At 43.3% G+C, this 59,321-nt stretch overlaps 1 protein-coding gene across 1 annotated transcript; it reads left to right on the top strand.

The window, feature by feature from the left end:
• Positions 1-27,886: 27,886 nt before the first annotated feature.
• Positions 27,887-56,893, top strand: PTGIS (prostaglandin I2 synthase). The gene is made up of 10 exons (XM_077832286.1): positions 27,887-27,960; positions 30,820-30,943; positions 31,906-32,084; positions 36,213-36,356; positions 39,171-39,325; positions 40,594-40,775; positions 45,585-45,753; positions 47,881-48,062; positions 55,711-55,862; positions 56,749-56,893. Exons 1-10 carry the CDS (start codon positions 27,887-27,889, stop codon positions 56,891-56,893), a joined length of 1,506 nt encoding a protein of 501 aa, XP_077688412.1.
• Positions 56,894-59,321: the final 2,428 nt, after the last annotated feature.

Raw genomic sequence — 59,321 nt, forward strand, 5'->3', positions numbered from 1 at the left:
ATTGGCAACAGAGCGATGGAGTGAACAGTGGCACAGTGAACAGTGGCCAGAGTGAACAGTGAGCAGCTGGAGGAACGAGCAAGGTGCCTTCTTGCCCCCCATCTGGCAGGTGAACATATGTGAAAGCACCTCTGAATTCTGAATCTCCACTGACCAAGGACAACACCGGTGAGTGTTAATGATGCTGTTAAGAATGCTGGAGACACAACACAGTTCATGAGAACAAACATGGCTGTGGCATCATACTTTCTATTTAAGCAAGAGATACTGCACACTACAAACTGGAGGCCAATGTTAAGTGCATCGTCACTTGTTCATCCTGAAGTTGAACACTGATTCCAAACAAGACCAGCAAATGCTCACTAACTCAACTGACTGGCTAGAAGCATGTGGTACAACAGTGAAAGACTCAACAGTTGAAAAAGTGAAGAACTCTCTCACCACATTCAAAAAATTTGCATACATGGTTGATGAATGCACCAGTGCAAATGGGCATCAAGTATTAAGTCATTGTGTACGTTATCTTGATGTCAGTGATAGGCCAATAGATGTATTTCTAGATGTTCAAGTTATAGAAGACACATTGGCTGCATCTGTGACAACCCACATCTTAGAAGAGTTAAATGCTTGTCAGGTGGATCCCAAACAGATGGCTGCTTGTGCATTTGATGGAGCTACAAACTTCTCTGGTAGATATGGTGGAGTACAAGCTTTGCTCAGAGAAAAATGTAACCCTAATCTCTCCTATATACACTGCAGAGGCCATCTACTCCAACTAGTGCTAGTACAAGCTGCAGACTCTTCAAAAGACATTTAAAAAACTATACATTTAATGTCTTCATTATATTCTTTTTTTAGCAGGAGTCCAAAAAGACTGAATATCTTGAAAAACATAGAAGATACACTGGGACTGAAATTCAAATTAGTCCAACCTGGGAAAACCCTCTGGCTTTCTCATGAGTGAGCCTTGGCTGTTGTCTTAAAATTACTCCAGCTGTTATTACTGGCTTTGGAAAGTCTCTACCAAGATGGGCTGGATCTAAGTAGTGAGGCTGGTGGATTACTTTTGCTACTATGCTCAGAAAAGACTATTGCCATTCTCTCTCTTGTAAGTCTACTGTTGAAACCACTTGGGTCATTAAACAATGCCATCCTGGCATCTGCTACAACAGTAGTAGATCTTTGTCCAGCAATAGGAGCTACATTTGGATCAATCAGAGAGCTATCCATTGAAAAAGTACTGGAAGAAGCAAAGACTTCAGTCCAGAAGTTGACTAATGAAGGCATTTATATTGAATCCTTAAGTGAAGAGGACAAGAAGTGTTTGTTAAGACAACTGAAAAAGTACACAGACTTGATTCTTAAAAATTTACAACAGCAACTTCTAGATTCTACTCAACCTCTATGTAGCTTTTACAGATCCCTGTCCTATAAAACACCGACTGTTGACTGGAGTGAGGCACTACCAGCAATGGGGCTGCCATGTGGTCAGGACAGAATAGAGAATTTGAACACAGAGTGGAATATCATATGATGAATGAATGAAGATTTGACTTCCACTTCTTTTGTATCTTTACTAGTGGCTCGACCCAATCTTTATGCTATGTTTCCTCGGATGAAAGAACTAGGAATTCATCTCTTGCTACTCCCAGTCCCAACAGCTACAGTTGAGTGTTCTTTTTCATCCTTGAATAGAATTTTGTGTTCTGAAAGAAGTCGCCTTCTGCCTGATCATGTGAATGAACTAATGAGCATATCAATTGAAGGAATGGAAGTACCGAACACACGAGAAGCCACCAAAGATGAACACATTGCGTACAAGAAGTTCATTAACAGAGTTGTGCAAACTTATAACAAGAAACCAAGAAGGATGTAGATGTACTGCTTCATAAAAGGCTTGAGTAGCCAACTTTAATTTGTAACAATTTAAAGCATGAGTTAAATCTAATAAAATGGTCATGAAACATTTTTCAGTTTTTACTATGGTGCCATACAGCCCACCTTCACCCTCACAGTCTCACCTCTCATTGGCCTTGACACCCCTCCCCTGTAAATTCGGACACCCCCCCTTAATTTCAATTCCTGGGGAAAACTCTTCCTCTCCCTCTCCCTCCTATAGTATATAGGGGCTGTAGAAAGGTGACAAGTGACTCAGGGAGAACTCCTCTGGTGCTGGGACTCTGTTGGGCTGTTGTAGATGCAAGGGGAAAACCAGGGGTTGGGGCCAGAAGTGGAAGAAGTCATGTCAGGAGTCAGAGGGGTCAGGGTCATTGTGCAAACTGCAGAGGGGGACCAGGGAGGGTGCTGTAATTTAGAGCAGCCCCTAGGGCTGCTTAAGTGACCGTGAGGCCATTTTGGCTCCTGAGCAGCCCAAAATTGGGAGGGTGCAAAGGTACCAGAAAGCCACTTTAGTATCCTCCCTGCCCCTGGCCTGCACCTTCTTTCTTGTGCCTCCTGGATGTTCAACACAGAATCTCAGCCAACAGGATTCTTTCCCATTGACCTCAGTGATCTTTGCCCAGCTCTTTGTACAATGTAGTGTAACTTCAATGGGTTCTGGCTGGGCAATTAAATCCACATCCTGCCTGGTCAGAACATCATTGTACGTTTGATTTTAAAACAAAAATGAGGCCTCAGGCTGTGCCCATGGTGGTGAGATGCCGGCAATAGGGCAGGAGAAGTACTTGGCAGAGGCTGAGGCTGAGGCTGGCTCTATGGTAGAAAAGGTTTGCCTGTATAACTATACCAGCAAACCCTCCTAGTGCAGACACAGCTTCCACTGCTTTTCCCTGGTACACCTTATATCCATTCCCTGAACGAGATAAGCTGCAAGCTAGGCAGCTCTCTAACACCACATTCTACAAGCCATTACCCTCTGATCCCACTGAGGGTTACCAAAAGAAACTACACCATCTGCTCAAGAAACTCCCTGAAAAAGCACAAGAACAAACCTGCACAGACACACCCCCTAGAACCGCGACCAGGGGTATTCTATCTGCTACCCAAGATCCATAAACCTGGAAATCCTGGACGCCCCATCATCTCAGGCATTGGCACCCTGACAGCAGGATTATCTGGCTATGTAGACTCCCTGCTCAGGCCCTACGCTACCAGCACTCCCAACTATCTTCGAGGCACCACTGATCTTCCAGAAAACACCATCCTGGCCACTATGGATGTAGAAGCCCTCTACACCAACGTTCCACACAAAGATGGACTACAAACCATCAGGAACAGTATCCCCGATAATGTCACAGCAAACCTGGTGGCTGAACTTTGTGACTTTGTCCTCACCCACAACTATTTCACATTTGGGGACAATGTATACCTTCAAGTCAGTGGCACTGCTATGGGTACCCTCATGGCCCCACAGTATGCCAACATTTTTATGGCTGACCAAGAACAACGCTTCCTCAGCTCTCGTTCCCTAATGCCCCTACTCTACTTGTGCTACATTGATGACATCTTCATCATCTGGACTCATGGAAAAGAAGCCCTTGAGGAATTCCACCATGATTTCAACAATTTCCATCCCACTATCAACCTCAGCCTGGACCAGTCCACACGAGAGATCCACTTCCTGGACACTACAGTTCTAATAAGCTATGGTGACATAAACACCACCCTATACTGGAAACCTACTGATGGCTATACTTACCTACATGCCTCCAGCTTTCATCCAGACCATACCACACAATCCATTGTCTACAGCCAAGCTCTAAGATACAACTGCATTTGCTCCAACCCCTCAGACAGAGACAAACACCTACAAGATCTCTATCAAGCATTCTTACAACTACAGTACCCACCTGCTGACGTGAAGAAACAGATTGACAGAGCCAGAAGAGTACTCAGAAGTCACTTACTACAGGACAGGCCCAACAAAGAAAGTAACAGAACACCACTAGCCATCACCTTCAGCCCCCAACTAAAACCTCTCCAACGCATCATCAAAGATCTACAACCTATCCTGAAGGACAATCCCTCACTCTCACAGATCTTGGGAGACAGGCCAGTCCTTGCTTATAGACAGCCCCCGAACCTGAAACAAATACTCACCAGCAACCACACACCACACAACAAAACCACTAACCCAGGAACCTATCCATGCAACAAAGCCTGTAGCCAACTGTGTCCACATATCTATTCAGGGGACACCATCATAGGACCTAATCACATCAGCCACACTGTCAGAGGCTCGTTCACCTGCACATCTACCAATGTGATATATGCCGTCATGTGCCAGCAATGTCCCTCTGCCGTGTACATTGGCCAAACCAGACAATCTCTACATAAAAGAATAAATGGACACAAATCAGATGTAAAGAATTATAACATTCAAAAACCAGTCAGAGAACACTTCAATCTCCCTGGTCACTCAATTACAGACCTAAAAGTCACAATACTACAACAAAAAAACTTCAAAAACAGACTCCAACGAGAAACTGCTGAATTGGAATTAATTTGCAAACTGGACACCATTAACTTAGGCTTGAATAAAGACTGGGAGTGGATGGGTCATTCCACAAAGTAAAACTATTTCCCCATGCTTATTTTTTCCCCCTACTGTCACTCACATCTTCTTGTCAACTGTTGGAAATGGGCCATCCTGATTATCACTACAAAAGGTTTTGTGGTTTTTTGTTTTGTTTTTAGTTCTCTCCTGCTGATAATAGCTCACCTTAAGTGATTACTCTCGTTATAGTTGGCATGGCAACACCCATTTCTTCATGTTCTCTGTGTGTATGTATATATATATCTATATATCTATATCTTCCTACTATATTTTCCACTGCATGCACCTGATGAAGTGGGATATATCCCACGAAAGCTTATGCTCAAATAAATTTGTTAGTCTCTAAGGTGCCACAAGTACTCCTTGTTCTTTAAGCTAGAAGCTGTGTCTATACTAGGTAGGGTGACCATATTTCCCAAAGGGAAAATGGGACACTGTGTGGGGCTAGCTCAAGCCTCCTCTCTCCCACTGAAATGCTCATCCAACTTCCCCTCACCCCCCCACAGGGGTTGGCATTGCTGCTTGTTCGAGCCCGGCCTGCCCCCCTCCCCGCCTTTCCCCCTGCATGGGGCTGGCATTGCTGCATGCCCCCCCCCCACATGTTCCTCTGTACCCCGTTTTTTGACAAAAGTGAGTCTTTGTCCTATTTGCTCTTGCCAACTGATCAAGCTGGCAAGAGCAAATGGGACAAACGCCCACTTTTGCCAAAAAAATTGGGATGGCCAGGTTAGGGCTTAAAAAATGGACTGACCTGGCCAAAACAGGGCATATGGTCACCTGACACTAGGGCTTTTGCTAGTATAAAGACGTAGTAAAAAATCCTCCTCTCTAACTGACATCACTATATCAGCAAAGTTTCCGGAGTAGACTTGGCCTAAGAAAAAAAAGTTGACATTTGACTTCCCACAACCCGAGGAATGACATCTGGCTTCCCACAACAAGTGGCCCTATTTACAAGTGGCCCTATTTATACCCAAATCACATCCAGCTGAACACACAATTATACCCTCTCAGGGCAATGGGAGCTAAGACATGATGCTCCACTAAACCCCACTGAAAAAACTGTCACCCTTAAGATAGAATAGCTGGGTGCAGGAGAAATCCTGGGACAAATCACACTGGTACAGAGAAATAGGAACAAATAGAATAGCATCATAGTCTGAGAGGGGTTGAGCATTTGCAGCTCCCATTTAACTCTCAGGATCTGGCACATAAAATATACTGGAATGTAAATCACAGAGCCCTGTTTCGTATCATCCCCTGTGTAACCCACACCCACTCACCATAGCATGCTATTTCCCTTCGAGCAGAGGCTGGGCCATAGATAGATCTTGATGAGTCTGTTACAACCTCAGCTAGAAGAACTGAACTTTTTAGCTCAAGCAGTAGAGGATTATGCTTTAAGATCTAGAATTCTCAATCCGCACTGCTGGGAAAGGACCACAGCATGAAAGAGCCAATCCTGCAAACACTTAGACAGGAGTAACTTTATGCACATGTGTAGTCTTCGTGGCACTACTGGGATGAATAAAGTTATTCATATGCATAAATGTTTGCAGGATAGGGGCCTAGATCAACAAAATGCAGCAGGAATCACTTTTTTCCTCTCAGTTCCACAGTGTCATGATGAAGGCTGCAAAGCAAAAGCCATCCCTTTTCCTGCTGCTTTGAGTGTGCCTGGCACACTGACATCCCAGTGTGCAGCATTCCAGAGCAATTCCTCCAGCGTGGTTACGAGTTGACTATTTAAACTGAATCCAGATGCTTTTCAGAGGCAAAAATAAGGACTTTCACTCCAAAGAAAGAAAGAAAGAAAGAAAGAGACACAGATGTTTACAGAAAGCAAATCTGGGTCTGTGGAAATATCCATTTATTTTGGTTGCAGAAGGATTAGTTGCATCAGCTGGAATTTCCATGGCATTTGGTTAATATTTTGTCAGTAGCTGATGTTTTGTTCCATAAGAACAGGAGCAGCAAAGTATTTGAAAATTGAAGAAAAGTAGTGTCTCTCATGTATAATATGAATGCACGTTTCATCTAGCAAGCTGTTCATGCAGATGGGAGAAATCAGAAATATTTGCCTGCCAAATTTGCCTTAGAATTTTGCAAAATATTGGGGTGATAATTAACCCGTTCATTTTCTTTTTAGCAAACCATGGAAATGATTGGGGGGAATCCCCCACCCCAAGCTCTAATGTTAAGAATCAGGCACTGAATAAAAAACTGTGGAAAGAAGGAAAATAAAATAGGATACTGTTAGGTCTGGGAATGGGGCTAGTCAGATTCAAGGGTTAGAGAGATGAAAATAACAACAGGGAAAGTTGAGTTAAAACAAGTAAGGGAACAAATCAAACAATAGGATCTAAACAGTGATCAGGATTGGAGAATGTGAAGCTGTGGAAAAACAGGGAGTGGTAGCTCAATGAGTAACGGTACATAGAGTGCAAAAAGTATGTAGACGGCAAAGCACTGTAATGCACTGGCTAATGTGTACATGTATCATTGCCCTTTGCTGGATGGAATCAGAACTGTTCTACCTCATATCTTAGGCCCTATAATGCGCATGGAGATTTTTTTATATAGCTCAAGTGGTAGAGGCCTCAATCTCAGATGTTCAAAAATCAGGAGATTGGCTTAAAAATCTGGAGATTTTAGAAAGTAAAGATACATTTCTTTGTATTTATCTTCTATTTTTTTGAGCTTTTAGGGTACACTGGGCCCACATTTTCATTCTTTTCTCTGCAACCATAAGGTCTAGAAAGGTGGGTTTTTCTTTTTAATGAAACTGAAATTTTCTCATGGCTCCAGGAGCTGGGGCTTTAAGAAAACCAACTGTTGTCACAAAATTCATGATAATGTCATTAGATTTAGCCTGAGTTCTCTTCCAGTTGTCACTGTAAGTTTAATTGGCACAGGGCATAGTGCTGATTAGAATTGTTGAGAAAACATTGATGAAAATGAAGTTTTGATGGCAAAGTAGGTATGAAAAACACCACCAAAGTGTCATGAACATTTTCACGATTCCCCCCCTCTGTTTTCCATTCAGCTCTAATACTGAATGTAAAGCCCTGGACACACTAGGTTTGATGTGTTATATGAGAGAGATCAATCAGGAGAACATAAGTCTGAGTGGTTTTTTTGCAGGATGGTGGTGGTGTTGTGGATAGCAACTTACCTAGATTAGGACCTGAAATGTAGAGGAACTGCTCAGCACCTGCAACTCCCCTTGACTTTGACACAGGATCAGATGCAGGCCCTTGAATAATATTTGATCAGCATGCTTTAATAGCTGAGCTGAGAGTTGCTAATATGAATACATTTGCTATAGGCTTGGGGTATTTTTCCTAATCTAAATGAGTGTTTACGTCTTCTCATGCCGTGCTTTGTACTAAGCAAAACCGCTGTATTCACCATTCCAGCAGCCTTTCTTCTTGTTCTCGTGGATACTGAATGTCTGACCTGTTGCTATTCTTGGTCTCATGTTGCTACTGCCTGATAATGAAGCGCATTTTGAAATTCCAGAATTGCTTTGTGTCTGTTTTGGGACCCTATTAACAATAATAAGGCTGGAGCCACAAGGAAGAGGCATGAATTTCCTGTATGCTCACAGGCCAACCCCTTCACGCCACATCTGCAGAAATAAAAACAAACAAAAATCCTAAATGACAGTTTTTCTTCCAGTTTCACAATTGTATTAATTCAGGGGCAAGAAAGGGTTAACAGCTCCAGTTAACGTGTCAGATTCTCAGGCGGTATAAATTGGCATAGCTCAAATTACACCATTTGAGGATCTTGCCTGAAGGATCTGAGGCTAATGTCCCTACACTGGAGCACTTTAACTGGGTGTTACTTAACTAGTCATCTTCTTCTTCAATGCTTAACCAGACAGTTGGCTGTAGAGATTGTTCGCCATTTGGTCCATTCCTGCGCAATTGCGAAGGCTTGGCAGCCTGAGTCCAACATCGGAACAGACTTGATGAACCCATGTAATGAGGGTTCTACCTCTGGGCTGCCACCACCCTTCGGTTGGTGGAATTTGATCCCAGATGTTAAAAGCCACCTGGAGAACAGAGTTCGCTGGAACCTCTTGTGGCATCCTTGCGACATGTCCAAAAAGCTTAAAGTGCCGCCTGCGGACAATGGCCCCAGTAGTCTGTAGACCCGAGCAACCATAAACATCTGCATTACAGATGAAGTCATTCCATTTTATGCCCAATATATGACGTTGACATTTTGTGTGGAAAGCCTCCAGCTTTGTCCAGTCTGTGTGGCGTAGTGTCCATGTTTCGCAGCTGTACAACACTATGGGAAGGATGCAGCTCAAATAAATCCTGAACCTGGTTGTCATACTAAGATGATGTTGATTCCATATCTGTTGTAAATGGCCCGTGGGAGATGCTGTGATGCCAATCTGATGGAGAACCTCCGTGTGAGAATGTGGGGAGCTGGTAAGTATAGAACCCAGATAGCAAAACCTGGAAACTGATTTGACGGTTTCATTGTACGAAGAGATTGGAGTCGTGCGTGGACCTGGTTCTAGATTTTTCAGTTTTGTCTTTGACCATGAAACCTATCTTAGCTGACTCCTTCTCCATACACTGGAGTGCCTCAAAAAACCTGTCGGGGCTCTGTACTAAAAGAACAACGTCCTCAGCATAGTCACGGTCTCTGAGTGAGAGATCACCGATCTCAGTGTCCATGGACATGACGGAGTGCTGCATTATGAAATCCATTGCCTGACAAAGGAGTTCAGGGGCACTCGAGGCTACTTAACTAGAGGGGACATTAAAAAAAACGAGCATCAGGGCTCTGCTGTGGGGTTTCTGTGGGAAAATAGCACTAGATGGCTGGGCTTTAGTTGGTGCACAGTGAAGTCAAGCCATTGCCTCTGGGCTGCGGTCCTTGTTCCTTGGCCCAGGGGAGCCCAAATGTAACGTGCAAGCACCCTGGGACAGACAATTTTTAGAGGAGGGTTCTTATTGTTTAAAGGTAGTAATTTGGTCTGAATGAACTATATTGATGAGAGCTCTGGAACCTGCCCCTTTAAAAATAGGCAGAACTTGGAGTGGTTCTTTGCAGAGGCCTGTGAGCACTATGTGTGTACTGCTCTACGAGGAAATTGGCATGTAGCCGAGCACCGGGAAGACTTGGGGCCAGATTTTTAAAGTTATGTAGGCATCTGTAGCTGCAGATAGGCATATAGTCGGATTTTCAAAATGACCTAGGTATCTAATGTCCATCGTTTGGTGTGTAAGTGCTTTTGAAAATCCCACTGGCCATCTATTTGCAACTCAAGATGCCTAAATCTCTTTAGAAACCTGGCTCTTTCCCTGTAAGAAGCTTCCAAGAAAGGTAGATTTCAAGAATAAATAAAGTTCTCTTTTGTAAACTGAGCTTTGTGAGTGCAGGTGTAACCCACACATTCCTGGGGAGTTTTCAAACCCTCCTGGACACAGAGAAAACAGAGCACACCCTTTACAAAAATCCCCTTTCCTGTTCCAAAATTATTTTCTCTCCGGCTAGGTGCAGTTTGGGATTCAGTGAGCCCTTTATCAAATCAGTGCTGGGACATTCATCCACATGGCAGTTGTCTTGTTGAGAGGCTACTGCTCATGTGTTCTATATAGTGCCAGATCGTCAGGTGGTGTAAACTGGCACTGACCTACTGCCTTCAATAGAGCTGTTCTGCTTTACACCACCTAACTCAGGATCGAGCCCACAGTTTGTTTTGTTGGTTGCTTTGTTTTAATTCTCATCTGGGAAATTGTCTCTAACAATTTGGCTCAACCTATTTCCATCATGGGCTGGTGAAAGGTAGGGAGCAGATGTTGTAGGCCAGCAAGGACATTGTGCCCAGCAAAAACCATGGATGTGAGGGATGTTGTTTTTGTAGACGATCCCAGATACATTTTTGTGTCAGTATCTGCCCCTCATGGCCACTTTCCTCTAACAGCTGCTCTTAATGATTCTGAAGTAATTGCTGCTCCTGGGTGGCAGGAGAAATAACTGAACAGCCTAAAAATCTGCATTTACTAGACTGCATCTCAGCCCCTCTGCCTTGGTCATGCTCTGACTCTGCCCTGACATGCACACGTTCTTCCCCTAGAGCTTGAGCCTACCCCATTCTAATCAATGGTGGTTTGAATTCATGAGGGGAGAATCAAGCACCTACTCACTGGAATTCTGCTGAGAGAAAGCAGTTTTCCTTGCAAGTTGAGTAGCTGACTGTGCTCCTCTTTAAACTCCCTTGCCATCTCAGATGGTGAGACCACAAAGGTCAGTGAAATACAGCTGCTGCCTGATTGTTGCATGAGAGCCAAAAGGTCTCCTGACAGGAAGTAGGGCATTGTATATTGGTTTAATTGCAGAAACAACTGACTCAGACTCCAGTAATAGGTTGAATGTTTTTTAATGCACTGTTAGAAAAACACATCAGCACAAATGTCAAGTAGCAGGGTCGGTGGCCTGAATGCTTTTAATTTGTCCATTGAGAAGTACAATGGTTAAACACTTTTCAAACACTAAGTGTCTGCGGGATGGATTGTTTGTCTCGTAGTGTGAAGTACGCAATTCCTTCCCCATCTAACTTGTAGCTCGCTCATGGAAATGTGTCCAAGGGTTTTTCTAGAAGAACAATGTCCTTCACATAGTTTGGAAATGAAGAACTCAGGTTCCAAACATGGGCAAGCTCAATGGAGAGCCCAAGCTATATTGTTTCTATAGGATTTTTGCCTGAGCTAAAGATTTTGAATATGGATCCAAACTCTTTCTAAATTTGAATCTGATACTATAGATCAGATCTGGATCAAAACTGCTTCAAATTTCAGGAGAGTGCGGATCTAAGTATTATGATTCATAAAATCCATGTTCTGCTTCTCAAATTGGCATAGAATAGGTACATAGTAGAGTAAGTGCTGGATGAATAGTATTTGCAGATAGCACAGTGAAAATTTTTCAGTATAAGTCTGATAAATTGTGTGACTGTTTTCTGTTATTTGACAATTTCTAGAGGTAGCTCAACAATATTCATCATATTATTCACTTTTTTGCTGTTGATTGGGGATTAATTTTATTTATGAAGATTTTTTTCTGCTGCTGCAACCAGATCTAGTGTTTGAACACCTAAGTGCTAATATGAATGTAAGAGCTGGATCTTCTGTTAAGGTGTCTGTGTTTGAAAACTGGGTCCAGACTCTGAACTCTTAAACTTTGTGATTTGGAAACTCTACCTTTGCCCTTGTGTTTGATGCGTACATCACTTCCAGGTTGGATACACTTGGTTCTCTACACCAGCTAGCAATGTCTACTGGGATCTGAAGTGTCCGTGGTATAGGAGATTCATCCTAAGTAAATGCGCCTCTGTGTCTGATGCTTTGCTCTTCCCTCCTCTATCTGAACTCTAGGCAGTACTATTTCTGCACCTGAAGGAAGATTCTTGTACTTTCTGTATTGTGGGTCTTACTATTCTAGCTCTAGGCCTATATCCTGGAGTGGAAAAGACTTTAAATCACTTCTGGTGCAGCTTTTTTAAGAGTTAACACCTCGAACCTCTTGCGGGCTAACTAGATATGAGCAGATGGCAGCTTCCTTCTGTTAGCCTGGGAGAGAGAGAGGAAAGAAAAAATAGCACGAGATACTAGTCTAATGTTCTTCCTGTCAGTCTGGATTGTGTGTGAGGGATTTTTTTTTAATGTTTAATTATTTAGTTAAGGTTTAGCAAGCTTACAGTCTTACCAGGTTTATTTATAGTATGCCAAAGGAACTGGAAGTTGTAGTTAAAAAAACAGTGTGTCAAACAACCCCAGGACTGTTGTATGAATGAGATTGAATTTTTGGTAGATGTTGCCCTACCCAGTGCACACTGGAAGAGTCACCTACAAAGAGATTTGTCAGCAGGAAACAACAGGACCAATTTTTTTCTTACTCTTTGTAGTGTACTGTTCTAAACCCGGACTGTAACAAAAAAAGGAAAGAAAGGAAGCAGCATTTAAGGAGCTGCTGGAGGAATGAAAGCTGTAACTGGGGAAGTCTTGTGGCCATGTTAACTTTCTTCTCAGCTACAGATGTGTTTTTGTGTTGTAAGAATTTTGAAAACCATGCTGTGATTTATGACCTCCGCATAGTTCAGCAGCTGGCTGTTACAAGCTTGTCACAGTGTGAACAGAAACCTCCCACGTACAGCGAATGCAATAGCAGCATGACAAGGTGATTTTTCCTGGCTGTTGTTTAACGATGCTGCTTTGCTGCAGGGAAGATGCTGTGAACATCAGTGTCAACACATCTTAGTCAAATAAACACTATCTAACTAATGTAGCGTTTTCTATCCCCAGAATAGGTTGGTGGTTGTCTCCACATAAAGAGCACAGCATTTCCCCTCTTGTAGTATCCTTCTCTTTCCTATGTGCCAAAGTGTGGCCCCCGCTGACCTCAGTGAGAGTCTTGCTGGTGATTTAGGACTGGGATTTGCCCTGTGTCCATTAAGATTTCCCAACCAGTGTTTTGCCTGTCCAAATTAACACACAGCTTGGTTGCTGAAGCACCTCCTGAGGCACTTTTACCTCCTTGAAGAGGATGGGGCACAGCACGGGGACTGAGGAGACATTGGTTCTATTCCTGCTTCTGCCACCTTCGGCCAGTTACTTCTCTGCACCTTTGTTTCCAATCTCGCTCCTTGTCTGTTTAGAGTGTAAGGTCTTTGGGGCCAGGGCTGTCCCTTACTGGGTGTGTATGTGCCGATCACAATGGAACCTCAAACTTGGTTGAGGCCTTAAGGTTCTACTGTAGCACAAATATTTAATAAGACGTGTATTTCCCCTGGGATATGATTAGGGCCCTACCAAATTCATGGCCCATTTTGGTCAATTTCATGGTCATAGGATTTTAAAAATCGCAAATTTCATGATTTCGGTTATTTAAATCTGAAATTTCACGGTGTTGTCTTTGTAGGGATTCTGACCCAAAAAGGAGTTGTGGGGTGGTCGCAAGGTTATTGTAAGGGGGGGTGCAGTACTGCTACCCTTACATCTGCGCTGCTGCTTGCAGCCGTGGTGCCTTCAGAGCTGGGCGGCAGGAGAGTGGCAGCTGCTGGCCGGGAGCCCAGCTCTGAAGGCAGAGCCGCCACCAGCAGCAGCGCAGAAGTAAGGATGGCACGGTGTGGTATTGTCACCCTTACTTCTGTGCTCCTGCCTGCAGAGCTGGGCCCTCAGTCAGCAGCCGCTGCTCTCCTGCCGCCCAGCTCGGAAGGCAGCCATGCAGAAGCGGAGACGCCAACTCTGTGGGTGCTCCGGGGCTGGCGCACCCACGGGGAAAAATTGGTGGGTGCTCTGCACCCACCGGCAGCTCCCTGCCACACCCCCCACCCCAGCTCACCTCCGCCTCCTCCCCTGAGCACGCCGCTTCTCCCCCTAGCTCCCAGCGCTTCCCGCCAAGAAACAGCTGTTTCGCCGCGGCAAGCACGGGGAGGGAGGGGGGAGGAGGGGGAACGCGGCATCCTTGGGGAAGAGGCGGGGCCAGGGGAGGGATTTGGGGAAGGAGTCCAATGGGGCAGGGAGGGAGTGGAGTTGCGGCGGGGACTTTGGGGAAGGGGTTGGAATGGGGGTGGTGCAGGGGCAGGGCAGGGGTGGAGTCGGGGCGGGGGGGCACGAGCACTCACTGGCGCCAGGAAAAGTTGGCACCTATGTGCAGAAGTAAGGGTGGCATGGGATGGTATCGCCACCCTTACTTCTGTGCTGCTGCTGGCAGGGCACCGCCTTCAGAGCTTGGCACCAGGCCAACAGCCACCACGTTCTGGTTGCCCAGCTCTGAAGGCAGTGCAGAAGTAAGGGTGGCAATACCACAACCCCCCTAAAATAACCTTGTGACCTCCCCCTGCAACTCCCTTTTGGGTCAGGACCCCCAATTTGAGAAACACTGGTCTCCCCCATGAAATCCGTATAGTATAGGGTAAAAGCACACAAAAGACCAAATTTCATGGGGGGAAACCAGATTTCATAGTCCGTAACGAATTTTCCATGGCCGTGAATTTGGTAGGGCCCTAGATATGTAATCTAACTATTTTCTGTCCTCTAAACTTTCAGGTACAACTGCATTGGTATAAGAAGCCAGATGCAAACCATTTCAAATACAATAATCCCTATCGCTCTTCATCAGTAGATCTCCAAGCACTTTACAAAGGAGGTGAGTACCATTATCCTTGTTTTACAATTGGGGAAACTGAGGCATACAGCAGGGCAGTGACTTGTCTAAGGTCACCCAGCAGGTCAGTAGCAGATCTGGGAGTAGAACCCAGGGTTCTGAGTCCCAGTCCAGTGTTTTAGATACTAGGTCACACTGTCGCCTGCAAAGCAGTAGATTTCAGTCTAGTAGTGGAAATGAAAGAGTAAGAAAACATCAATTATTCCCAAAGAAAGGTTGGACAAATTGATTTTATCTAACTGTTTGCTGGTTAAAGAAAGTTTATGTGATGCTCTTGGCCAGGACTGTTTTCCTTTAGGTATTACTGGGGAGATCACTGGTGAAATAATGGGTAACACATTAGTTTCCATCTGCTAGATTTAGTTCTAGCAGAGACTTTTCCTAGACTGGTCAAAGGGATGACTCATGCACAGGTCATCCATGGCATATAGAGATAAATTATTCAGGGTTTAATGCATGGTGATCCCTGGTTACATATTCCATTGATAATCTTTGAGTCTTTGCATCATACATGCACACATCCGGGTATAGGTTTGGGGTTGATTTTCAGAGCAACTCAGTGAGTATTCCATACAGAATTCCCATTATTGCAGTGTACAGGACTTAATAGTCCATAGCAAAGAAATGCAACATTAAATGATTTATTAAAGCAGCAAACTGAAATTTACACTCATCCCTTGTATTCTAGAAGAGCTCAGTTTGCATTGAAAAGGTGAGTGAAGAGAAGCTGGCTCAAATTTCTTCCAAGGTGAAATTTAATGTTGGCAACTTTGCTAATACTCTAAACTTACCAACAGCTGACGACAGCGGATCACAGTTAAGATGGCACAAAGTAATAGGGTCAAGATGGACTCATTACTACCCCTGGACATGCAATTTGCCACATGATAAAGAAAGCCTTTGTTCTCCTTTGCATGGCTAGAAGGCTGTGTCTGTTTCTTTCAGATGATGATGTAGCCCCAAGTGAGCCAAATGAATATGTACAAGTTCTCTTTGCACTGTAAAATTACAGGCTGGAGTTATCCTAGATGCTTGTACACATAAAATAATTAACCCAACCAGTTTATCGTCTGTGTGTGACTCCCACACAGGTTCTACTAACTTTGAACCGGGGGCAAAGACAATGCTACTTTGGTTTTCCTACCAATTCTACAAATCTCAAGCTGATGCAGATTTGTGGAATCCCAAGGAAGGCCAAAGTTAGCTGCTGTGATCAAGTATGACCATCCTCCTGGGATTCAGCATCTATTAAAAATACCCTATCCTAATAACGATGGACCCACACCAAAACTCGGGATCTGAACCCTGAATTCACAGCCACATTTTGTATTTTACAATGGTCTTCACCAGGACCTCCACTGAAACACTCAATAATCCAGGGTTCAAACACCAGATTCAAATCTGTACTTTTTCAACTGTCAGGATGTTCAGGTTTTAGTGTTTGGGTTTGACCCATTAGAGAGAAACTACACTGTTTCAGCTGAGACCTCATCCCAGGCATTGCATCCAAGCTGCCTTGGATAGCTATTGTATAAAGATGCCTGATCTTGTACAGGCACTGCAAGCACAAGAGTCTCCAAAGCCTAATGGTTGGTTGTCCACCCTTTCCACTTAGTGCAGACCGAGAGAGCAGGTTCCCCACAGGTATGTAAGTTCCCTCTGGAATACCAGCTGGAGCCAATTTTTGTTTTCTTTTAATCTCCAAATTTCACCAGAATGTAGCAAGAATAGATTTGAAGGGGGAGGGGGAGAAACCAGTATGTTGCAGCTTCCTGTGGTAGAAGAATAGAAAGTCAATAATTTTGTTTGTAATACTCAGCTGATCATAAAGTGAGGGAAGCAGGACCAATGACACAAACAGGAAGAAAGTGTGATTGGAGAGGTAAACAGTGGAGGCCACTGAATGTAAATGTTTAGCTCTGGTAGGAGCCTGCAGTGAGAGTAGCTGGAAGACTTATTGCTGCCATGCAGAGGTGGGTGACAAAGGATTTGCTGCACAGGGCATCCGTAGGATGTTAGGAATTGAAATTGACACAATCACCTGAATGCAAATCACAGCACTGGCGGGACCTGGGCAACACAGGCAAAGTTAAACTTCATCCCCTTGTGACTAAAGAGCTTAAAAGTAGAAGCAGGAGAGGCGACTGGCAGCGTCTGGCTAGTTATATGGAGAAAAGGTAACCAGGAGTATGAAGGTCAGTGTCAAATTATTTCAGGAACGGAGCTGTTGTGTGGTATTTTCTATACAATGTCTGTACTCTGTTTATGGGGCTATGTGTACCAATAAGACTGATGAAGAATGGCAGCAAGACTTCTTGTCAGCTATTCTACCTTTGTCGACTTGGGTATCTCTTACTTGAATCAGGGGAACCCAAATGACACACTATTTATTGGGGGAAGTTTTTCCAGGTGAACTTTTAAAATTTTGTTCAGATAAAAATAACAAATGTGTTGATAAATATTTACACGGCTTGATACCGAACCCTAACATGCCTTAATTCATTATATATACACTGTAATGGCATGTAACGTGGGCTGCTTTATGTGGGATGCAATTGAATAAATCCAGCCAAACAACTGAAAAATGCCTATTTCCTATGAACAAAATTCTGTATGTACATTTGTCAGCATATCGTTTGGAAGTTTACAGAATTTCTGCTGCATGAGTGTCCCTGAGGCGGCCTCGGGTTTAATATTCAGATCAATCCCTCTATTTTAAGAGATTAGCAAAACTAACACAGACGATTTCTGCATATAGTGACTAAAATTCTTTCTTAAGCAGCTAAATCCCTTTCTCTGAGGTCCAAGTTTATTTTATTTGCAAGGATTTCTCTCTTGTTTGATGCCTATAAAAACAACATTAGAGTCAAAGCCTTGCTCTGGTACATTTGTTTGCCATTTACTTCTTTTATGTTAAGTTTTAAAAACATTTCTGATTAACCAGGTTATATGATCTCTAGATTTTATGGGACTGGTTTCCAATTAGGTGTTTTGACTATCCAGACATCTGTTTAGAGCATAGATTGTTCCAGTGTAATTATTTTTTACATGTGTACATCACATAGGAAATAAAAAAAGATACATAAACAGGAGAAAAAATAACTTTTCCCTTTCCGCACAATCCATAGCAATAACATTTTACTAGTGTTCCGTAGTGTTCATCCAGGAGTGGCCATAATAGTTGGGCAGGGGAGTGTATATTCTGTAAATGAACATGACTAAGTTTCCAGTGTCACTTTTTCCATTCTAAATTACCTAAACATTTTCTCATTCAGGCAACCCTTCTTGTTTTGCCAGAATGAATACACAGAGCTGATAGTGTGCAAACAGCCTGAAGTTTTTAAAGGGGGATGATAAATATTTGTGGTACTTGTTTGTTTGTTTCTGGTCATAGGAAGAACCCCTCAACCAAAAAAAAAAAAAAAAAAAGCTTCTCAATATAAAAACACAAGGCAAGTGGTTTTTGCAAGCTATTCTAGACCTGCAAAAATATATCCATGTCCACAGATCTAGCAGTGAGTCTGGCTTTATTACTAAAACTGGCTTTAACTTAGAATATTGAAATATTACTATCATTTAAGAGTTATTAGCAGTTTCTCCTGTTAAGCCCTGAGTCGTTGGATATTTTGTATCTGAAGAGGAGTTAGGTAAAACCATGAGAGATTAAGTGGTGATTTTAACTTGAAATGTATAATATTGGTTTCCACTGGATATCCTAAAGCACTCTTTAAGGGCCTGATCCAAAGACTGTTGAATGGGCTTTCAATCAGACTCTCGTTGATAGGCTACAGACATACTGAATTCTCAAGTGGATACTCTTTGAACAGCTTCCTCAGATAACTGAATTAAAACTCTTGAAAGGGATCCAGTAGTTATATAAGCATAGGACTATGATAATGTTTGGAACAAAACTTCCATTGAGGATCTACAGATTCTGGATTCTGTATCCCAGGTAGGCAGGATCCATGTTGAATTTTGGGTCACCAACAGTGTTTCCACTTGCTCAAGTGAAAAGAGCCCTACTCCATGACATCCTCTTTCTTCCAGAATATGTCATTTCTTTTGGCCACTATCTACCTGTGAGAAGACAGATGTTGTATTTGAATCCAATTAACACTGTTTCATTGCTTATACCTTATTATGTTTGATGTAAACTAGATAACTGGTGATTAATAATTCTGGAGTTCTTTTGCTCATTTAAATTATAGTATGCCTGCAAGTTTTATAAGAAAAGTTGTGTAACAAATAGTGAGATCACACATGTGGACTTAATTCACACGAAATAATAACTACAATAACTATGTTTTTCCAGACTGTGTGCCAGACCTTCAGCTAGTGTGAAGCCATTTAGTTGTATTGACTTCCTATACTTTTAGCAATGTTTAGATATCATTATGAGTGCTCAATAAACTGAACTTTGGCATAAAAATACCCTATTCCTGCCCACACTGTCTTGGTTAGTTACATAAGTACCATTGTATTCTTTCTGTACCCTGATAGATTACGGTTGTAACTAACAATGCAGCCCAAAAAATGACTGTGACAATATAAAAGCCATATTCCATGCCATAACTTCATAAGTAATTTATAAAAGGCACCTAAGTTAGTTGCATGAATTGCAATATTTGCACTCTGAGAATTAAAAATTGTGAATAATTTTGCCTATTAAATATATTTGAAAGTATTTGTTCAGGTGGGGAGAGCACCCTGACTGTCTGGGAGAGCACCCTGACTAGAATTCTCCTGGCAGCGAATGGAGCACCAGTATGAGATGATTTGACCCTCCTACCTCGCTCTGGAGGGAAACGATACTTTCCACTAACCATCGCTTCTGAGGTTCATTTGGGGTTAGATCCAGATGGAGCTCATTGCCATAAGCTTCAAAAGGTGTTTGCGATAGCCACTGATGTAATCTGGGAACCGACAGGCAGGGATGCGTCTAGTAAGGCCCCAGCACAGCTCTTCACTTCAACAGTGGTTTGGCAGATGCCTTCAATTGCTGGAGCAGTTGTACGTTTTGTCGTCTCTTCTGAATGCTTTTCCACGGCAGAGCAGCACCACCTCTGTATTATCCAGGTGGAACTTTAGCCAACTGGCTTCCATCCAGGTCTTTGTTCTTGCCAAATCTTTTGGGGAGTCTGACACTGGTTATGACTGGGGCCAATGAAAAGGAATTGCAGACCTGAGTATTGTCAACATACTGATGTGGTACCAAAGCCTGTATCGTGTTATGATCTACTGATAGCAAGGGAACCCTGTTGCCCATCCAAACAGATGAAAGCCTACAATTTAAAGCTGAAAAGGTCCAGAATGACACTTATTTGTATACAGACACTGGCGTATGTGCCAAAATAGTTTGCAAGATTAATCATTCTGTTTCTTCTTGTCCTGGAGCTGCTTGCCTGAGGCTGATATTTTTGAGATAACCTGTTTTGATGCTTCTTATCTGCCTTTGTAAAATGCTTCATGTTACAATTTCACAGCTAAATTTCATTTTGCAAAAGCCATACATGTATAGGCCATTCTGGAAGACCATAACACTGCAGTGAACATCACTTCCAAAGCATGAAATGATACCATGGGAAGAGCACCAGGGAAACATTCTTTACCTCGCCGGTTAAGTTTCAAATTATTATTGACACTGTTAGTGATTTTTTTTGTCTCTATTTTCTACTGTGTTGTTCTCTGTTATCCCTAGTATAGCACTTAAAATGACTGACCACCAGTTAGTGAATTTGGGAAACATGTTGGTACAAGATCTGTATTAACTCATTGGGCCAGATCAGCTGGTATAAATCAGCGTAGCTTTGATGAAGTAAGCGTAAACATGCTAATGTACACAAGCTGATATCTGTCCCATTATTCAAATTCCAAGTTAAGAAATCTTCCAGCTCTAGAGTTTTTGTCTCGGTACTGTTTTCTCCCCTACTAGGTACACAAGGAAAGAGTTGGAATAAATGTAAATGCACATGGTGCTGTTTGCAAGCATGCCAACAAAATACATTCAGCATTGTTCATACAGACAGTGCAATCCACCCATTCCATTTCTCTACTCTGTACTCACATCACATGCTTTGTACAGCAATCAGTTGAGAAAACACATTTGTTGCATGGAACAGCTTACAGTAATTATGAGCAGTGGCTAACATAGGGCTGGATCCTCAGCTGGTGTAAAATGATGTCGCTCTACTGAAGTTAACAGCACTTCCCCAATTTACTCCATAACAATCTTTATATAGGTAAATATGTTGGTTCTTTGGCGAAAAATGGAATGAAAGTCAGACAAAAGTAAAGAGATAATAGAGTTCAGTGAAGTTACGCCCTGGATGAATTTGTTCTGTATTTTGTATCATTGTTTCTTTTCAAAGATGCCAGTAAAGTTGGCTTTATTTCAGATTCAGCCTCTATATTTGCTGTGGTTCAGTTTTCTTTGTAGAAAATAAGTCTACGTGGGTTATTGCCAACAAAACAGGATCCCCTCCTGATATAAAGCATCAAATTGGTATCCTGCCTTTCTTTTATTTTCCAAAGCATTTTTTAGACTTTTTCCAACCGTCAGTGGAGTTAAACCCAAGATGAGTTTGGGGCATAGTGTTCACTATGTTTTAGTGCAGCCTTCAGCACAGAAGGAAAATGTTAACTTCTTCAGTGTTTGCATAGAATCTTAGGGGTTGGGGACCCAACTTTCAGGGGTCACCCAAAATGTACCCAAAATATTTACAAGTGTATCCATATACATAAGCCTGACTCCTTGTTTGCATGGCTGGGTATTCTTTATAGTGGTGCCTATTAGCCCAGTCATGGACCAGATGCCTATTGTCCTAGGTGCTGTACAAGCACTGAACAAAAAGACAGTCCCTGAACCCAAAGAGCCAGGTGACTGCTCACCTGATTACAACCTATTTGCATGTAAAACCCAGTGTGTGTGTGTGTGGGGGGTGTTTCTATTTAGCCTTAAGGTTAAACTCAGTCATCATCATAGGACATAATGCACAGCCATGCTGGAAATGTGTTGGGAAACAATTTAGTTGAATATGCTCTTTATGTAGTATATTTTTATTAATATTCTCTCAGCTGGGGCAGATTCTGCAAATCACTGCAATCACTGGTTCTTTTTGTGTTTTGCTTCCCAGTTAATTAATTGGACAACACCTTTTACAAGCGATAGGTAACATTGTTGCCATTCTCCGCCTCCTAAAAAGCACCATATTCTGATATTTAGAAGGTTTTATTCTAAAAGTCTTTCTTTCACAACTTGGGAAGATCCCCACGGATATCCAATCCAGTTCAACTGGAGCTCTTTTACTGTCGCAGATGCTTTCCAAAAACCATTTAGTAACTACCAAAATTAACTGTAATGTACTCTTCTAATTTATTTGTTAGAAACAAGCCTCTAGTGCTGTTGTCAACATACATGTATTCTATATTGACCATTTTGAAATAGAACATTTTTGATTATGATGTCAATCTGCTCATAAAAATACAGGCTACCTTTCACAACAGTTGAAGAAAACACAATAATATATATAAACCTGGTTCTTTCATTAGCTTTTCAGCCTGTTGAAAAAAAAATGTGTTTTAAAATAGTTGTATGCCTTACAGAGGGTCATAATTGCTTCTGCTATGGTTACTATAGGAACTGTTGTTCTTCCTTTGCCTTTTTAGTATACCTCTGTAACAATAACATACATATATACATTTATATAGTTCCAGTTAGAAACAAAGTTGATTATCTGCAGCTAGGTAGGGGTGGAATGATGGGGAGAAATGGATTTTTCTCCCCACCCCAGGCAATAGGTTCATAGTAGTTTAAATAATATATAATTTTTGTTTCCCATGTCTTGGGACTTATTTCTTACAGCGGAAAGAACCTTTCACACCAGACATGAATAGAAGTATTAATTCCAAAGAAAAAGAACATGGGTCAGATTCTTCCTTTTTTCCATGTGTGAAAATGCAAAGCAAGACCACTGGATGTCAGCGGTCACACTGGTATAAAACCAGTATGGGGTCAGAATCGGACTCCAGTTTTCTCAGATTATAAAATAACTCATCAGGGTGTAAGTTACACTAAAAAGAACATAGAATCATAGAATCATAGAATCATAGAATATCAGGGTTGGAAGGGACCCCTGAAGGTCATCTAGTCCAACCCCCTGCTTGAAGCAGGACCAATTCCCAGTTAAATCATCCCAGCCAGGGCTTTGTCAAGCCTGACCTTAAAAACTTCCAAGGAAGGAGATTCCACCACCTCCCTAGGCAACGCATTCCAGTGTTTCACCACCCTCTTAGTGAAAAAGTTTTTCCTAATATCCAATCTAAACCTCCCCCACTGCAACTTGAGACCATTACTCCTCGTTCTGTCATCTGCTACCATTGAGAACAGTCTAGAGCCATCCTCTTTGGAACCCCCTTTCAGGTAGTTGAAAGCAGCTATCAAATCCCCCCTCATTCTTCTCTTCTGCAGGCTAAACAATCCCAGCTCCCTCAGCCTCTCCTCATAAGTCATGTGTTCTAGACCCCTAATCATTTTTGTTGCCCTTCGCTGGACTCTCTCCAATTTATCCACATCCTTCTTGTAGTGTGGGGCCCAAAACTGGACACAGTACTCCAGATGAGGCCTCACCAATGTCGAATAGAGGGGGACGATCACGTCCCTCGATCTGCTCGCTATGCCCCTACGTATACATCCCAAAATGCCATTGGCCTTCTTGGCAACAAGGGCACACTGCTGACTCATATCCAGCTTCTCATCCACTGTCACCCCTAGGTCCTTTTCCGCAGAACTGCTGCCTAGCCATTCGGTCCCTAGTCTGTAGCGGTGCATTGGATTCTTCCGTCCTAAGTGCAGGACCCTGCACTTATCCTTATTGAACCTCATCAGATTTCTTTTGGCCCAATCCTCCAATTTGTCTAGGTCCTTCTGTATCCTATCCCTCCCCTTCAGCGTATCTACCACTCCTCCCAGTTTAGTATCGTCCGCAAATTTGCTGAGAGTGCAATCCACACCATCCTCCAGATCATTTATGAAGATATTGAACAAAACCGGCCCCAGGACTGACCCCTGGGGCACTCCACTTGACATCGGCTGCCAACTAGACATGGAGCCATTGATCACTACCCGTTGAGCCCGACAATCTAGCCAGCTTTCTACCCACCCTATAGTGCATTCATCCAGCCCATACTTCCTTAACTTGCTGACAAGAATACTGTGGGAGACCGTGTCAAAAGCTTTGCTAAAGTCAAGAAACAATACATCCACTGCTTTCCCTTCATCCACAGAACCAGTAATCTCATCATAAAAGGTGATTAGATTAGTCAGGCATGACCTTCCCTTGGTGAATCCATGCTGGCTGTTCCTGATCACTTTCCTCTCATGCAAGTACTTCAAGATTGATTCTTTGAGGACCTGCTCCATGATTTTTCCAGGGACTGAGGTGAGGCTGACTGGCCTGTAGTTCCCAGGATCCTCCTTCTTCCCTTTCTTAAAGATTGGCACTACATTAGCCTTTTTCCAGTCATCCGGGACTTCCCCGGTTCGCCACGAGTTTTCAAAGATAATGGCCAATGGCTCTGCAATCACAGCCACCAATTCCTTCAGCACTCTCGGATGCAACTCGTCCGGCCCCATGGACTTGTGCACGTCCAGCTTTTCTAAATAGTCCCTAACCACCTCTATCTCCACAGAGGGCTGGCCATCTCTTCCCCATTTTGTGATGCCCAGCGTAGCAGTCTGGGAGCTGACCTTGTTAGTGAAAACAGAGGCAAAAAAAGCATTGAGTACATTAGCTTTTTCCACATCCTCTGTCACTAGGTTGCCTCCCTCATTCAGTAAGGGGCCCACACTTTCCTTGGCTTTCTTCTTGTTGCCAACATACCTGAAGAAACCCTTCTTGTTACTCTTGACATCTCTCGCTAGCTGCAGCTCCAGGTGCGATTTGGCCCTCCTGATTTCATTCCTACATGCCCGAGCAATATTTTTATACTCTTCCCTGGTCATATGTCCAACCTTCCACTTCTTGTAAGCTTCTTTTTTATGTTTAAGATCCGCTAGGATTTCACCGTTAAGCCAAGCCGGTCGCCTGCCATATTTACTATTCTTTCGACTCATCGGGATGGTTTGTCCCTGTAACCTCAACAGGGATTCCTTGAAATACAGCCAGCTCTCCTGGACTCCTTTCCCCTTCAAGTTAGTCCCCCAGGGGATCCTGGCCATCCGTTCCCTGAGGGAGTCGAAGTCTGCTTTCCTGAAGTCCAGGGTCCGTATCCTGCTGCTTACCTTTCTTCCCTGCGTCAGGATCCTGAACTCAACCAACTCATGGTCACTGCCTCCCAGATTCCCATCCACTTTTGCTTCCCCCACTAATTCTACCCAGTTTGTGAGCAGCAGGTCAAGAAAAGCGCCCCCCCTAGTTGGCTCCTCTAGCACTTGCGCCAGGAAATTGTCCCCTACGCTTTCCAAAAACTTCCTGGATTGTCTATGCACTGCAGTATTGCTTTCCCAGCAGATATCAGGAAAATTAAAGTCACCCATGAGAATCAGGGCATGCGATCTAGTAGCATGTCTCTGCCAGGAAAACCATCTTTCTATTTTAACAGCTCAGCAAAGAATATTTCAGACAATGACAAACCACCTATTTCTATAGACTGTGACAGGGTCAGGCCAGATGGTTACAGGAGAGTGATAGAAGGTAAATACATTAGCCCCAGATTAAGCAGGTCCCTTTCCCCTGAGTAAGATAATGGGCTGCAGAACAATCATAAAGCTACTAGAATCAATTTAGACAGGCTGGCTAATCAGGGCACCTGGTTTAAAGAGGACCTCAGTTCAGTCAGTGAGGGGCGTGCAAAGAACTGGGAGCAAGAGGCGCACAAGGAGCTGAGAGTGGGAAGGTGGACTGCTGGAGGACTGAGGAGTACAAGTGTTATCAGGCATCAGTAGGAAGGTCCTGCCATGAGGATAAAGAAGGTATTGGGAGGAGGCCATGGGGAAGTAGCCCAGGGAGTTGTGTCATGCAGCTGTTACAGGAGATACTGCAGACAGCTGCAATCCACAGGCTGGAACCCGGAGTAGAGGGCAGACCTGGGTTCCTCCCATCCCTCCAACTCCCTATTTGATACAAGAGGAGTTGACCTGGACTGTGAGTCCCACCAGAGGGGAAGGTCTCTGGCCTGTCCCCAGACCCACTAGGTGGGTCAGCAGAGACTGCAGGGATTGTTCTCCTCCCTTTCCCCATGCTGGCCAGTGATGAGATTAGCTGAGTGAACAGCAGGTTTGAGCCACAAGCAAAAGTGGCCAGACTGAGGGCTGTCTTGAATCTCAGAGGCAAGCAAATCCGCCAATAAGCGCAGGACCCACCAAGGCGGAGGAGGAACTTTGTCACAATACTTAAAAAAACCCCAGCAACCTAGTTTTAGAGAAAGTCTTTATCTTGTTGTCAGTGGTCTGTTCTCCAACAGACCTCCAACAGTGAGGTCAATAACAGTTCAGCAAGCAACTGACAGTCTGCTGCAGTAACTTCCCGTTTGTCCTTGATTAAAGCGACCAGCCATTTGGGGACCCAGCCTGCTGTCCTTATGCTCTTCCTGATTGCCATGAGAATTTTGCTTCAGTAAGTACTGCAGGGTCAGTACCTTGGTATGAGATAAATGGTCATTGTATAGGGTCCTAAGGGCAGATTCTTGTGTATGTATTAGTAATAATAATTATTTACATAATGGCACCTACAGAGATGTTTAAAAAGGCACTGGCTGCAGACTATGGAGACAAGTTCTTTGGGGCAGGGCATGTCTTTTTGTTATGTATTTGCATAATGGGGCTCTGATCTATGAATGGGGCTCCGAGGTGCCTCCAAACACAAATAATAAGAAATAATAATTGACACATTTGCAGAATTGCTTATAAAAATGAGTGTGTTCATGGTATTGTAATTAATATGAATTGTTTTGAACCATCAAGACATATGCATATCCAGAAATGAGTGACCACATAATCCTGAAGCTTCTCCAGAATAGCCAGTGTGCCACACCGGATTACCAGAGTAACTAAAGGTCTTTTAAGCAAGGTCCATCTTGCTGTGGCATTCACAGGGCCTTGGTTATATATTGTCTGTCAGTCATAGCCATTCATTAGATGTGAAGCTCCATCAATCTTTTAAGTGTCTTTTGTGAAGTGCATCATACATATACTTGTGGGTGCTATAAAAAAGTAATAAAAATACTTCAGATGATTAATAAAATCGGCATGACTAGTATTTAATTTAAAAGAGTTTTGCAAAAACAGTTGGATAAAGTGCCCAGAATCCCATCGAGGTAAATGATGAAGTAATGAGCAAAGTTCTTCTCTGCTGCACCGTTTGCTTGCTTAGAATTTCCCTTCAAAAGAGGGGCAGGGAAAAACCGCTTGAGTCTACAGTGATGAGTATCATAGAAAGGCTTCTGAATAAACAGAGATACTTGGTGCCTGTTATTTATCTAGTGCTTGCGCTGCAGGATGCTCTCCGAACAAGAGGCTAGTTGGTGTCTTGGCGCTACAGGGAAGAGTGTGGGAAGGAGATTAGAACAGAAAATAAAATGGAAATCGGGGTTTGGGGGCGCTCTTTCCAAGAGGGATTTGCTGGGCTTTCCCTTTACACAGGGATCTGTGTCTGGGCCGCTATTTGGGGAGGGCTCGTCCTGGTTTTGCACAGTCTAGTTTGACTGCTGGGGTTAGGGTGCCGATTGAAACTGGAGCCTGTGTGTGTGTGGAGGGCTAGAAGGGGGTGGGTTTGCCCCTTCACAAGTTACTGTCGGTTTCTCTCGGGCTCCCAGTGAGGAATGGTGATCCGGAGCCGGGGACCAGGGTCTAGATGTCTGGTTTCAGCTCCCTGAAATCCCATAGGGGCGGGGGGGAACCGGCGAGGGGCAGCCCCTTGCCAGCCGGGCTGGAGAGCTTCCCCCAGCGGTGGGGACGGGGGGGCTCTGCCCCCGCGCTCAGGGCTGGAGCCAGCGCGTAGCCGGCAGTGGGGCAGCCTCCCACGGCTCCAGCGGGGCTGGTCCGGCCCGGCCAGGAGGGACGGAAGGGGAGGAGACCAAGGCAGCTAAGAGTGAGGGGCTCGGCCGGCCGGCCGGCCACACCGGAGTGGCGGTGACCGAGGCAGCGGCTCCTCCGGCGGGGTCCCGGCGATCAGCCGCGCCATGTGCTGGTCTCTGGCCGCCGCCCTGCTGGGCACCCTGCTGCTGCTGCTGCTGCTGCGCTCCCGGCGGACGCGGTGAGTGACCAGCCTGCACCTGTGCCCAGAGACGGGGCAGCCCGGGGCAGCCTGCGTGGGCGGCGGGAGGGTCCCCCAGCGCCCGGCTGCAGTGATCGGGGTACCGAGACCCCGGTGACGGGCGCGGTGTGGCCCCAGGTAAACAGAGGTCCTGCCTTGCCGGCTCTGCTCCTGCCCATCGCCGAGCAGCTGCAGGTGGACCTGGCCCCACCGTCGGCATGGGATTGCGGTGGCTACACGCGGATGGGTGTCCGCGGGGAGCAAGAGGGAGCTCTGTTCTCAGGTCTCTTCTCCAAACCCCATTGAACCATCATAGGCCAGAACCCCGGTCACTGATGGGTTGCAGGCTACCGCAGGTGGGGTGGGGTGTGGGGGGGGAGGGGGGTTCAGTCTTTTATATACCAAATGCCGCCCTCTCCTCGCTAGATAAGTTCGGGCCCTGGCGCTGCAGTCCCTACTTATGTAAATCTCTAGCCGGAAACCAGTGGGGTCTGCTTAGGGGTCACTGTGAAAAGAGGAGCAGAAAGGAGAGGGAATGAATCCCGTGAAAAAATATGGATGAAGGGAAATGTGAATACATAGGAGAAGGGGAGAAAGGAAAATAGCGACTGTATAGGGCATGGGCTTGCGCCAGCCTCACTTTTAGGGAATGTTATTTTGTCCTTAATAGGTTGCACAGGATCCCCTCTAGATAGGAAAAACAAGTTTTAAAAACGCTTCTGAATTATTCTCTGGGGGAGGAGTATAACCCATAGGTTTAAATGACAGTGGAAAAAAAGTTTGCAAACTCAATCTCCTTCTACAGAGCTGTGAATTGATTCAAGTTTTCAAAACCTTGATCTCTGTGAGATTCACCCATTGCTAGTTATTGAGCCAGGGCACCACCGATTGGCAATCTGAATCTGCTGATTAGGATGAACACCGCAGTAATCAGTCGAAATCAGAGCAGATTCCATGTTTAATGGGGTTTGTGTAAAATTCTCTCATTCTGAAAGATCCCAGGGTATGGTCTGAGTTGCTAAAGACCCCAATCTTAAATTTGTTTGGCTCCACATAGGCCCTTCTTTACACCCCGTTGCATCGTAACTAATACTTGGCATTTTGAAAATGTTCCCTGGTACTTATTTCACTGTCATTGGGCCAGACTGTCATTGGCTATACTGGTGGTGTGAATCTGGAGTAATTCCATTGACTTTACTTCTTTACACCAGTGATAAGGAGGTCAGAATGTGATCCTGACCCTTCAAAATGAAGGCTGTAACAGTGTTCAAATCCCAGCTCCTCGAGTGGGTGACCCAACAACAAGTAACTGAGGGTACAGTATTGGATTTGCCTTGCGCAGGGAACCACATGAGCACCTCATACCATCTCTGCTCCCTTTGAGTTGGCAGGGGAATTAAAAGGACAAGATTCCTATTTTCCTTCCAGAAGTTCCAAACAGTCAGATTCCTGCCAATTTTCATATCCTCGGAGCAATGAAACCTCAAGCGCGTTTGTGACAATGGAGCGATCTGAATGCACGGGCATCAGGTGCTTATGCACTCTGGGTTTGTTTGGGTTGCCCTGATATTTTAACAGCATGGCAGCCCTCATTTCGGAATTGCGGTTGTTTTTCCAGTATCGTAGGGATCTTTCAAGGTTGACAGTGCTCAGTTTACTGCATCCCATTGTGCCTTGGTATTGCGTAGGATTGAGAAAGTACCCTATACGTGTTGCTGTAGAATTATGATTTATTGTTTTTCCAACACCCAAAAATGTGCTCGAGTCTTTACAGAACAGAGCATGTTTGCAGTGGTGTTGTAGCCGTGCTGTAGACCTGAAGAAGAGCTCTGTGTAGCTTGAATGCTTTCCCCTTCCACCAACAGAAGTTGATCCAGTACAAAATATTACCTCACCCGTCTTGTCTCTCTTAGAACAGAGTATGGCAGATTCCTGGTCTAAAGCACTTAGAATCCAGAACCAAAAACTGCAGAAGTAAGGGGAAAGGATGTAACATTTGCCCCCGTATATCTTTGTCTTTTCCTTAAAACGCTTACCTTTTGCTGTGTAGACCTACCCCAAAAAACCACGTGGCTTGCCTGTGCCAGCCGATTCAAGCTGGGCTCCACCCCAGGCCCAGAAGTCTACGCTGCAATCAGATAGCCCCGCAGCCCGAGCCCTGTGAGCCCAAATTGGTTGGCACGGGCCAGCCCTGGTTTTTTCTTTGCTGTGTAAACATATCCCTTGTGGTATATATGTTATTGACATACCTAGCCTTAGTCTGGTGAATTACAGATGCCATAGCATAACAGCTTTAAATCCTAAAATTTCAGTCCTTTATCAGTTTGCAAGACCCATAGGATTATTTTAATGCACTTAGGTATTTCCATTTAATTTCTTCTTTTATATTAGCTATATTAGAAAGAAATAAACCCACAAATTAATATCTTTTTGTCATTAACGCTTATGCGCACTATTATATTGTTTAACCAGTATAAATCTGAGATACTTCCAGTAAATTAAAAAAAACCAACAACCCACAAACCCTTCCTTTGAGCTGCTAACTAGTCCCCACTCCTTTATGACTCAGGATAGTAATGACAAGTCCTTTTGGGGGTTACGTCTTTGGAGCCCTGGAGACATAAAAAGATTCAGATTGGGGGAGCCAGAATGCAATCTGGCCATATAATTCTGTTCATGTGATGTTCCAAAGCATGGTTGATCTGTGAAACAAAGCAAGGTGCAGATGGTAATGTCGTTTCACACTGACACACCCATAACATGCTGGAATGCAGGAGTTTAAGTACCAATGGTTATTAAGTAACTGTAGGGCAATCCTTCCACAGGGCTTTAAGAGCTTTTACCGATCTTTTTTTCCAGGCTACCGAGTGAACCTCCACTTGACAGAGGCTTTGTTCCTTGGCTGGGACATGCTGTGGAATTTGGAAAAGATGCTGCCAGCTTCCTGTCTCAAATGAAGCAAAAACATGGCGATATTTTCACAGTAAGCGCCCGCTGTGAATTGCCGGTGCTGCTGGGGTTTAACTCCAGAGGGGTGCACAGTTCAGCTGTTCAACCAAAAGCAGCCCAGAAAGCTTTGTGGGAACAGCTTTGAGTGGACGCCACAGACCAGCATAAATATCAACAAACCTTTCCTCTTCTCTCCTGGCCACTCTGCCTCTTCCTTCCCCCAGCTACAGTAAGCCAGCCTGGAGCTGCTTTTAAACTAAACAGTGCATGAGCAGCTTTATTTTAGAAGGCTTTAACATCACCTTTCATACGTACCACAGAGCAGCTTCATTTCTCATAGCAACATATTTTCCCCATACCTGCATTAGACTACACATTGGTGTCTTCAGTCCATTCTGCTTCCTGTAGGGGCCCAAACTTGATACTTCAGAGGAAGGTGGATGCCCTCATAATGTTGTACAGTGTTAGGGGGTGAGAGGAAATGACCTTTGCACTGTTAAAGTCAGTGGGAGTTTTGCCTGAGTGAGGAGTGCAAGGTGGGTCCCTTAACTTGTATAGCTACAGGGGATGTTCAGAGTCATAAAATTCCTAAGAATCCTGAGCCCAGATGTGTAACTGTGACCAGGTATGCTACCCTCTTGGTCAGTGAGTTTCTGTGTTTCCATGAGAGCATGGGAGTTTTTCAGACCATCAAATATGCAGTCAAAATAACATTTTGGAATTATTTGCAGACTATTACACCTCAGCTAGTGTAAATCAATGTGCCTCCATTGAGGTCAAAGGCCCTGCACTACTTTGCACCAGCTCAGGATATGTGCTCAGCTGGGAATAATGAAGGAAAAGGACTGTATCTGAGTAATTGGACTTATTACTGCAGATTTTGGCTTAGCAGTTGTCCCACTGTTTGGTAATATTTCACATATTTAATGTATTATTGTATTCATTAGGCTAATAGACCCATTAATTTTTTATTGTGGATTGTTTTTTCTTCTTTAGATCCAGGTTGCTGGGAAATTTATCACCATCTTGTTGGACCCTCACTCATATGATTCGGTGCTCTGGGAGTCAAGTTGTCAGCTAGATTTCAGCAAATATGCACGCCTTTTAATGGATCGAATGTTTGATGTCAAACTGCCTGACTATGACCCCACTGAGGAAAAAGTCATGCTGAGATCGTGAGTATGATACAAAGGAAAATTTGGGCCAGTGTCTCCAGTTTGTTTTGGGATATTATTTTCCAGTGAGAGAGCCAGGCAGTTCCACCATGGAGGTGGCGGTCCTGGTATCCAGGACAGCGATACTAACCACAGTGTAAGTACAAAGCAAAATGGAAGGGGATAAGACCTGAGGTCTATCTAGATTTTCCCAGCGAGTCACTCAGTAAGGATGAAATGACAATGGGCTAACTATCCTAGATGCCTGGCTTCGCAATAGTAGAGATGGGTGCACTAGGAAGATGGCTAGATCTTAATCTATCTTTGTTAACTTTAAAAAGAAATAGCCAATAATAGCCCTGGTGGGTTTAAACTGTAACGTGGTGTGGCAGCAAAAAAAGGCTAAGGTGGCTTGGGGTTGCACATGCAGAGGAGAGAGGTGATAATCCCTCTATGTACGGCTCTAGAGAAGCCATGCCTGGTGTACTGTATTCAGGGCAAAGCACCTCAGGACTGACTAAAAGGTAGAGTCAATTGTTTGACTACGCTTGTGGTCCGTTCTTAACGATGTTCAAGAGACCAAATTACCAAACGTAGCCAAATTCGCTGTCTAAAGACACAGCAGTACAATGCAAAAAGGAGATATATATACCCCTCCTTCTGGGAAGCAAATTCTCACATTGTGTTCACCTTACACGAAAGGTGTGCTTCACAGATACAGCTTCAAACTCGATTGTGTTTATATTATGGTTGTTTCCAAGCTAAATGCCCCCTATATGTCACTTTAAGTTTAACCCACTAGTTTGTGCCAGCTTTGTCCTTGGTGCCTGAACATAAGAACGGCCAAACTGGGTCAGACCAATGGTACATCTAGCCCAGGATCCTGACTTCTGACAGTAGCCAGTGCCAGCTGCTTCAGAGGGAATGAACAAAACAGGTAATCATCAAGTGATCCACCCCCTGTCACCCATTTCCAGCTTCTGGCAAACAGAGGCTAGGGACACCATCCCTGTCCATCCTGGCTAATAGCCATTGATGGACCTATCCTCCATGAATTTATCTAGTTCTTTTATTAATCCTGCTATGGTGTTGGCCTACACAACATCCTCTGGCAAAGAGTTCCACAGGTTGACTGTGTGTTATGTGAAAAAATACTTCCTTTTGTTTGTTTTAAACATACTGCCTATTAATTTTATTTGATGACCCCTAGTTCTTGTGTTATGAGAAGGAGTAAATAACACTTCCTTATTTACTTTCTTCACACCAGACATAATTTTATAGACCTCTATCATATCCCCCCTTAGTCATCTCTTTTCCAAGCTGAAAAATCCCAGGCTTATTAATCTCTCCTCATATGACAGCTGTTCCATACTTTTTGTTGCCCTTTTCTGAACCTTTTCCAATTCCAATATACCTGGCTATACTTTCCCGTATCTCATTTTGAATACTACATTCCAAGTGTTAATGAGCTAAGCAAGTACTCCCTAGCTGTACTTAGTAAAAGTATTCCTGCATCTTTGCTGTGGAAAGTTTTCTATTTTATAATGCCAAAGCTAATGCCAGCTTTGCAAAGTGCTGCGGGATGCTTGACATGGGTGAACAGAATTGTGGGAAGAGCATAGTACATTCAGTTACCATAACTTCCCAACAACCATATATACATAATATATATATGTGTGTATATAAAACATATATTATATTAATACCATGCACATAATACCTATTCATGTGCTGTGTACTACACCAACAAATATGTATTGGCTAACATCAGTATGTGAATCATGTGGGTTAACTGAAGGGGCACACAAGAAAAGCAACAAAGGTTATAAGGGGACTGGCTAGAGGGATTAGTTTATAAGGAAGAATTAATACCATGAGGGGGAATATAGATAACTTGGCGAAGAGTCCTCCAGGTTATGTCTGGGAACAAACCTCGCTTGTATATCAGTCTTGCTTTTCAGCCAGGCAGCGAATGTCATGTTGACCTTCGGCGCTGAGTCTGGCTGGCACAGGGCAGAGCAATGCATGAGGTGTGTATGGAAGGAGAGGACCTAGGGAGTTCCTGCATGTCTCTTGTACAAGCAACAGCACGGCGTCTCTCTCTCTCCTCATAGCACGAGAGAGAGCTCTTGGAACAATGGGCAGGAGACATGCGTGCGCTGATGGGGACCGGTGGGAGTGTGTCAGTCAGCTGGAAGCTCTAGCCAGCAGCAGATGAGCTGCGCTAAAGTGGGCTCCACAATGCAGTGCCCCCAACCCTCCCCATGGTGTCCTGCCCTGGATGTCAGGATTCACGTGGTAGAACCAGCACCAGAAAAAGTTTCTGGTCTCTCCTGCCAGCCAGGGGAGGATTTAGACCTTCCGAATTAGCAATGCCTGTCTCACACTGTGTGGACATCACAACACTTGTACACCAGCAAATGTTGTCCCAGCCCTGAAACTGGTAAAAATCATCCTGAAGCAATTACAGTTACTTGGCGGGAAACAGTAATAAGCAGCAGAGCCCTGGGGCTGTCATTATTTTACTCTCCTTGGGATCTATTTTTACATCTAATATTTTAAAATATTAGAGAGATTTAATGACTTCTTGCTGTGTGATAGTAGCGAGACATGTTTAAACCCTTTAAATAAAAGCGAGGGACACAACCTGGCTGGAGATAAATATGCTGACCACATAGTTTACAGTACACATCTGATGGAGCACCGGCAGCGTGACTGAAAGCAATGAACAATCATGTTTATGCTCTAATAGCATATAAATGGGACAGTCTGTGGTCTGAACTTCTGGGAACATCTCTGCTTTACCAATAGATACATCACACCGAGACATGAATGGCTGAAAATAGCTTTTAGGTGCACTCCCCCCTTCAGATTATTTGTTTCCCAATGGGAGTTTTAAGGTCTGGGAGATGTTGATGTGAATCATTCAAACGTGTGACCCTCAGTCAGACATTGCCCTCCAATCTATAGGTTTAAAAATTGCTGGACTCTCAATTGCTAGGAGGGAGTGACTTGACCTTATTGTGCTGATGCAATTTACAAGGAAATGGGGTTTGGGTAAAACCAGGCTGGTTTCAGATGATTTATTCTGCAATATTGCATTTGCACATTGGCTGAGGGCACTGATATTTCATGCCATGCACTTTCTTTATTGCGGGAATGCTAACATTATGTTACGCTATGTTAGCACTCTGATGATCTCCCCGAGATTGGAAGGTTGGCAGGTTCATTTGTCCGTGCACCTCAGGTAGATTGGTCTGAGCAGCGTAGTGTTCTGAATCAGCAGGTGTAAATCAGCACAGCTTCTTCCCCTGAAAGGATTGCTGCTGCAGTGCTGTGCAAGCCACCCTGAGAGTCCTACGCGGGAAGTCCCAGGCTGACAGTGCGCTAAGGAGAATGGCCCATAATCAGTCCCTTGGAAACCATTTGAGTAGCACGAAAAGAGCAATGACTCCAGTGTGGTTAATGAAGTCACAGAATGGCTGCTCATTTTAAGAACCATGCTCCATGTACTAGCATCATGTAATGCCCAAGTTCCAGTTCATAGGAAGTACAGCATAAGAAATCCAGTAGCCACTATGGAAAAACGTTATACTGTCTCAATCAAACCTCTCATCTGACCAGTGGCTATCACTAGAGGCAAATCCCTGCTAGATGTCATAGCGAACTGGCCTTTCTTTTGCTAAGTCTATAACAGCCACTTTCCCACACGGGAGTAGTTAAGGCACTTAAAATAAATCCGCGTAGATGGCATCTCCATGTTCATCACTTATTCCCTCTCAGTGGCTTCTATCCCAGAACATGGGTCCAAAGCAAAAAGCCAAGTCCAACCTTCAGCCCCACCCCCCAATGTTGGGGAGCGTCCAAAGTACCTTAGAACTCTGCAGCTGGTCTCACTCTCCATAACGGGCAGCAACAGAATCCAGACCAGGCCACTTTACGGTGCCCTAGTGTAGCATGGAGAATTCTGTCCAGCACTTTCCCCTTTGCCCAGAACATAGGTGCTTGGGCTGTGCAAGTGACGAGGTTCAGACACCCAGGGATGCATGTGATATAAACAGGAGAGACTTGTCCCTAACTAAACACTGATTATAGAACAGTAAGCCTTATACATGAAGGTGTTTCACAAACTAACTTCTGTTTCTACAGGGCTCTGCAAAACAAGAACCTTCCATCCCTCACTAAGGCGATGTTCTTCAACCTTCAGACCCTTCTGCTTTCTGACCCAAGCAATCTGAGCCGGCAGTGGACAGACGAAGGCTTGTTTCATCTCTCCTACAGCATGATGCTTAGGTAAGTGCTGCACTATAAAGCTTCATCCTTTGGGACTGGAAGGGGAATGACATCACAGTCAGCTCTTCTCCATTTTTTAAAAATTGTGACTCATTTAAAAAACAATGGATGTTTGCACCAGACTTTAAAGATGCAGGGCCTGCTGTCGCTCTCACACTGGTGTCAATAAGGAGCAAGGGCACTGGAGCCAGTGAGGAGACACTGGTGTGAAACTGGTGTACAGCAAGAGCAGAATCAGGCCTGCACCATACTATAAAAGTGCAGGTGTCGTTATTTGATCACTATGAACGCTGATTTTTTTTAAGCATATCTAATATTTTAAAACTTTAGTCACTGCTGCCTTGTTTTGCGCTTTCTTCTTTCCAACAGTCTGTTTGAGGGGCAAATGGAGTGATGTTTTTTATTCATGAAGGGATAGGGAAGAAGCAGAGTGATCTAGTAGTTAAAACTCTGGCCTAGAAGTCAAGAACACTTGAGTTTGCTTTTCTAGCTCTGCTTCTGACTTACAGCATGACCTGGGACAAGTCACTGTAGGCCCAAAATTAGGTGCCTAAATAAGTGACTTGATTTTCAGAGCTGCTGATCACCCACAGCTCTACCTACCTTTGGGAAGCCAGGTTTGAAAATCTTGGTCTTACCTATGTTTCGCTTTGCTCATCTGTAGATAGGGGGTAAGAACACTTACCTGCCTTACAGGAGTGATGTTCATTGACATATAGAAAACAAACGGCAGGGCTTGCATGGAAAGTTCTATAGCAATGCAAAACCAGGGTCTGCTTCTGCCAGCCTTACTCCTAATAGCATCTTACTCCAGGAGTTAGTGTCATTAACATTAAAACCGAGAGGGCTCCAAACGGGGAAATGAAACAGTGACGTTTTCTTTTTACTGAAACCCCGAGAAAAGAGACATTATAGAAAAGGAATATTTGGCTCATAACTTTTTTTTTAAAGCAGTTTAATTAGGGTTGATGTTGCAAACTTTACATTAAATTAACCCCCTCTGTGCCCGAGGATATGCAAAATCCAACCAATGGTGTATGGAACTGACCTGCAGTATGGACACTCGTACTGTACATCCTACGCCGTCAGAAAGCATATCTAAGGCATTGGTGTTGCATTAAACATTTCAGTGGCACTTATAAGTTTCTAGCACAGCAATGCTGGATTGTAAACTGTGGAGGGAAATATTTATTTGTTTAAAAACAATTATATCCAATAGAATACACATGCACGCACGCACACACAAACACACACAATGCCACACGATAGAATATTGGTTTGCTTTTTAAAAAACCTCGGAGATTACACACAAAATAACTACGTTAAGAGACTATTATTAAGGTTGCAAAGTCAAGCATTCAAAAGTTAGGAGATACCAGAATGAAGGGTTCCTGTGCAATGTTAATTCGGCCCCCTGGTGCATATGAATTATTATTATACTGCCTTTAGTTACATGACCACATACTATTTTTCCCATGGGATCCCGGCCTCATTCAGTAAACCGGTTGGACCTGGAGTGGGGATGAATTAGGGGTGTGTATGAAGCAGGCTGTTGTCTGTAGGCCCCCTGCCTCACTTGTTGCAGAAGTTGGAAGGTGTATAATTAATGATAATAATTAATTAATAATTAATAATAATAATTAAAAAGGACCATCTCATGGTTAAGACAATTGAACGCTGCCCTGGAGAACTGGATTCTATCCCTGCCTCTGCCACAGAGTTCCTGTGTGATCCTAGGCAAGTCACTTCAACCCAGATGTTCATAGCTGGTCAGTAGTGATGTGTTCTTCTCTTTCTGAGGATCCATCTTGATGCCTGGGGTTGTATTTGCAGAAGAGCTGAGCACACACAGTTGATCTGTGCTTTGAACACATAAAGTGCTATGTGATGCTAAGTACTCTGAAAAATCAGGTCCTAGTCATCACAGACTGGGAACCCAAAATTGGTAGAAACTTTTGACCATAATCTCTATGCCTCAGTTCCCAGTCTGTAAAATGGGGATAAGAGCCTCTCCCCCATTCTCCTCACTGGGCAATGGTGAAGATAAGTTAATTAATGTTTGTGAAGGACTCAGATACTATAGTGATGTGCATCATAGAAAAGCCTAGGAGGAGATTAATAATTCTATCTCCAGAGCAGGGTTTGAATAGTATGCAACAAATAAGGCCTGGGACCACACACTGAACAATGCGGAAAAAACGAAATGTTGAATAGCTGCTCATTAAGTGAGGGCCACCCATCCTGTGCACTGAATGAGGGAGGGAGCCTGTGGAAATAATAAATGTGATCATGTAAATAAATGCAGTATAATAAGTGTGTAAATTAAGGTTGCAGAGGCAACCTTAATTCGGATGTTTCCTAACTTTTGAGTGCTTGACTTTACAACTTTTTGTGTGTGTGTAATATATAAAACCCAGGGGCCTTTAGTGTGAGCTGGATTAGACTCTAGTAAAAATATGCAAACAGGCATAATCAGGTGCAACAAATTCTATATAATGTTGGACTTTCTAAAGGCAAATCTTTCCATGGAAAGCAAAGGGAAACAGATGCAAAATAAAACATCAAAACTCTATGCCATTATCCTCTGTCTTAAGAAGTAACTGTTGTTGCATATGTCATCTAAAAAGGTTTCACTATACATTGCACAGAGCCTTTTAATTATATGTTATATTAAGATTAAAATACTAAAAACATTGGGCGAAATCCTGGCCCCTGTTCAGCTCAACGGGAGTTTTACCCTTGACTTCAGTGGAACCAGGGTTTCACCCATTGCATTTTAAATACAAATGTATTTTCCCTCTTTGTTCCAAACAGAGCTGGATACCTGACCCTGTATGGCAATGAAGAAGAAAACTACAACGATCCTTCTTGCCAAAATAAAGACCGGGCCCATTCTGCTGAGGTCTACAACGAATTTTATAAATTGGACCAGCTGTTGATGAATGCTGCCCGCTCCACGCTAACTGCAGGTGAGTGCCTGTGGGCCAGAAAAAAACATCCACATAGACATAGGGCCACATAGTCAAGCATGTTAGGCATGCAATTATACACCTAATTGGTAGGTACAGTTCATGCAATTGCACATGCAAATCAAATCATATAATATGCCATTTGCATGCACCTCAGAGACTTAGGTGCATGCATTTGCAACTGGCCATTTGTACTATGCCTCTACTCCCTGATCTGCACAGGCATCCAGTTTATTTCCAGGTGCAAATTGGTAAAAGCACTGGCTTTAACCAATAAAGTCCTGAATGGTTAAGATCCTCAATACCCCGGGAACCTGCCCCTTTTTCCCATGAGATACGAAGGCACCTGAGGTCACCAGAGGCCTTCCTTGCATTGCAAGAATGGGACCAGATAAATTGGCCATTGTGTTTCCTTTGTGTGACACTTGGAGAAGTCTGCACTGGCCCTGCATAGTCTGGTGTGGAAGGTGGTGATGGCACAGGACAGGAAAAGGGCCTCCAGATCCACATACTGTGGCAGGAGTAGCGGCCAGATGGGGCTGTACGGCAGCTCTGCCCCTGCCATAGGGCTTGGGTTAAACTTCCCCAGCTCACATGGAACCCAGTTACCTAGGCTTTCTGCTGGGAAAGAGAATGTCAGCCTCACTGGAATATCAGCATGTCCACATGGAGTAGTCTGGGATATAAGGGTTTGTCTAGAAATGTGTTAGCTGTGCGTGCTCAATCCCACGCTTCTAAGTAGCCAGCGTGTTTTTAAACATGACTGTCTACACCCGGGGCTAAATGGGGTTCAACAGCATGCTAATCAACACATTTTCTAACATGACTCAGTTCCCAGTGTAGACAATGCATGGGAGGAGCATTTCTGGCAGGGAGCTGTTGAACACCTCACCGTGGAGAGGTCTAACTGTTCCTCATTCCCAGCCTTCTTATGGATTTGCTTTTGACCTTTCCTTCCTCCAGCACACGTGATTAGAGTCTCACTGTTGGGAATTGCTGAGAGCACACAGGAAATGACCATTGCTCTGGAAACCCCCTGGAAATTAAGCCATTTAGGTTGGAAGTGATTTCTGAGCAGGGCCCTACTTTTACATAGGAGCTATTCTAGAAGAGCAAGTATGGGCAGTAGATGGCACCATTGTGAACATTTTAAGTTCCTTCTATCCGTGTCACTTACACTTTAGACCAGGAGTCACTAGAACTGGTCAGCTGCAGTGTCTCTTAATAGTTATATTAATAACGAAATCTCTGCCTTTGTTTATGTGCAGCGGAAAAGAAGGAAGCTGCCAGCCTCAAGGGACATCTCTGGAAGCTACTGTCTGTAAAAAGACTGAATTCCAAAGCCAACAAAAGCCTTTGGCTAGAGAGCTACAAGCTGCACCTAGAGGAACTGGGAGTGGATGAGGATATGCAACCCAGAGCCATGCTGATGCAGCTCTGGGCCACACAGGTAAAACCATCTCAGCTCTTTCAGGGAGATAACAAGATGGAGAGAAAGCTAGAAATTGGCTTAGGACTAACAATAATAATACTGATTCCACTAGAGAGGTTGTGATGCCTCTGGAAAATACCAAAGAAATTCTAACTGCATGGAGAAAATGTCAAAGGAAATAAAACACCCACATTGATTTAAAGTAATATTGTGGCAAAGCCAGGGCCAAGCTGTGAACTTCCTCATGGTTGTTCTGAACTGCAAGACAACAGCGGGGATAGAATATTGAGCTTCCTTCTCCAAAAGCACAAGTCTACAGCACTTGAGAGAAAGGAGAATCACAGGATTGGTAGCAGTGTAGGATCTGTGACACACAGTGGAGTCATTGTGATTCCCTCCAGTTGAGGGCAGTGGTGAACATATGCACTAGGTCGAGCCTGTTCATTGCAAATTTTAGTTTCTTAGAGGCACATACACAAAGATGCAGGTCCCTCTCCTGCAGTGCAGGGACTTGGCTCTGTCTTTAATGTACCCAGCGTGGCAAATTTCACCTGCAGATTGTCTGGTCTTTCAGCAGTGTTTCAGGACAGTGGGTGATCACGAATCCAGCACCGTACCAACTGCAAAGCTGGCATGCCATCTTTCATTCATTGTGTGTGTGATTATTCATCGCTCTGAGGCCCTTTTACCGAGGGCCATATGAACTGCAATACTCAGGTCCAATATAGTGAATGATAGTTGCCAGGAAACTTTAACTGTGATTTTTACAGGATTATGCCTGAGGCGTTTGGATATTATCAGTGAGACAAGTCATGCGAATTAAGCCTAAATCGGTTCTGCACATATAAATTCTATGGGGCAAATCCTCAGTTGCTGTACATTGTTGTAGAGCCTTTGATATCCGTGTAGCTGTGATAATTTATACCGAGGAGCTGCCTCTATCTGTGTGTAAGCGCTAGTGTGCAAAGACTGTGTGTGAACTCATTAAACACACAAATAGGAGTTCACAATTTGCCCCCTCTATGTGCACATTTCCTCATGCACCTGCTGGACAGGTACATAATGTAAATCACCACTAGGGGGTGGTGTATGCTGTATTTTGAGATGTGTTGTTGTCCTTGGCCAAGGTGCTGTTTTCCCAGGAGAAGTAATGCATACTGTCTGGCATGGATCGCAGATGACAGTCTATCCTCAGGCATTTCCAGTTCACATTTGATCACATCTGACTTCCTGAGCAAGGACCTTTTCTAAGCAGCTGTAGTTTCAGGCCTTCTTAAAAAAAAACAGTTTCTCCTGTGTGTCACCTAACAGTTTGAGGGATCATTCTCACATCCCAAATCCAGAGATTTTACCGGAGACACTTAAACAGGCAAAGCTTCAGATCACTGTGCAGCTAGTGAAAACCACAGCATAACTTCAATAGAATCCTAACCAGGATAGGAAAAAAATACCCATATGTTTCTTGTTTCTTCATGACTAAGGCTATGATTTTGTCATGGATATTTTTAGTAAAAGTCATGGACAGGTCACGGGCAATGAACAAAAATTCACGGAAGCCGTGACCTGTCCCTGACTTTTACTAAAACCATCCCTGACAAAATGGGGAGGGAGAAGTGTCCAGCACCCTGCCCTACTGCATGCAGTGGCAGGGAGCTGCGGCCCTTCACCCCTGCCCACTGGCTGGGGAGCTGGGGGGGGGGTATCCTCCCCCCCGCCACAGGTTTGGAGGCGGCTGGGAAGCTGATGGGGATCCCCGCAGCTGCAGACTTGGAGAAGGCTGGGGAGCTGGGAGGGAATCACAGAATCTGTGACTTCCGCAACCTCCGTGACATTCTCGTAGCCTTATTTGTGACACAATGGAGAGTTATAGAATAAACTTTAATAGGGATTTAGATCAGAATTTTCAAAAGTGGGTACTTGAGACTAGTCATCTAAATTTGTATGCAGGCCCTGGACCAAAGATTTCTTTAAATTGGACACCCATAATCAGAGGCCACTTTTGAAAATGCTGACAACACTGGAGTTACACTGGTGTATAAGAGTGGAGGATCAGCCTGACAATTGTCTACAGACAGTGTTGCTTAGTGGGTAGTGCACTGGATTGGGACTTGAGACCTAGATTGTGTTCCCAGCTCTGCCACTGGCCTGCTGAGTGACCTTGGACAAGTCACTTTAGCTCTGTGCCTCAGTTTCCCCATCTGTAAAATGGGGGCAGTAGTATTGACCTCCTTGATAAAGCACTTTCAGATCTACTGGGCAAAAGTGATAAAAACTAGGTATTAATATGATGATATGGTGTATACGTTCCTGATAATGATCTCAGTTTATCAAAATGGTTTATTATTTATGGGCCTGATTGAAAATCCACTGAAGTTAATGGAAAGTCCCCTTGGATCAGGCCTTATGTCTGTATCTTAGAGGGATATAGCTTCAGAATCCCATTGTAATACTGATTTTCCTTAATTCAGTTTTCTGCAGTGTTACCTCTGTGTTTTTTGCCTGAGAAAAGAGTTAGCCTTGCTCCACAAACTGCTTGGTGTATTTGATGAAAAAGTAGGGCTCAGTTTTTAATAATAAAAAAAATTAAGGGGAGAGAGATTCAAAGGCACAAATGGCAGTTGTGGGCCTTAATCAACTGATAATATCCCATAGGTAGCCTCTCTTTGGTGTAAAAATGGTTTCTTTGCTTTGTAATATTCAGTTCTGTTGTTCGTTACACTGATAATATCACACTCATTTAAGGCCTCATCCAAACGCCATGAAAGCCAATGGAAAGATTCTCGATGGTGTCAGTGGGCTTTGGATCAGGCCCACCAGTGGGCGTTTTGTCTGCAGTAATACAGAAGAGAACTAGAGAGACAAATGTGGTGAGGTAATATCTTTTATTGGACCAACTTCTATTGGTGAGAGAGACAAACTTTTGAGTTTACACGGGTCTGGGACCTGACCTGAAGAAGAGCTCTGTGTAAGCTCGCAACCTTGTCTCTCTCACCAACAGAAGTTGGTCCAGTAAAAATATTACCTAACCCACCTTGTCTCTCTAATATCCTGGGACCAACATGGCTACAACAACACTGCAAAACTAGGAAGAGAAGTGTTACTTCTCCAATCTCTTTGAAATATTTGAGCTCCTGTTATCTGCCTTAGAAATATACATAATTGCTGGGAAGGCATTTGCTTTAAAACAGTCATTGAAATAGATTCAGCATTGACTTGACTTTTCAGTGCTTTGTTCTTTTTTTGGTTTGATCTCAGCAAACGACTCTTCCTCCAGTGACATTGTACTGTGCAGTGGCCCGAAACTCTCTTTAATCACAAGGAGAACTTACTCAGCTCATGTAGTTTTCTGGAATGTAATCTCCAGGAAGAGGAATGATACTTTATTCTTTCTAATGCATGACTAAGTCTGTTCCCTTGCAACATGAAAAATTAAATGGTCATATGCATTTATAAATGCCTCTATTTTAATTAAAAAGTAAACTGCCCTGCTTGAAAATTAGGCAAGATAAAATGTCATTGCACTTACCAAAACAGAATGAATTATTTATGTTGTATACTCTTCTCTTTAAATTACTTAGATTTAATGTACTGTGTATGCACTCCCTATTGACAGCGATGCTTCTGTGCTTTACACTTAATTGTCACAATTGTTTTAAAAACAAGAATGAATATATAAAGTGCAGGCCCATCAAGTATTTCTCTTTGCTGGTTTGACATGGGGTATATTTCCTCTTGCACTCTGGAACAGCTATGTCACTCTATCTGAGCTCTCACTTAAGTGGCTTTTATGATGATGATGATGATATTTATTGTGATAACATGTAGGGACCCCGGTCAAGGACCGAACGCCAGTGTACTAGGTGCTATATAAACACGGAACACAAAGACAGCCTCTGCCCTGAGGCTCTTACAATCTACACATATGAATCAAAATTAGAGAGGCAAAGTGGGTGAGTGGGTAATATCTTTTATTGGACAAACTTCTGTTGGTGAGAGAGACAAGTTTTTAAGCTTATGCAGAGCTCTTCTTCAGGTCCTCGGATAGATTTATACACAGTAGAACTTATTGAGAGATGCTGACTGCAGATGAAATGGAACCAAGCCCACTAAAATAGGGTTATGTGGGACTTAATTGGTGCATAAGCTTTGTGTAGGCTCTCTGAAATCACTCTCTATGTATATTACATCCCGCTCACGACAATGCAATAGGTGGGACATAATCCCTATGATAGATTTCCCCTCACCGGATGCAAAGGGGAGTGAGAGTATTTATCTCATGGGCATATAAGTACTTTTCTATACAGTAGCTGAAACACTGATAGTTAAATCCTTGCCTATTATAGTCTTTGTAAAATTCTCCTGTTGTCTTCAGAGAATCTTATTAAAATGAATTCAGGTTTCCTACAGTGGGTTACATTTTATGCCTTCATTGGCTGCTGCCGCCATACACTAGGCCGCCTCGCTGACTGCAGGATACTTGACCCAGCAAATTCTGCTGTCCTCTTTTTTTAATGGCAGAATTGTGAGATCTTTCGCATTTCTGAGGCAGCCATTTTGTTCTGGGATACTCTCATTAATAATGTACAAGAGCTTGAAAGATACTTATCATCCTTTAAAATCAGTCCTTCAAGAATTGTTTTATATTAATTTTCAAGTGTTGCCAACAATTCCTTTCACTTATTGACGGAAAAGATTTTGCTTGTAATGAAAATTGAATTGACATTGACTTGTGTTTTTCTTTTGTGACGTAATGGAAGTTCTGTTTGTTCCAATTCATCTGCTCACAATTTTGATAACTCTAATTCCTTCTGGGGGTTTTATTTTTAGGGTAATGCAGGTCCGGCAGTTTTTTGGCTTCTCCTGTTTCTTCTAAAGCATCCTGCAGCCATGGCAGCAGTTCAAGGTGAAGTAGAAAAAATAATTAGAAACAGAGGACAAACAATGAAACAGATGCAAGGCATTAGCCAAGAGATGCTGGACAGCACCCCTGTTTTTGGTTAGTACATATCTTTTGGGGACATCCGTGTACCATTTGACTTAAATTATCTTTGGTAACTTAGGAAATTTTCAAAGAGTTTAGGCCGAAATTGTAGGCCCAAAATGTGCATGCAATCATGGCCCTAATTTGCATATGCAGTTAATGTGCTTGCTCATGCAAATCAGAGAAAATCTGCATACAGCTATGTCTAGCTGTTGTAGAAGAAATCCCAAGTAAATGAATGTCAAAATGTGGGCATGCAACTGGTGTTCTCACTTTCCTCTCATAATTGTGCCCCTTAAAGATTTAAAAACCTGGCCTACAGCCTGCTAGGTACTATTCAAGGTTTTACAAGTGTTAATTAACTAGTCTGATGTTAACTGCAAAGTAAAAAGGTTTAATTATACACCATTCTTCAGTGACAAAGCTAGACATAATATTTAAGCCATAGAAGCTGGTTCTTAAACAGCGTTTGGGAAATGTAAATCTTATTTTCTCCATACTTTGGGGAACACCTCTTCGCCTTAGTTAAATTTTGTATTATCTAGCATGTGCATTGCTCGCCTCTTTTCTGTTTTTCTATTCCGTAAAATGCATCTACATGGTACATTCAGATCTTTAACCTGCTCTCTGCATAGTGAGAGCAAGTAATGCTGTTGTGAGCAGTCAACCTAGTTTTAATACTGCACTGAACAGATTTAGTGAGAACTTCTTTCACGAAGTGTTATTAGGAGGTGGGAGTCACTGTGTTAGTATATGAAGCATAATCTTTTACACTGGGTTAATGACATGAAATAGTGGTTGCAATGAGAAGTAATCTGAATCTATTTTAATACTCAATCATGGTTTTGATGAAAGCAGAACATTCTTAGTTGAGCTGAGAAGGAAACAATTTTCCTGAATTTTCAAGATATTGAAACATTTTCCTGTCCTGAATTGGGGCAAAAAGTTGAAATCTTGAAAATTTCCACAAACACAAAATCCAACAAGTTTTTTAATTGGATCAATTGAACTGTTGCATTTTTAAGATTTTAAAACACTTCATTTTGATTTTGGCCTTCTTTATTTTTTTTTTTTTTTTACATATTTTTACTATAAATTAACTTAAATTTCTAAACAAAAAATCATTTTGTACTGAAGAAACAAGACTTTTCATTTTAAAAATGGTAAAACAAGGCAGTTTGACAATGTCAAAATATTTTTTTCAAAAAACTTTCAAAACAGAAAATTTGTTCAATTTCAACAAAATCAGGATTTTCCAATAAATAAATTATTTTGTGAAAAATTTCTGACAGCTCTAATTCTTAGTATTAATAACAAAGACACAAGGTGGGTGAGGTGATATCTTTTATTGGACCAGTTTCTGTTGGTGAGAGGGACAAGCTTTCGAGCCACACACACAGCTCTTCTTCTGGTCTGAGAAAGGAACTCCCAGCATCACAGCAAAATGCAAGGTGGAACAGATTGTTTGGCATAACTAGTTAGCACATATTGTAAGGGACCATTCAAGGTAGATTGTCCCGTTAACCCCTCTGCAGTCATAGGACAAAAAGAGGGGGGTTAGTGGATTACAGATTGTTGAAATAAGCCATAAATCCAATGTCTCTGTTCTGTCCATGATTTTTGGTGTCTAGCAGAGTAATGTTAACGGGTGGCTCTACCTTGAATTTGTATAGGCTGAGCAACCTATATAGTCAACCATGGATTTTAAATGACAGAGGGATTTCTCCTTGGGTTTGACCATATATATGTTAACTGCACAAGCCACTCTGTAATCAGAAAGCTGCACACATTATTCAGTAACAAAGCAGTTAGCTCCTGAGTGACTGAGATGCAGGAAATAGTTGGATTCACATTTTTTACAGGAGAATTGCAGAGAAAGTCCTTGAAGACACGCTTAGTATTTCTATGGTCTCTCCTTTATGTCTAGTTCAGTTTCCCAAGGAAGGCAGGAGATATAAACCCTCTAAGTCTAAGGTATATCTGCCATTTGGTAGTATATTATGTGGTAGAACTTCATTAAGCAATTTATTTTTTGCAGGTATGCAATTCCATTCCTTATGCATAAATGTAAAGCAAGCAGCCTGCAGTGAGCTCACTCTTGTTGGATGCAGTAATTCTCTCTTCGCTTTTCCGCTTGTGCAGACAGTGTATTGAATGAAACACTACGTTTGACAGCAGCCCCTTTTATCAGCAGAGAAGTACTTGCAGACATGAATCTGAGACTGGCAGATGGCAGGAAGTTCAGCCTGAGAAAAGAAGACAGGCTCTGTCTTTTCCCATATATAAGCCCACAGATGGACTCCGAAATCTATGAGGAGCCAGAGGTAACTTGGTGTCATTCTGAATCTTAATTCTTGTGACAATATTCTGTGCTGCTCCCTCTCAGTGTCCCAGCTTTAGTGGTTTATCTAAAACAATTGAGTTGAGCATATAATACAGTAGGCTGCATTATTGAACCTGAATTTGGCATCTCTAACATGCCAGTTTGAATAGATATCCTTTTAGGTTAACTAAATTCTAAAAATAAGAACTAGATTTTCAGAGCTTAAGCAACATTTGTGTGTCTAATTTGCATGCACACCCACTGTGATATGCTGGTTTAGTGAACTTGATCAAGCTTCCCCCTCGTGGCTGGACCAAGCAAAGAGTCTACTACCTTTTGACAGCTAGCGAGGTTGCTCTTTTAGCTGAAGAAGTGGGCTCTTGTGCATCTGGTGTCTCGGGTTTGGTGCTCACGTTGGCTGGGGCCAACTAGTACACAGGCAAATGAGGCAACAGCATGTGAGAGGGACCAATTCTGGTCATTTGGGCGTGCAGTTACCGGAGCTGTGAGTGCAGTTCTGCACCTGAACTCTGGAAATGTGGCCTGAAATGGCTCGTATTTCAATATCCTGGACTTTACTTTGCCCTGATTTGACATTAAACTTCAGAAAACTTCAACTGATTCATTTAAGGTTGCCACAATCCAGTATTTGAGGGCTGGATCTCAGTGCATTTCCTACGGTTGTTTGGGTACTGGTTGCATACTCGTCTACTGGAAGCTGTCCTCTCCCCTTTCTGAAAAGCTGGATTGCTTATCCTTCTCATCTGTAGTTTGTGCCATCAAATGCTTGTGAAGTACTTGAGTCCCTTTAAAATTGAATGTACAGTATTGTACATTGGAACTACTATGAGCAGAAAGGGCTGCATTATTTGTAACTCTGTTATATGTAACAAGATCTAGAGAACAGTTTTAATATAATCCCATTACATAGAAATGCACAGAGGGATCTCTTTCCCTGTAATCTGTGGGATGCAAAGTGGTCCTCATAGTGGTTAGCACTGCATGGGAGAGGGAAAGGGCTCTTCTACAGTTCAATCTCAGTAATTACTACAGGTTATATGGACCATTTCCCATTCCAGTCCTCCTGTCCCTATACAGCTAACCCCAGACCTTCCCTGCAGAATGTGTAGAGATTGGATATACCACAAAGGAATATTAGCACAGTCCTGACATTCACGTTTTGGGCGATGCCCCAGAGGGGCTTCTGATTTCTTCAGAAACTGCTAGCACTGTAGCTACTGCTGGCTATTTTCTCTCCCATTTGGGTGAATCCTGTTCAGTGCTTTCCAGGGTGGGCGAATGACTTCCCCCTCCCATAACAACCACCTGCTGCTTTAGTGACAGGTTGCAAAGGATCCGATGGCTGCTGTTCCGATTGTATCACTTCATGCTCTGACCGTCACTTTCATCTTGAAAATCTGTCGCTCAGTTACTCTGGGTTGAGTGGCAGAGTAGTTGAATATCAGAATCACTGTTCCAATATTAATACTAGAACACCTGTTATTATTATTTACTTATTGTTTTGGCAGGCATCACCAGGTGGTGCTGTAACACATGGTCTTCCAAAGTGTGTTTTTGAGTTTGTGAGCAATTGGGAAGACAGACTGTGGTATTGTTAGCTTAGGGGTATGTGAGGTTTTCTGTAAAGTCAGCCTGGGGAGAGGATGCTTTGCGAGCAGCAGGAGCGATTGCTCTCAGCCTTGGGCTCTGATTAGAGTTAAGTCTTGAAGCAGAGTTGCTTCCTGTAAACCAGGACTGAGAGTCCTGGAGGAAGGGATTGGCCTGCATGCTGTTTGGATGATCTCATTTCAGGACTGGTGTATATGTGTAAATAAAGCACATTACACTTAGAGCTTGCCAGACTCTGTGTGACTAGACTTCTCTACTGGGAAGCTGACCTAGAAGGTCCTGGACATCTGCTGCGACTCAGCAGCGCGGGGACGCTGGTGTTGGAAGAAGGGGTAGCACTATGTGTAGCATGCCCAGCGTGTCAGGCACTTTTGAGAGCTGCATACCAAGAATTCAGCAGGAACTGAAGGCAAGACTCTGGTCGATTGGGTGACGAGTCCCATTAACTTACAACTGTAAGTTGGAGACTTGGACATATGATGCAGTTTCTACAGCACAAAATGTAGTTAGAAGCCAAACTTTCAGCAGGGATGGTAGCCAACATCTGAATGTGGGCAGCACAACTGTGATGTTTCTTTAAGGTGTCTTGTAGTGCTTTATAGGTATTCTTTTGAAGAACAGTGTGACTTTTCAATGCTCAGGTGGGATTTGGCCTGACACCCCTAGAGATTCAGATACTGTGGAGTTGAAGACCATAAAAGTACACAGCTAGGTATAGAGACCAAAGTTCTCTCTCCTTTTGGCCAAGAAGAACAGGTACAGCATGGGCCACAGCGGTGCTGACTTCTCCTACCATGCTGTAAGAGTGCCTCGGGCTTGACCTGATGGGAGCCACCAGTGGGCATGAAAGAGGAGTTCATTCCACGTGAGCAGTTCAGGCAGTACCTTCTCTGCTGTTCCTGCCGATGGGTACCATCTACCATCGTGGTCCTTTGTGCAACTGGAACCAAGTTGGAATGGCTCATTCAAGAATGACCACCAGAGGCTAACAACATTTGGTTGCTACCAACTGGATCTGAATCCTGGCGCTCCAGCATTGTGAAGGGTTCTGAGGATTTCTGCAATTGGCTTTTGTTTTAATAAATGCTGTTAGGTTTAAGAGAACCTTCTATCATATTCCTCTAATCTGCTTCTCATTTTAAGGGGAAAAGCTTGCACTGAAAAAGATCAAATGAGTTGCTTTACTTTTCTCCTTCAGATTCAGTGTTATGGGAAAGGCTGGTAAGTTATGTAAACTTGAGCTCTAAAAATGAAATTGTGGAAACAATGGTATGTGAGGACAATGCTGACTTGTTATGACAACTGGAATTCCACTATCCAGTTGCCATAACAACTTGATGCAATCTTTAAATATAGAAACATGTGTTACCCCCTAAGCCCCCTGCTAATTGCTCTTTGGTAACAAAGAAACAAGGTGTTTTTGCTTCCTCTACATACAGTCTGCCGTGGGCCAAAATGTCAGAAATGATGTCAGCATTACAGCAATGTAAATGCTATTAAATACAGTTTGCCAGGTCAAGAGACCTCTTATAACTCGTTAAGTTACTGTGCTCCATTCAGAGACAGAAGGTTCAGATTCCAAATATTCGTTTAACACAATGAAACCCTATGACAGGTTGATTTAAAAGACAAAAGATCATCAGGCAAGACTGGAGAAAATTTGATTCATTTTCCCCATCGAGTCACCATTCCTTTCTCAACAGCAATAGCAGCTCAGTGCCTCATGTCACATCTGGCTCTGGGACAGGTTGGGTCGTTTTTAATGCTATCGCGATACTGCTGTAAGAGAGTCAAAGTTGGGGTGCGCAGGGGGCAAACCTTGGCAGCTCAGTTGTCATTTGAAGTTGAGCTTATTCCATGCAAAGGTATACAGGGACCTGATGCCATTTTTGCACCGAAGGGTTCATTGAAAAAAACCCACGGGGACTGGTTTGTGTGTATGGTAGAGCGACCTGCTCCCAAATCCTGCAGCTGAATCACACGTGAGGGTTCCAGTGAACTAAATCTGTCTCCCTAGAGGCAGGTCCTATAGCTTAGAGTTGAGGTACATCGATAGGGCAGGGGGGGACAACTTGCACCATCATTGCATGTGCAGCTCCTGTTTTGTGGATAAACTCAGGACTTCAGTCTCCAGGGTTGTCAATTCATCACTTTCCACCAGCACTGAATTCAGGCTGTTGGTGGATTTTTGTCTATGCCCATTAATCTGGGGGAATTTATAGCTCCCTTTTTCTCCTAGCGTGAAATGTGTTTCTCCATTTATGATGCTGAGACACTTCCCAGGCTACAAAAATGTTCTTCTTCCTTTATACTTGTCAAGGACACGACCAGGACGTGGGCAGTTGGGCCTAATGGACAGAGCCCTAGGGGTAGCCAGGCCCGGAGGTTAGAATGGAGCTGAACTGGAGTCAAGATTCGGGACCACAGAATACATGGGGCTATAATTGAGAACAGAGCTGAGGGTCAGGGCCCTGGATTGGAATCTGAATGCCAGAACCAATGGGTGAGCCAGAGATTTGGTCGGAAAGCAGAGCTGGGGTGTCAAGGATGGAGAAGGGTATGGGTTGAAGTGGGCACAGGGGCAGGCAGAGAGGTAGCAAGTGCAGGAGGCAGGACCAAGCCAGCTGTGGGTAGGGAAGATGTTGAGCAGTCAGCGAGCGCTGGCTGTTGCTGGATTAAATAGTAGCTAGCTCCACCCCTCCACCAAGCAGGAAGTGAAGTCAATCAGGCAGCCCCCATTAGGATCATGCTCAAATAAATTGGTTAGTCTCTAAGGTGCCACAAGTACTCCTTTTCTTTTTGCGAATACAGACTAACACGGCTGTTACTCTGAAACCTGTCAGTAGAATCCCTGTGGCCAGTGTGTTGCTAGGAGACTGTCCCGCTGCAGCTGGCTCCCTGTCAATATTTGATCACAGTCTTTAAATACCTACACAGGAAAGAGATTTCTGACCGCAAACAGCTCTTTAATCGAGCAGAAAAAGGCATAATTAGATGAAGCATAGCAAGATCTTGCTGAAGACCTAAGGGTACGATGGATCCTCTGTCATTCAAAGTCTTTAAAAATCCACACTGGACATTTTGCTGAAAGACATGCTATAGCTCACCCACAAGCTATGGGCACAGATCTTCTGCTGGTGTAAATTAACAGAGCTCTATTAGCTTTACTGCAGCTCTGACAACTTACAGCTGAGGGTCTGCCTCATGGGCCCTATGCAAGAATTACTGGGGGAAAAAGTGTCCTGTGGCCTGTGTTATGCAGGACATCTTCATAGATTATCATAATGGCCCCTTCTGGCCTGGAAATCTAGGAATCAGTGTTTGCTGGGATTATATAATAGTCCTGCTGAAGAATGTGCCAGAGAAAACATTTAACAGGTTGAGATGCTAACCAAGAGTACTGCAAGGGAAAACTGAACCAAAAAGAGCTGTGACTGACTCTACCATTGGCTAGCATAGCGAGAGGGGGCAACAAAGCTTGGAGGAGTGAAACAGCCCGGACCAACCTAGCTTACTTAGTGCTGCAAACACTTCATCCAATGAACTGAGCTGTAGCTCACGAAAGCTTATGCTCAAATAAATTGGTTAGTCTCTAAGGTGCCACAAGTACTCCTTTTCTTTTTGCGGATACAGACTAACACGGCTGCTACTCTGAAACTTTTGTAGTAGAGACACAGCTCCTGTAATTGCTGGAAAATGAAGTGGGAGAAAGGTCTGATGCCAGAGGCATTGCTGCACACTGTGAAAGCCTAGAGACCAAACATGGGAAAGGATCATAGCATGTAATGGTGCCCCCGCCACCCTTTCAGGTGTCAGTGCATTGATTCTACAGGACAATGCCTGGCTCCAGCTGGATAACTCATCTAGGCTGGGTCCTGTCCGCTCCCTAGTGCTTCTTCTTGTGGACTAATATTTTCCCATTTGAGCTCCCAGAACGTGGCCTCAGAATATTGGTGCTGCGTCTGCAGATACAAGGAGGCCAAGACTAGTGCTGCTCCATAGACTGGCCTTGTTAGGGGCGTAAGCAGCGGTCACCTGCAACTATTTTCCGGCTGAAGTGCACTTACCTCCAAGATACGCCTGAACCCTGCTGGCTGCCCAAGTGAAAGATATGAGCTGATGCCACAGTCCAGAACGCAGCCCTGCCATGGAGCCAGAGTGAAAAATGCCATTCCTGTTGCTTGAGTGTCTTTAGGAATCTCACAGAATAGTTCAGCAGCCAAGTACATACACCAGAGAGGTATTATGTCCAGTACAGTTTGTTTGCTTGCTCTTTGGATAGTTAGCACTAATTAAACTTCCCATGTGCAACTAAATGAATAACTTAGGAACCTATACCTGAAATAGGCTCCCTGGAATCCCAGGTTTGATTCCCAGCAGGGCTGCCTCAAGCCCTTCATTCTGCAGAGATAGATATGTATTAGTAGGCACATCAATGTAGGCAAGTATCACCATCGCCATGTTACAAATGGGGAAAGGAGACAGAGCAAGGTCAAATGACTTGCCTGAGTTCACATAGTCAGTCACTGGCAGAACCCACATCTCCTGATTTCTGGTTTGGTGCCATCGACACTGGACCAAGCTGCCTCTCCTAATGATTTTCAGAATTTGTCAACACAAGTGCACAAATTTAACATACTCAGGCTATTCCGTACTCCTCTACCCTTCAGTGTATTTGTTAGTCAGGGCCAATGCCCACAGCCTTTATTCAGGGGAAACTCCGTTTTAAAGAAATAAGTTTTGGTCCACATAAGCAATGCTAGGACAGTCAGCTGGTGCCCTAATAGGTGAGAAAGACCAGCCGCAACGGTGGATTTTCCTGCTAGTTGATTATAGGCCCTTTAACCATTATATTAGAATAGGTGAAAAAGCAGAATTCCGAGCGGGAATGATAGACCAGTGAACTATGTGTTTGCATTACCTTGCATGACTAAAGGATTCAGCATATGAGTCACCGAGCTGAAAATACGCAGCATGGCAAGGGTTAAAGCAGGACAGATGTTTGCATGATTTCAAAGGTGAGCATCGGGGAATGATTGGGTTTGTTTCCAGCTGGATGAGATCATTGAAGACTCTCCATTTCAAAGCTGTTTGCCAGTATGGAAGAAACTCTTGATTGTGTCTGTTATGGTGGATCATCATACATCTGTGGCTCAGGGTCTCCACATATGCCAGCATGAGCCTTTGTACCTTGTCGCTTTAGGGAGAGAAACTCAGGCCCTTTCCAAGCCTCATTTTGTGCCATCCCCAGTGGAGTTTGGCACTGCAGGATTGGCGGACTCACATTCGGAAGGTAGAGGCTCCCCCAGCTCCCTAGACAGTCAGCAATGATTCTTTTTCACATTAACAATCACATCCAAGTTACAGTTGAAGATAAACAATGTATAACTTATTTAAGAGAGAAAATAGATTTAAAAATGAAGAAAACCATTTCTTCCTATGCTCATAAATACCCAATGGCTGCATACTGCACTACTGCAGGGCAGAGAACACACTTTTTGAAGGTCAGAGGTTGAGGTAATCTCCCATCTCAGAACCCATGCTTGTGTGCTTTGCTCTGCTCTCTCTCTCCCAGTCCATACCAGAGTTCCTTGGAAAAGTAGTGTCTTCTCATGTCCCTAAAATCTAGTTAGGTCTCCCTAGATAGGGAAGTCCATATCCGTGTTTTCCCCAGCACACTGCTCTTTTGACCTATATTCTCCAGTCTTCACTTGGAAAGCATGGAATCAAAGGACTGGAAGGGACCTCAAGAGGTCATCTAGTCCAGTCCCCTGCACTCATGGCAGGATTAAGTATTATCTAGACCATCCCTTACAGATGTTTCATCATAGGCTCCTCTACTTCTTAGAATGTCTTCCAATCAGTGTATAGAAAGCCTCTAATGTTCTCTCTACAACAGCATTTCAGGTGATATCAGAATACAATATACAGCAAGTGATTGTCTCTGTGTTCAGAGATAGCCATCTGCTCCCGTGGGACAGAGAATAACTGGGTGAGAGAAATGCGTTCTTATTTTTCAGAAATTTAAATACGACAGATTCCTCAATGCAGACAAAACAGAGAAAAGGGATTTCTATAAAGGAGGGGAAAGGCTCAAGTATTACAACATGCCGTGGGGAGCAGGAATTAACACATGTATTGGGAAGTTCCATGCAGTCAATAGCATCAAACAGTAAGTAAATACAGAGAGTCTATGAAACTTAGTTATTCTGGCCATTTGTCATTTTAATATCCAGGATAAGAACCCTCTTGTTCTATAAAACTTGGACTTCTGTTTAAAAAAAAAATAGCAAAACAAATAATATTTATCTAATGCCTCCGGCATCTACTTTGTATAGATACAGGTTGAGACCATTTGTAAATTCTGTATCTACTCTTCAATAACCCATATAAACTCTTCTGGAAAACCGTATTTATTTATTTTTTAAATAAGTATTTTTTTAACACCATAGATCACAAAATCTCGAAATGATTTGTGAATTAGTTATTTATGCTGCATAGTATATACTGTGGTGGTAGAGAGGAAATGCTCCCAGGCCTTTCAGTCTACTGTAACTTCATACATATACTGCATACACAAAACTACATCAAAAGAACATGAAGGTTGTAAAGTCAAAGTTATATTAAGGATGCAAAACTTAGGAAAGTCCAGAATTAAGTTTTCGGATGCAACCTGCATTGGGCCCCATTAGGATGCATGCACTAGGATACAATCTTTAATGATATGATCACACAGTATTTTGTCAATAGCACTCCCTCACTTTGTACAATGTATTTTTCCCTCATGTCATTTTTGGAAATGGCTAAACCATTTTTTTCTGAAATTTTCCAAAATAATTCAGCTGGTGGCAGGCACCTGGCATGGAAAAGTCCAATCTGAATGGGTAACGATTGGCAAAGTCGTAAGCAACTGAAAACTGAAAATAATAGGAGGTATCAGGCAACCTTAACTACAGTCAGAACTACCAGTTCCCTCTATATTTGCCTTCTAAGCATAGAGAAACTAGTAGATTGTCAATATCATATACTTTACTGACCTGGTCATTTTATCGTTTTAGGTTTGTTTTCATCTTGTTAACCAATTTTGACTTGGAACTGAAAGATCCTGAAGCAAGAATCCCAGGGTATGACAAGGGAAGATATGGCTTCGGAATGTTACAGCCGAAGAATGACATCATGATTCGATATAAACTGAAAGATTAGTAAAATAGCAATGGCTTCCCTTCCATCATCCAACTGGTCTCCTCTGTGTTCCTCTGGTTTTTCTGAGAACTGTCATCGAACTGGTTCTAGATCCAAGTAGTATATTTTGGCTTTATTAATTAATCCATTGGGCTGGGGTAATGGTAGCAGTTAGAAAGAACATTAAAAAAAAAGTCACCATTATGTTGGCTTTGTACCTGCTAGACTACAGCTTTAATGCTAACTGACTCTAGTTAATAGGGGAGCTTCAACACACCATACAGTCATTTTTAGTAACTAACCACTAGATAAAGTCAAAGTGAACTTTACATCGTGGAAGCACATTTCAAGGGAGAATATAGCTGTCATAAGCTATTGTGTGTAACTCTCAACCAATTTTGCACATTCATGGAATTTCTTGCAAATCTTTGGGTACAACTAAATATATCTAGCAAAGTCATGACACAGAAAGCTGAGTGTTTATTTCTGAGTAGCTGGGCCATGGCATCCATACAGAGGGTTGGTCTTCCTGCACACCAGCATGAGAGAGAACTTTGGAAAGGAAGATACACTTGAGTGAGTCAGCATCATTAAGCATAAGGTGTCTTAGTGGCACTATCTGACCATTTTGACTGCTGAAGGTAAGGGGCCATTCCAGATCATAGGTTTACAGCCCAGATAAGCTGCACACAGCACAGGTAGGTAGGAGGGGTGTGTGGTGCAAGAGAGAGTGTTGGAAAGTGACATAATGTTCACCATTTGCATTCTCCTGATCTTGGAGCTGTTGAATGCAGGCTGGTCCCCTTTGGGCTGCTCTAATTTATGGAAGATGTTGATGGCTCCAAAGAGCTGCTGCCCTGTGCCCCCTTTCTTCCAGCCATGCCATCTGCATTGGTAGCAAGGAGAGGCAACAAGGAGGAGAGTTGACATAGAAGCCTCAGCACTGACTCAATGCCACTGAAGGATTCCCATTGTATGAGGCTGACCCTTCTGTCTGTTTATGCTTCGTTTGTGTCCAGAATCCCCTGACAGTGCAGTGCAAAGCCATTGCATCTGTTCCTGGGATCATTTCTGAACAAGAGCAGCTTGATTTGCACATGTTCTCCTCTCAATTTATTTTTGTAAAGAAAATATTTTGGAATCCTTTATTTTTTAATTCAATTTCCAATGGAAAATCATTAATCTATTTTTAACTACAAATATCTGGAAATCATTCACCTAGTGCTGGGTGCTTTTAGAGAGACATAAGCAGGTCTATCCCATTTAAAGTCTATGAACTGAGAAATGTTATGCTGTTTCGTTTATTTTAGCAGAAAGAAGATATATGCATACACATCTACCCAAGAATCGCCCCCTCCACACACCTACATGCATATTCATGTAAATAAAGTTATTCTTTTAGTTAGAAAAAAAGCTACATTAAAAGAATGGTAAGGTTGCAAAATCAGACACAAAGTTTGGAAATGCTAGAATGAAAGTTATCTGTGCAACTTTAACTCAGCCCCCTTGTGCATATGCATTTAAATAAAATATATACTGACATGATCAGATATTTTTATATTCAGTTTTCATGGGCAATACCATCCTGACAGCCACAAGTCAGCCATATGCAGGAAAGAGCTGATAACATTTGACACTGTGGCACTGTAAGAACCAACCCTTTTACCTCAAAACTTTGAGAGTGAAGTTTTAACAAAACTTTGTTTTCATTACAGGAGGCAGCACTTTTCTTTATGGTCCTGAAAGCAATATACAGCCTAAAAATCTTGCTATTACAATAGAGGTTTCTTTAACCCTCTCTTCTGCAGTGTGGCTGGGGGCCGTCAACCCACCTTAACTAAGATAACACACTATTGTAGCTTGGATATTTCCTTTAGCATTATATACATTTACGATACCCGTTAAATTCAACCTGGTAATAGACCTATTAGCTGCTGCCCTTTGCCTTCCTAAAGCAATCTCTTTAAAAATCCACATTTTAAACAGAGCAGCTGCTGGCTGGAGAAATGAGTCTAAATTACAGCTGGGAAAGGCACTTTAATGGAACTGATCATCTCTCTCTTAAGTCGTTAGTACATTTCTTTAGAAGAATAAGTTTTATGCTGACCTTATGAATCCCAGAACTAGCAGCTCTTAGACACCACAGTCTGGTAAGGAGGAGGTCTGTCACATCTGGTACCACAGATCCAGAAAGGACCATGTTTGACCTATAAGCTCCTAAGTCGTTTAGGGCCTAATACCTAACAGGTTATCTTTGTCCTCTGTGATACCACAGCAGCCATAGTCAGCTCTGTACGTTCTGCAGTGAGACCAAGAGGACCCTAAACAATGGCTCCCCTTCTTTAAGACAATGTCCTGTCTCACTGGTGCAAGGACATAGGGGAGATTGTATCAGTTTCTGAGCACACTGGGGATCCATTAGCCATTGTGGTCACACAGGCAGGATGGC

The sequence above is a fragment of the Eretmochelys imbricata genome, chromosome 13 (assembly GCF_965152235.1).
Source record: "Eretmochelys imbricata isolate rEreImb1 chromosome 13, rEreImb1.hap1, whole genome shotgun sequence".
Lineage (NCBI taxonomy): Eukaryota > Metazoa > Chordata > Testudines > Cheloniidae > Eretmochelys > Eretmochelys imbricata.

Coding starts and splice junctions, on each gene's coding strand:
- PTGIS (XM_077832286.1), top strand. CDS start 27,887: ATGTGCTGGTCTCTGGCCGCCGCCCTGCTGGGCACCCTGCTGCTGCTG. Junction 30,944..31,905: donor AACATGGCGATATTTTCACA/GTAAGCGCCCGC, acceptor TTTCTTCTTTAG/ATCCAGGTTGCTGGGAAATT. Junction 45,754..47,880: donor GGACAGCACCCCTGTTTTTG/GTTAGTACATAT, acceptor CCGCTTGTGCAG/ACAGTGTATTGAATGAAACA.